Source organism: Hordeum vulgare, chromosome 4H (assembly GCF_904849725.1).
Source record: "Hordeum vulgare subsp. vulgare chromosome 4H, MorexV3_pseudomolecules_assembly, whole genome shotgun sequence".
In the NCBI taxonomy this organism is placed as follows: Eukaryota; Viridiplantae; Streptophyta; class Magnoliopsida; order Poales; family Poaceae; genus Hordeum; species Hordeum vulgare.
Window position 1 is genome coordinate 551,312,186 of NC_058521.1, and position 72,089 is coordinate 551,384,274.

The 72,089-nt window shown below is 44.6% G+C and overlaps 1 pseudogene; it reads left to right on the forward strand.

Moving 5' to 3' along the window:
• Positions 1-30,577: 30,577 nt before the first annotated feature.
• On the forward strand, positions 30,578-44,710 carry LOC123450740 (annotated as a pseudogene).
• Positions 44,711-72,089: the final 27,379 nt, after the last annotated feature.

The window sequence follows — 72,089 nt, forward strand, 5'->3', positions numbered from 1 at the left end:
CCGGACTTCCTTGCGTGTGTGAAGAAGTATACCCCTGCAGGGTGTTGTAATCTGTTCGAATAGCCGCGTCCTCGGATATGGACTACTTGGAAACATTACGTGGTACATAGGCAATTTAAAAGGATACTTTAAAACATGCAAGATAAGTGTGAGTGCTATGGAAGGCCTTCTCGTAGGGAGACGAGAGTGGATCCATAGTGGTGTATTGCATTGGTGAATATGTGGACTCCTGTGCGCTATCCCACCTCAAAGAAAGAACTTGTAGTCGTAGTACGGGTTAGCCAAGAGTCAAGCTGGCTTGCTGCAATCAAATCCCACAATCCTTTCATTGAAACATGATGCATATGTAGATAGTTCTGATGTAAGACTTGCTGAGTACCTTTGTACTCACGGTTGCTTTATTCATGTTTTTGTAGAGAAGACTTAGACTCATTAAATGTTCTACGCGATGTGTTTGATGTTGACCGGAATAGCATTGGGAATCCCAGACAGAGGTCTGGCTCCTTTGGTAGGGTCGTAGTAGCTTTTCAGGCTCTTCCAGCCACTTTTAGTAGATGTCTGTACCCAGACATGATTGCTTCCTCTTGTTGTTTGTATGACTTGAGTGTCGGGTCACGAGACCCCTGTTTGTAATATCATACTATGTTGACTCTTATGAGTCTTTAATAAATGCTTGAGTCATAGAGTTATGTTGTGATGCCATGTTGTATCTACACATATCGTGCATAATGTGTGTATGTTTGAAATGCATTATATGTGTGGGATTCGACACCTAGTTGTTTGCCTTTAGTAGTACTCTTTACAGGGAAATGCCTCTTTGTGATTCCATCGAGCCTTGGTAGTTTGCTACTGCTCGGAACACATTGATTGACCGGCATGTATCCTTCTTTGCTGCTATGTCTGTCCCCTCGGGGAAATGTCACGCGGTGTAATGGAGTCCTTGTAGCTTGCTACGACTCGTCTACACACGCTGAGGACCGCCACCTGCTTTGCTGGGTTATGTATGCCTGTCCCTGTACGGTTGTACCGCTGGGGTTTATAACTAGTCATGTCGACCCGGGTTCTTTGTCGTTTGAACGCTAGCAACATATTCATATATGTGAGCCAAAAGACGCAAACGGTCCCGGCCAAGGTAAGGTGGCAGCCGTGGAGTTTACCGTGCGTGAGGCCGCAAAGTGATGTGATGTGTTACAGGCTAGGTTCTTATGACTCAGGATCGGGGTCCCGACAGGTTTGGTATCAGAGCTTGACTGCCTAAAGGATAACCAAGCCAAACTGGTCGATGTTGAGTCTAGCAACTCTTTAGTTATATAAGGGAATTGTTTGTGGAAGGGAATGTAAGGCTCTTTTTACTCCTTTCCTTGTGTCATTCTTATTCTGAGTCACCCTCTTCTTTATTCTACGGGGTTTAAGAATTAGGCTTTCTCATCTATTCATTAGGATGACGAGTTACTATGTTGGAGACTTATAGAGAAGTTGTTGTCTTCCTAGATTAGTGTCTCCATAAGAATTCAATTGTTATGTTGTTAGTTTTCTTGCAGGTTGCCTCATAATTCATGCCCGTACAGCCGTTATGCTGTCCGAGTTTTCCAAAGTTCCCAAATAGTCTGATACCATTGCAAATTCCTTTCTCTTTTCCCCAATGTCTTTTGGCCGGACAAAGCACACTAATAATTGTGTTGAGGTACTCTATTACCTGGATGTTTTGTTGAAGTATTAGGAAAACATGTTACTCCGAAAACTACCCAATAGTCTAGATGTGTGGTATGTCTTCCACTGTGATAGTTCTGGCCATCATTTTCGAAAAACATCTCGTGATGTTAAATAGCTTGTAGTTACTCTATTTCTGGGTCTGTGAATCCAATGATCATTCTGCTTATCTCTGTTGATAGTGTTGCTAGTTCCTCTAGAATGATTAGTAACCTTGTTGTAGTTCCCAAGGTTCATGGTATATCATTCTTCCAACACCATGAATCATCTTTGGCAGAAGTTCTCCGTGAATTAAAGATCATAACAAGAGTGCTCGTGATGAGTTCCCCACTCCATATTGTGACTCTGTCAACTCCGCCTTTCTGCATGGGTTATCTGGAAGAATTATGTTGAACTCGTTCAACATGCTAATCTATGCATCTACAACTCCGAAAATCATGTGCCTTTGAGTTGCCCCTCTTTAGTTGGATTCTGACCTTCATCTATGAGAGGATAGTTAAGAGTAGTTGTGCATCCATGTCATCGATGCCTATTATTCTTTTAGTCTATCAAGTTGTTCTATTCTCGAATGACTGGGAGAAGCAAACTCCAGTACTTTATCCATATCTTGGATTGGGTCAAAGTAGTTGTATTCCGCAGATCGAAATGCTAAACCAGCTTTTGTTCTATTCTATCTTGGAGTATTACCCTCTTTTTGTCAAGAGTGTTATGAGAATTGCACCATCTATTATGAGCTCTTGATGTAGCGATACTTCTCGCTATCATTTTCATCCCTCGGTCTTCGTGTTGGTTGTAACCAGAATATCGACAAGTGAACCATGATGTGTGAAATCAATACTCCTAGCAATGCTATTGCTTGGTAGCTAATGGACAATAATTTCACTCTTATGGTGATGGTGATTGAATCGTCATCCTAAGACTGACCGTGCTACCTAGTCCATGGTTCATGGAGCACTTTTCGATCAATGAGTTAGGATTTTGTCAATCCCTCATTCTATTGATCACATCATCTTGCCCTGAAAAGCGAGATTGTTCCCGAGCTTAATAATATATCGGTGGTTCGTGATTTTCCGAATATCTTCTCGGAAGTATTACCAGGTTGTTTCTTGACTGTTATGATAGAGCTCGTGATCAAGTTGGTTTTTCTATAAACCAACCCCTTCTCCAAGAATCCGTATTGGATACCCCGAGCTAGTTGGTTAAGCTAAACAACAACTTGGAGAGTTGGAAGATAAAAGCTTCGCCTAAACTTAGCTCATTTAAAAAGGATATTTTCCTGTTGTGTGAGTCTGAAGAAAGATGATATTTTCATCGGTTGATTCATGTGATCAATTGTGGCATATATTATCTTGTTCAATTTTGATTTGAGCATGGGCTATCGTCAAATCAAACTCAGAACCAAATATTTTCGTAGCGGTGTTTTACTTAGTGTTTTCCTTGAGCCTACACCATTATATTCTTTGATCTGACCAATGCTATTATCTTGCTCACATAGTAGTGGAAATCCATTTATATGGGTATCTTGATGAATTGTTGTTGAGCCCATCAGCAACATTCTAATTTGTTCCATGATCTATGTTGGACTTCAAGCTAGTACTGGAAACTTTGTAGACGTTGTCTTCGTGTCTCATGCACGAGGTATATGTTAGGTGTAAGAAGTGACTTCCTCTAATTCATGTGCATCTGATGCAAGTTGTCGCCGTGAATTCGAGAAAAGTTAATTTGTTTCATCGGAATCATCCCAAGTCAATCATGCACGTGCGAAGTATTCTATGGTTTGATAGACTGATCATCTTCACTCCATATGTATCTCCTAGCACACCAAGCCACTGATTGATTTGTTCAAGGAAAAGAAGGTAAGTGCCATTCCTGAAGGTACGAGACGGACTTGCACATGGCTTCGATATCCGCAATGATGGTTCCCATCCAGAACTCGGTAGTGTTTTGTTGTAAGACTTTTCATGTGTTCACAATTGTCTCGGGCAGTGTGTTCACGTGGGTCTTGCGATCCAACTCATGTTTTCGAGTTGTCTTCCGTAGTTCATTTCCTGTGAATCTCGCAACGTTATCTCGTCGCTTTGAGTTGCAAACTTTCTTTTTGGACATGCTGAGTCTGAAGCATCGTGTCACCAACCGGAGCTGAATCTCAGGCAGTTATAATGGTTGGAACTTTCCCCAAGAATTATAATATTGGTATCTATGTAACCCGGTAAAGTGATGTAATGGCTAACACATCTAGCCGGAAGGCTTGATATTATAATATCTTGTATCAGCAATCTTAGCCATCCTCCGTGTGGTTTTTGTATGACCTATTTTATAAGTTGTTCCTCATGGATCCCCTTTGGTCCCGAAGTCCGACCTATACTTGATGTGCTAGATATAAAGCATGACTTATAATTGGGTTGTGCTAGTACATCAAGGAGAACATTAGAAGCGGAGTGCTAAATGTCTCTCGGTCGATCAACCAAATTTCGTTCCCTTGGCACAGCTAAGGTGAAATCTGAGGAAGTGTTGTCTTCCTTTGCGTCTGCAACCTCCATCACTGTTCATCATGGTAGTATGTTGTGTCCCCAGGATCCTTGGCACGGATGTTGGTAAACTTTGATGAATATGGAAATGCTCAAGTTCTTGAGAGCATGCTGAGACACTAGGTTATATCCTTGGTAATAAATGGAATGTGCCTTCCGTTCGCTAAGTTGTTCTATAACCCTAGTTTCTTTCCAACTGAGTATGCCATTCTTTCAATTCCTCCAACAATTAATTGTGAATTGCCTTACCCTGGTATGAAGAGTTTCAATGATCTTAGGATCAAAAGTAATTCTTTTTGCCACTTGAGGGAATAACTCTAAGAGTCACCTTCCTAAGGTGCCCCGTTGTGGTATGAAGAGCAACTTAATCCTCGCTACTTTGAAACCTCGTCAGCATCTGTTTTAAGCCTGGATTTGTTGCCTACCAATTGAACCTCTGTCATATGTCTCATTTCCTCGTCCATGTTAGGTGTGTTGTGTCTCAGCTCAAGGGACGTTCCTATGTCTCATTCTATGAGTTGATCTTAAGTTGCTCGATCTTGAGGAGATCGAATCTTGTAGAGTCTTCCTGTTCCTTTGTTTTCGTGTTAAATGAAGACCTCCAAGACAAAGATGCCAAGATCAACCTGATGTAGTGAATCAACACCTTCAAGAAGGGCAAATGGATCGTGAAGATTGTGATAGTCTAGTGTCCCCTCTTCCTCTTCCCGACTACGCTTGAATCTCGGGACGAGATTCTTGTTTAGTGGGGGTGAGTTGTCACATCCCTGAAATCCCTAGTAGAGCTTAGCAAGTTTGAGCTCATGTTTTCTTTTTTTGCATTCTAAGAAAATGAATTGAACCCAAGAAAGAAGTGAAATCAAAGCAAAACTCCAACATAGTCTATATTCAAAATCAATTCAAAAGTGGTGACAATTAATGAACCAAAATGGTTTTCATAAAAGTCCATCATTTCTGATAAATGTTGGAAAGAAAATATCAGGGGTGATATATATTTTCAAAATACTTTTGGCATTTTATTTTAAACTCAAAAGCCACTGAAATCAATTAATTAATTGGTTTCAAATACTTCCTAGCTTTATAAAATGTTGAAACTATTTTGTGGCATTGATTATTTTTACTATTGTCACATAATACTATTCTAGGATTTTATAAAATGATTAAATGTTTCATTAAAATCCTAAATCTAAATGCCAGAAAGAAATAAAACAAGATTAGGAAAAGAGAGAGAGGGAAGAATATACCTGGCGCCTACCTGGTCCAGCCCAGCCCATCAAGGGCACGGCTGTCTTCTTCCTCCTGCCAGGAGGAGAAGCAGCTGCGTGCCGACGCGCCGGCGAGCGCGGCCACGTCCCCTGGCCACCTCCTGCTTGCCCGAGCCACGCAGATGGCGGGGATGAGTACCCCGTGCACGTCTCTCCCTTCTCCACCCCTCTCTGGCTCCCCTCCATCTCTCTCTCTTGCCCTCTCCCACCATGGCCGAGCCTCCTTGTCGCCGCCGATCATCGTAGCCGTGGCCACGAGCCCCCTCTAGCCCAACTGTTGTGCCCCAAAGCCCCGCCGTGCTCCTCGTCGTCCCCTAGAAGAAGGAATCAAGCCCGGAGGCCCCCTGTCATCGCCTCGCCGCCATCTTCTCCACCTCCGGCCACCGGACCTTCCTCGTCGATTCACGCCAACCAAAGTGTCCCCGAGCTCGCCGTTTGCTCCAATCGAATCCCTGTGAGCTCCGGATCCGTTTCCCCCTTGCCTCATCACCGTTCCCCTCTCCTAGCACCCCGTGCCACCGGAGTCTGAAGCTCCTACCGCCGGCCATGGCGCCGTCGTGGCTAGAACCACCTAGGGCCGCTGCCGAGCACCTCCCTGTGCTCTCCGCGCCTGCAGGAAGCCGTAGCCATCTTCAACTCGCTCTTCCGTTCCCTGTAGCCTCGATCCCCACCATGTCCGACTTCGGCCACCGCCCGAGGTCGTCGCCGGCCTCGCTCCGGCCACCTCCTGGCCTATGGCTTGGTCGGAACGGATGCGGCGCTCTGCCATCTTTCTGTAGAACCCAACCGCGCTTAAATTGGACCTCTGTAGCGCAATTCTGGCCAACTCCGGCGAGCCCTCCACCGCGGGCTTGGTCGGCGGCGACCACCCTCCGGTGAGGGCCGACGTGGCCAGTCGTTAGCAAGCTAACCCCCCAGAGCCACTGCCAGAGGGCCCCACGCCTGGTCAAACCCCAATTAGGGGCTGGTCAGCGCGGGGTTAGCCTCTGGGTCACTGACCAGTGGGCCCCACTGGTCAGGGTTTGACCTGGCCGACCAGTTGACCTGCTGACGTCAGTACTGATGCAATATTAGTATTTATATTTATAAAATTAATCCAGGAAATTGCTAAAACTTGTAAAAATCATAGATATTAAAATATAACTCGGATGAAAATAATTTATATATGAAAAAGTATCAGAAAAATCCAAGGAATCTGATTATGGCATTTTTATGCATGTTTGAAAAAGTTAACAACACCAAATAGGAAAAATGATGAATAAGGTAAATTTAATAAATAGTTTGAAGTTGGAATTTGATTCCTATTTTAATTCCACTTCAATTACTATGATCAAACATTGGTCAATGCAAAACAATACCTCAAAATACTAACCCCAGCATGTTGAAACATTTTGTTACGAGCATCAGGTCAAATCAATTATAAGGGTACTTGGAAAGATACCCGGCTTGAAGTGATGTTTGGATCCTAATTCAAACCAACTTCAACTTAAGAAATGATAGCCACATTAGCCCTGCCACCTTTCATTTCATGTCTTGAGCATGCATCATAGTGTTGCATTTCCGTGAAGTAATTATTGTTCTTTCTTGTTTGTCGGTGTTGTTCCCCCTCGGTAAACGATGTTTCCGACGTTGTGATCGTTGACATTGATGAAGACTCATTGCTATCTTCAGACGTGTCAGGCAAGCAAACCCCCCTTGAGCATATTGATATAAACCCACCCTCTCGCTCCTGCTCTCTTTTACTGCATTAGGACAAACACGATTCAACTGTACATGTTATCGGTAGTTGAACCCATTCCTCTGCATGACCTGATTTTGTCACATTAAATAGTTGAAACCACTTAGCATGAGTAGCAACTGCTTGAGCCTTGTTGTGCTTACTCATCCATGCTTGTTTACAATGCCTGCTATGCGTAGAGTCGTGTCGGGTCTGATCCGTCTGGATAATGAATCGGAATGGTTGTGTTCATGTCCTACAGTGTGAGAGTAAAGGTGTGAATCTGATTTGGTAAAGGTAGTGATGAGAGGCCATGTAGGAGTACATGGTGGGTTGTCTCATTGGGACCATCCTTAAGAACTGAGTTCTGTGTGTGTTATCCAAGACAAGATACTACCACACATTGGGATACTTAATTGACCCTCTCGTCTTATTAATCGCCTAGATCTCTGTCCAGGAGGTGCAATTAGTTTCTGGTGTTTGTAGGAAAAGTGTTGGCGGCCGTGTTTAGCTCTGCCCGACGGGGTAGGCTTCACTACGGTAGATACACAGTGGCACGGTGTACCAAGTGGCACCCGAATGGTGGGCTTGGGAACCCTGCGCGCATCGTTTGGGGCCGTAGAGGAAACCTCGGCCGGACTTCCTTGCGGGTTCAGTCTCAAATAGGCGATAAACCTGGACTAGGGTCTTGCATGGTTAACGGTCGTGGCCGACACCCACGCCAGTGCTTCCACTTGAAGGTTGCCGAGATGCATGACGTGCATATGGTGATAAGTGGTGGGAGCGTGTGTGAATAAGTATACCCCTGCAGGGTGTTGTAATCTGTTCGAATAGCCGCGTCCTCGGATGTGGACTACTTGGAAACATTACGTGGTACATAGACAATTTAAAAGGATACTTTAAAACATGCAAGATAAGTGTGAGTTCTATGGAAGGCCTTCTCGTAGGGAGACGAGAGTGGATCCATAGTGGTGTATTGCATTGGTGAATATGTGGACTCGTGTGCGCTATCCCACCTCAAAGAAAGAACTTGTAGTCGTAGTACAGGTTAGCCAAGAGTCAAGCTGGCTTGCTGCAATCAAATCCCACAATCCTTTCATTGAAAGATGATGCATATGTAGATAGGTCTGATGTAAGACTTGCTGAGTACCTTTGTACTCACGGTTGCTTTATTCATGTTTTTGCAGAGAAGACTTAGACTCATTAAAGGTTCTACGCGATGTGTTTGATGTTGACCGGAATAGCATTGGGAATCCCAGACAGAGGTCTGGCTCCTTTGGTAGGGTCGTAGTAGCTTTTCAGGCTCTTCCAGCCACTTTTGGTAGATGTCTGTACCCAGACATGATTGCTTCCGCTTGTTGTTTGTATGACTTGAGTGTCGGGTCATGAGACCCCTGTTTGTAATATCATACTATGTTGACTCTTATGAGTCTTTAATAAATGCTTGAGTCATAGAGTTATGTTGTGATGCCATGTTGTATCTACACATATCGTGCATAATGTGTGTATGTTTGAAATGCATTATATGTGTGGGATTCGACACCTAGTTGTTTGCCTTTAGTAGTACTCTTTACAGGGAAATGCCTCTTTGTGATTCCATCGAGCCTTGGTACTTTGCTACTGCTCGGAACACATTGATTGACCGACATGTATCCTTCTTTGCTGCTGTGTCGGTCCCCTCGGGGAAATGTCACGCGGTGTAATGGAGTCCTTGTAGCTTGCTACGACTCGTCTACACACGCTGAGGACCGCCACCTGCTTTGCTGGGTTATGTATGCCTGTCCCTGTACGGTTGTACCGCTGGGGTTTATAACTAGTCATGTCGACCCGGGTTCTTTGTCGTTTGAACGCTAGCAACATATTCATATACGTGAGCCAAAATACGCAAACGGTCCCGGCCAAGGTAAGGTGGCAGCCATGGAGTTTACCGTGCGTGAGGCCGCAAAGTGATGTGATGTGTTACAGGCTAGGTTCTTATGACTCAGGATCGGGGTCCCGACATGATGATACCATGCCAACTTTCAACCTTTTTGGAGTTCATTTGTAGTGTTTTTCAATTTGATGGCCATTTTCCTCGAAAAACCAAGTAAATGCAGGAAAAATACCAAATGAAGTCTGAAATTGTTGAAAATTGATGATATGCCTTTGAATGGTGCATTTTGAACACACAAATAGTCTGGAGTTCAAATAAGTGCAAAACATGAAATCTCTTTGTAACAGATGGGTTTTCGTTCGAAACCCTAATACTTCGAAAGAGATTGTCCGTTTTGTATACGAAGTGCATCCAGTTTTGGTCGTAACCCTCTCAACTTTTTAGCACATGCTATGTGGGTGAACGGATGATACCATGCCAACTTTCAACCTTTTCCGAGTTCATTTGTAGTGCTTTTCGATTTCAGGGTCAATTAGCTCAAAAATAAGTAAATGCATGAGAAATACCAAATGAAGTGTGAAATTATTGAAAATTGATGATGTGCCTTTGAATGGTGCATTTTGAACACACCAAAATTCTAGAGTTCAAATAAGTTCCAAAAAATGAAATCCCTTTGTAACAGATGAGTTTTTGTTCAAAACCCTGATACTTCGAAAGAGATTGTTAGTTTTGTACACGAAGTGCATCCACTTTTGTCGTAACCCTCTTAACTTTTTAGCACATGCTATGTGGGTGAAATGATGATACCATGCCGACTTTCAACCTTTTCAGAGTTCATTTGTAGTGCTTTTCAATTTTAGGATCAATTAGCTCAAAAAATAAGTAAATGCATGAAAAATACCAAATGAAGTCAGAAATTGTTGAAAATTGATGATGTCAACTAAAAAGAATCAACTAAAACATTAACTAAAAAGAATGAACTAAAAATAAGCAACTAAAAATATCAAAGTGTTTATTTGTTAAAAAGAATCAAGTAAAACATTAACTAAAAAGAAACAAAAAGAATCAACTCAAAAGATTTTTCATAATTTCTTTTGTTAAAATCTTTGATAGAAAGCTAAAATAAAAGAGTCAACTAAAAAGAATCAACTAAAACATTAACTAACAAAGAATGAACTAAAATTATCAACGTGTTTATTTGTTAAAAAGAATCAAGTAAAACATTAACTAAAAAGAAACAAAAAAATCAACTCAAAAGAATTTTCATAAAGTTTTTTTGTTAAAATCTTTGATAAAAACTAAAATAAAAGAGAAAAAATCTTTAATAGCAAATAATAAAAATATAAACTTGCACAAAAAATTATTAAAGTGAAAAAATAAAAAAAATTCCGCCTATTGGGCCATCACGGCGTGATACGACTAGAAACCCTACACAAAAGTTGGGCAAGGATGCAGGCCCGCGGGCCTAATAAGCCCAACACGCAGAGAGAGGAACGTTAGGCCCATAGGCCTGCTTTAGAGAGGAGCTCGAGGTAGCTGCCGCGGCGGGGTTTATAAACCACTGCCAGCTCCCTTCGCTTGGTGAGGTGGGACTAAAGTCCTATCACCCCGCGCCAGTGCGAGGAACAACAGTTTGGTCCCGCTTGGTGGTCCCAACCGCGACTAAAGACCCCCCCTTACCCCGGTTGGAGCCACCAACCGGGACTAAAGTCCTCTGTTTCCCGCCTTTCGTCCAGTCGAAAAAGGACCTTTAGTCCCGGTTGGTGGCTCCAACTGGGACTAAAGGTCCACCTATATAAAGAGTTCGACGAAAATCCTCCAAATCCAAATCGCCATTCGATCTTCTTCCTCCTCTCTCGCCTGCAGCACTGGACGACCACCTCGGCGCCGCCAGGCTGCGCGCCGTCACCGAGGCCCTTCCGTCCTCCTCGCCGGCGCTAGACCTCCTCGCGCGCCCTCCTCCCCGTCGCCGGTGCCGCTCCTCCACGCCTCCGGCATCCTCCTCCAACATCCCCTGCCGCTGATGAGCCTCTCCTCTCCTCTCGACATGCATGTTCATGTTTTATTTTTAGGTGTAGGTTAAGCTAGAGGAAACAACATTGTACGACATGCAAAAATGTCATCTTGCTAATGCGTAAGTCTTATTTGTAGAATGTGATGTTTTTGATTCTATATGCATTGTATGAACAATTTTAATGCAGTGACATGTGATATAATCATTAGCTTAGGGAGGAGGCCATTATTTGGGTGGAAGAGATGACCGGGATTATTATATTTGGCAAGTGCCATGTCAATTTGTTGGATAAAAATAAAACTAGCAAGTCAGAATAACACATTCAATATTTTATAATTATATTATTTTCAACATTAATTCTTGTATTATTAATCCAAATATGAATGTTCATAAAATTTTAAATAGTAGGAATTTAAATAGTTGTAGAATTTCTTCTGGACGTCGACGATGCCCGGCCCGCATCCTCGTCGTCGACTCGGTAGCGACCACCTGCTTGATAGGCGCTAGCATGTGTGGGACTAGGCTCCGCCGGGCCGGCATTGGGAGGAGTTACCATCCGGGGCGCGCATTTTGGTGTAGAACCAGGCTCCCGTCGTCGACCCGGAGCTTCTTTGGTGGCGGTCGCGTGGGCCACTTTCGGTGCCGAGGGAGCCGGCCCCCAAGGAGGAGGTACGTCGCCATGTCAGGGAGGAGGACAAGCATGTCCGTCGCTACATGGAGGCGTTAGATGCCAGGTTCTTCAATACCTCGCAGGTTCTTCAGGGATCTCACTCGAGCTATGATCCGGTGATGGTCCCTGCTCTTTGGGTCTCCATCGCCCGCGCGTGAGTACAACGATAACTCTTTGTTGGTTGACCAGTTAGATATTATTCGAGAGATGTATTACTGTATTCGAGAGATGTATTATTAATGTATTCCAGATTATATATTCGATAATATTAAGTGGATTATTCGATGATGCATTAGTTAAGTGGATTATTCGATGTATATAAGCGGGAGTTTTAGTTGTTAGTTAATTTAGTTTTTTATGTTTAATTAATTTGCAGATATTATGGATCCAATACATGACATAGACGAATATCAGGAAGACGTGATGCATGGTGTCATCCGCGGGGATGATTTTATTGTTGGCAATGTCACCAATCAGTTTCTGAATGAGTCCGGTGAGGGAGATGATTCTCTCAACACAGGAGGTAGAAACTCCGGTGAGGTAGATGCCCAAGCCTTGGACGAGGGAGGACTCGGCGGCTCCAATGAGGAAGAAGCCAACGAGGGAGAAGCCAACGGCTCCATCGAGGTGCATATATATAATAAATTAATCCTCCGTTGTCTATATACATATATTAACGCTCTTTCTTTTAGCCCTCCGGATCGAGCAAAACTTCAGTACGGATGAAACGAGGCCCAACCAAGAAGATGGATGACAGTGAGAGGTACAAGATCGAAAGAGTCTCAACTACTGGGCAACCAATTGCTCCCACAGATGGAAAGCAGAAGTTTGTGAAGGCATGTAGAGTTGTTGTTAGGGACCACATCCCTATCACCACTCGAGAATGGATTAATCCAAGGGAGGAAGGAGTTTCATATGTCGGCACAGTAGTCAATGAAAACCTTTGGAGAAAGCTCATGCTTCATTTCACCCTGCTGGCGCGAGAGGTGGAGCCAAAGGACGAAATGAAGAGGCGAAAAGCGGCCCTAGAGAAAAAAGTCAAGGAGTGGGCTCTTAAGAAGATGGCCGGTCTATTTAGGGGATGGAAGAAAAGATTGCACGAGGATTCTATCTTGCAAGATAAGACTCCAGATTTCGATAACGGCTATGAGAAGATAAAAGACTACTCGGCCGAATTTGTGGTGTACAAGAAATCAGAGGATGCCTTGAAAAAGTCTACAACAAATAAGACGAATGCACGTAAGAATAAGTACCACCATATTATGGGGCCTGCTGGCTATGCCGGTAACATGGCTAAGTGTGACACACTTGAGGCAACATTTCTGGCTAACAATATCACTCCGGAGCCCTTAACATGGATCGAACGGTCAAGAGACTGGTTTTACGGGCATGGGGTCATGTTGGACGCAGAAGGGAAGGCAATATATAACCAAGATAATCCCCTACTACCAGTCGAGAACATTAGACGTGCAATAAAGGATGTTGAAGAGGGACGGTTTGTTCCCGATAGAGAGAACGACCAGCTCTCTCGCGCCCTTGGGAATGATGAACACAAAGGGCGAGCATGAGGCTTACCAGGCTCCCAGTCGTGGATGCTTGTGTTTTCCGAGGAAAGGAAGAGATTTCCCGATAGAAGCCAACAGAGGAGAAAGGAAAAGGAGGCAGTTGAGAAAGCGGCTACTACAGACCGGCTGCGTAATGTAGAAGAAGCAGTAAAGCGGCTACAACATGATCAAATTGACAGACTTAGCTAGCAAGGTAGCGGCCAATCTCAGCGGCTCATGATAGAAGCTGCATCGAATCGGAAAAGCAGTGTCGCTTCCATGCAGCTCCAGGATGATGGTGATGATGATGCACTAACGACGGCTCCTCCTCGTCGCTATCCAGTGGACGATATCATAGAGAGCACACCTTATGAGCTAAAGTTGAAGTTGCTAACTTAAGGTTGACGGTGGCGGTCGGGATGTCCGTACCAATTGGACATAATCCAACTTGGCATTGCTCTCCGGTTCCAAAATGGTACGCTATCGTCGCGGTGGATGAAGTGATGAAAGATTATGAGGAGCTGAAGCTGGACTACCCTGCGGGTGAAGATAGGGATTTGACTGAACTTGGAGAAGTCAAGAAACAAACCGTTGTATGGCCGAAGGAGCACATCTTGCTTCCAAATTGGCCGCCAAGGCCACTGACTCCTTAGAGCAGCAATCCTTCTTCGCTTCCACCTCACCAGTCTCCAGCGCAACCGTTGTCTTCGCCGCCTCACCAGTATCCAGCGCAACCGTCATCTTCGCTGCCTCACCAGTATCTAGCGCAACCGTCATCTTCGCCGCCTCACCAGTATCCAGCACAACTGTTGTCTTCGCCGCCTCACCAGTATCCAACACAGCCGTCTCCATCGCCGCATGAGCCGTCTACACCACCCCGTCAGCCATCTTTGTCCGCTGAGGATTAGAGCATAAAGTGGAAATGTACCACCACTAATAGTGGCGGCAGAAAGGGGTTCCGATCACCGAAACATAAGTTGTCGCCCCTCCCGAAAGTACCTCATAAGGATATGGAGATGAGACCTTGGGACTATAGTGGAGAGGAAAATAAGAAGAGGGCAGACACCCAGTATCAACAGTGGATGGCTGACATGGCTAACAAGAAGAAGCCGAAAGAGCCAGAGTTCCCGATCACCCCAGAAGATCATGCCGCGTGCGTGAAAATGTTGAATACCATTGCACAACCCCCGCCAACTTTGCCAGCAGACTATGAACGTTTTATTCTCTAGTCGGCTGAGGCAAAAAAGCAGCGGTTGAAGAGTACTACGTCCAGCCGGAAATTAGTTGCCCAGCTCGAACAACAAAAAAACCAATCGTGCCCCCTGCTCAAAGTGTATTCCTATAAAGAGGTGTGCTTGAGTGGAGCTGCGGTCGAGCAGAGGAATGATGAAAATGATGGTATTAATCTGGAGTTTCTTGCACTGTACGGAGAAGCGACCAAGGCTCATGGCATGTCTAGTGATCAGTACTTAAACCATATACAAGAATTCACTGACTTAGCATTCCGGTACCGGCACGGGTCTCCTCTCGTCAAACCTGAGTTAGTAAACGAGCTACCAGCAAAAATGTGAAGATTGCATAACTGGTACATGCGAGCATCTACTGAACAGGAAAGGTGGATCTACTGTGCATATAAAAATGAGCATTACGGGCATGGAGAAGGCATGCTAATGATTGAAATAGACGAATTATTTCAGTTATACCAACAAGACGCCCTCGACAAATCTATCATCAGTGCTGTCGGGGGGATAACCCCGGGGTAGGCTCATCGAGCCTACTCCTTTGCCTTCAACCAAGAAGGAACAACATGAGCCATTCTGCAAATACCAAGTCCCCCTGGTCGGCTAGGAAGCACCTGCCGGCTTTGGGCAAGATGGCCAACTCTATGGCTGGCCAGGAAGCACCTGTCGGCTAGAGGCGAGACGGCTACCTCCCCCTGTCTGCCTAGGCCAAGCCAGTCGGGTAGGGGCGAGGCGGCCGTGCTCGGGCCGGCTAGTGAGGCGACTAGCCGCCTAGGCAGCACAAGTCACATCAGACTGTAGGCCATGACGAGACCCTACGGTTAAAGGTGGCTACGCGTCAGCAAAGGTACTAGATCGGGATGCACGACAGGTACAAGCATTGGCGGCCACGCCGCTGACCTCCTCCGACTCCAATCCATCACCCTGCACAGTGTCGGCCCGTCAAACTCCCACTCCATTAGTGCACTCGGCATGGGAACATTGGAGACAGTCGTACTGCCTGCCCATGGCGATTCTCGCTAGACGACGCCGGACGTACCACACGTGTCTTGCGTCAACCTTACGCGAGAGCCTCATTGGCTAGCCGGCGGGTCCCATAGCCAGACGGGGCTTCGCAGTCGGCGGGCCCCTCGAGCGACAAGGCAAGACCCCGTGGGCCCCCTGGCCAGCCGGCGAGGCTGCTAGCCGGGTCCCACTCTTGTACTTTTGTCCATATTGTAGGTAGGTGGATTCGTCTATAAAACCCCCCGCCCCCTCCATGCAGAGGGTTGGTCAACTCAGCACACACACACCACATAGGAGAGGCAGACGCGAGCTGGCAGCTCCTTCTTCCTCCTCCCAATACAGCTCGAGGAGCACTTTGTAGTCCCATTCATACATCATACACTCCGGCAGGATTAGGGGTGTTATATGTACGCAGAGCCCTGAACCTGGGTACATCATGCGTTCCATGCTTGTACCATCCTCGTTCCCAGCGCCCTCCGGTGCCACTTCGGTTCCCACCATCTTTAGCCTACCCATGGCTTATGTTGTGAGTAACCGACATTTGGCGCCCACCATGGGGACGTCCGTGGCATCGGCTGGCTTCACGCGCTCGGCGGGGCCCTGCTCTTACACCACCGGATGCATCGAGTCCGGACCTATCTGCATGCCCGTGGAGCCTGCTTTCGATGAGGCTTCACCGATGATGATCGACGTCCCAGTCCTTCATGCGGACTCGGATGTGGACTTCGACGATGAGCCACTCCCCAGCGTCGTCGTCGCTGCTATGGAGAACCTCAGCGTTCTCTTTAGCGACTTGCGTCTCATCATGGCCCTCGGTACCCTGGCAAGGACATCGATGTTGAGGCGTTATACGCCAGCTTCAGTAGGCTCTCTATCGCTGAGACGCCTACATTCGACGTGTACCCCAATAATGTACTCGTCTTTGACCGTCCTCCGTCGTCTGTGGGGTTCTTTACCCCGTATCACGTCGCCGCTGTCTCCAGTGTTGTGTAGATGATGGTTATCGGTGCCGGCACTAGCAAGGCTCATGGCAAGGCGTCAGCAGACGCTGGTGAGCCTGCTGCTATTTTCGTCGATACGCTTCAGGCCGCTCTTACCGCCTTGAAGACACCCATCGCCACCTCCATGAACCACACCGACGCGTGGGCCTTGCTGGAGGCGGCTCTCAGGCAGATCTTGGAGGAGGGCATCGCCATTGCCGCGGCTAAACGACAGATGGAGGCCACGCAGCGCGAGTATAACTCCGCCTATGGAATCACTCTGGTTTCCGAGGGCCCTAGACGGCTTGGCGCGGTCCGCGGCCGCGACCGTATCATTGCCGAGCTCTTAGGCGGCAAGCAGCCCATCTACGAGAGTCCTGCGGTCAACTTACGGGCGGCCCAAGCGTCCATGGCAGAAATGCCAGGCTTGGAGGGCGAGGAGCGCGTCCTTCAGGAGAAGCGGGTCAAGGATCTCCTTGACGCCGCCAACAAGCAGCAGACATGGCTTGATCCCAGTCAGGCTCATTCGAAATCTCCGACACCCAATCCCGGAGCGCGCCATAACCCCAACGGTCATCATCAAGTGGAGGGATCTTCCTCGCAACGCACTTCCGACCGGAAGGGCGAGGGCAGCCACGACAGGCGTTCTCAACGCCAGAGCGAGCCAACTTCGAGCCGGCGTCACGGGGATGATGAGAGTGATTCGATGTATGAGGTTCCTCGTCCGGGGAGGATCCATGCAGGCGGCTCACAAGGCACCCTTCCGATCACGGCTCGGATCGGCGCTCGTGTCCCACATGGCAACGGTGACGCTCGGAGGCGTCTCAACGACCTAGCATTGTCAGCTCTTCTGGATGAAGACGGTCCCATCGGTCTGGCGTTCTTCGGCCCCCGAATCCGAGGGGAGCCGTTTCCCCAAGGCTTCACTCTTCCTCAGAACACCTCCAAGTACAACAGCACAACCAAGCCAGAAGACTGGCTGATCGACTACACCACTGCCGTTGGCATTGCCAGAGGAAACAAGCGCGTAGTCGTCTGCTATGTGCCACTCATGCTGGCCGGTTCGGCTCGGACATGGCTTAACAGCCTCCCAGTCAGCAGCGTCAACTCTTCACTAGCACCTACAAACGCCTTGGTCAGCCTCATGAGCTAAACATGTGCGTCCAGAGGCCTGATGAACCCCTTCGCGACTACGTCACGCGTTGGACGGAGCTTCACAACTCCTGCGAGGGAGTGCATGAGGTATAGGCCATCTAGTACTTCATCGACGGTTGCTGAGATGGCACTCTCCTCAAGCACAAGCTCATGTGCTCCGAGCCCACCTCTCTGCCGGTGGTCATGGCCAAGGCAGAAAAGTACGCCACGGACGACTCTGCAATGCGGGTCAAGGTTACCGCCTCGGACAAAGCTGTCCCCATGCTAACTACTCCCAAGCCGGCCGGCGACAATCGAGGCGGCCAGAAGAACAACAAGCGGAAGGCGGATCAACTTGATTCGCGCTCCAACAGCAAGCTGGTAGCCAACATGGAGGGAGAGGCACCGTCTACTCAAGCCGGCTCTCAACAGAGGCGGACCAGCAAGAACGACTGGCAGCCCAAGGTCAGCTTCGAGCAGATGCTTGACGTGCCCTGCAATATGCACTCTGTGGCGAAGCCCTCTACCCATACCCTTTGACAGTGCAGCATTGCACGACGACTGACGCAAGGGGAGGTCATGCCTGCTGCCCCAGGTGCTGCTGCAGCGCCTCATGCTCCAGCTCCCGGTCCAGCTCCGGATCCGCCACCGCCGCCTCACAACGACGGCTGTCTCCACGACGACTACCCCCATCAAGACGGAGCATTCATGGTCTTCGCCAATGAAGGTGACGACAAGACACTACACCATGCACCAGAATTCCCTACAACTGTGTGTTGGGAAAAGGTCACTATTACCGACCCACGGTTGGCCAGGAAAATTTCTAACAGTTTGTGGGTCGGCAAAACTCTTTATGGTGACTCACTGTCGGTCGGGAATGATATAACAGGTACCATCGAATCATCAGTTGGGAATTCTCTTATGGCCCACGGACCATCGGTCGGCAAATAATCCCGACCGACTTTCAGATTCTAAATGGGCCTCGCGTGCGAACAACCAAATTTTAGCTCCAATACCTGGCCCAACCCGCGAAATGTATTTTTTCCCCAAATCACCTTCAATCCCCAAATCCCTAGCCTCTGCTGGTCGATCCCCACATACACCTCCCCGCACTGGCCTCCCCACCGCCGCCCCACGCCTCCCCTCCGCAGCCCCACACCTCCCCACCGCCGCTCCACGCCGCCCCACCGCTGCCCCGTGCCGCACTCCCTCTGCTGCCCCGCCCCGGCGCCGTCCTGCCCGCCTGGCGCCGTCCTGCCCATCCATCGCCGCCCGGTGCCGTCCTGCCCGTCCATCTCCGCCCGCGTTGTCCTGCCCGTCCATCGCTGCGCCGCGCCGTCCTGCTTTCTCTCCTTGTGCCTGCTTCAACTTGCATCGGGGCAGCGTGCGGCTGAGGTACTCTCCTCTCTCTCTCTCTCCTAGAGGCATGTTGTGAAAGTGGGCTGTGGTGAATGGAGAGCTCCGGTGGCGAGGAACAAGGAGCACCAGAGATCTGCCGTTGAACGCATGTGGCGGGGATGGGGAGACCTCCGACAGTGTGGATATTCATCTCTTTGTACATACGACCTGACTTCACCTCTCTTGTTTTTTTGCAGGTAGCACATAGAACCACTGTTGGCACCATTGAGCAGAGGAAGAAGAGTAGCAGAATATTTGGTAGTAGCTGCTGCATAAGGAGTGTGGAGTGTCCACTGTTTATTTTACTTTTAGTAAATGATTTGTTGATGGAGTGCTTTTAGTCTTGCTGTTTGATTCAGAAATTATGTGAATAGCTGAAATGGTAGATAGATTAGGAGTTAGTGGCTAACAAACAGATATTATTTATGAAATTGGTGAGCTTAATATGTTGGTGGTATTTTGTAACAAATGTGGCTCTAAGATTTATTGAAGTTGTTATGCATTCCTAGCATAACCGAGTCAATGTTGCGTGTTAACATAAATTGAAGTTTTAAGTATGTACCTAACCAATTGAATATTATAGATGCATTTTTTACTTCTACTTGACATTATTGACACTCTGTAGTTTGTTTGCAGGGTTCAGTTGACATATGGTGTGTCAGCATTTGGCTATCTACCTCAAGGGCCTGCTAGGAGTGTTGCCAATATCAGTGTGCTTTGTGCTGTAGAAATGGATTTTTGGTAAACTATAGCACATGGTGTCCTGGGAATTCTTGGCTATGTACAGTTTACCTCACCTATTTGAATATATGTCAACCTACTAGCTCATTATCAGGAGTTTTTTATGCATCTATTAATCATATGAACTATACACACATGGTTATATAGGATAAAATTTGGAGGAACTTTGATAGTTAAATACACTTCCTTTAGATCATACATCGTGCGTATACAAGATAGCAAATATCACAATCTGTTTGTCACATCATACATGGCGTTGGAAGTGGGCATCCTGGGTTACAATTAGATCTCTGAAGTTGCGTGCTGTTATTCTTGTAATTTTTCATGAACAGTATTTTTGAATCACCTTTCTGCCGTTTGTTTGAGAATATACTCTTCAACTTCGAACAAAGAGTAATTAACCAACAGAATGATATGTTGTGTAGGATAAAAGAACTAGCACACAGATAAATTTTGTAGTTTTTTTGAGGAAAATAATTTTTGTAGCTGTAGTTGTAGTATCTAGGAGACAGTAACTACTGTATGCCCATATCTCAATTATTTTGCTAAAGCAGAGCATACCAGGAAATAGCATTCAGATTGAACTAAGCATTCCGGTTTACCCTTCTGAAGAAACTGCATGTATATATTATATTTTTGGCCAGAAGATCTCGAAGATTATGTATTTGTCCTTTGTAGTGCATACATTCACATTGTTACACTGTAGGTTCAAGTGGTTCCTTTGTTGGAATTATGCCCTAGAGGCAATAATAAATATATTTACTATTATAATTCTTGCATCAAGATAATCGTTTATTATCCATGCTATAATTGTATTGAATGAAGACTCATTTACATGTGTGGATACATAGACAAAACACCGTCCCTAGCAAGCCTCTAGTTGGCTAGCCAGTTGATCAAAGATAGTCAGTGTCTTCTGATTATGAACAAGGTGTTGTCGCTTGATAACTGGATCACGTCATTAGGAGAATCACGTGATGGACTAGACCCAAACTAATAGACGTAGCATGTTGATCGTGTCATTTTATTGCTACTGTTTTCTGCGTGTCAAGTATTTATTCCTATGACCATGAGATCATATAACTCACTGACACCGGAGGAATGCTTTGTGTGTATCAAACGTCGCAACGTAACTCGGTAATACAACATCACACACAAGCCTTGCAAGCAATGTAACTTAGTGTAAGTTGCGGGATCTTGTATTACGGAACGAGTAAAGAGACTTGCCGGTAAACGAGATTGAAATAGGTATACGGATACTGACGATCGAATCTCGGGCAAGTAACATACCGAAGGACAAAGGGAATGACATACGGGATTATATGAATCCTTGGCACTGAGGTTCAAACGATAAGATCTTCGTAGAATATGTAGGATCCAATATGGGCATCCAGGTCCCGCTGTTGGATATTGACCGAGGAGTCTCTCGGGTCATGTCTACATAGTTCTCGAACCCGCAGGGTCTGCACACTTAAGGTTCAACGTTGTTTTATGCGTATTTGAGTTATATGGTTGGTTACCGAATGTTGTTCGGAGTCCCGGATGAGATCACGGACGTCACGAGGGTTTCCGCAATAGTCCGGAAACAAAGATTGATATATAGGATGACCTCATTTGATTACCGGAAGGTTTTCGGAGTTACCGGGAATGTACCGGGAATGACGAATGGGTTCCGGGAGTTCACCGGGGGGGGGGGGGGGGCAACCCACCCCGGGGAAGCCCATAGGCCTTGAGGATGGCACAGCAGCCCTTAGTGGGCTGGTGGGACAGCCCAAAAGGGCCCTATGCGCCAAGAAGAAAAAATCAAGAGAAAAGAAAAAAAAGGAAGGGGGACTCCCTCCCACCAAACCAAGTCCAACTCGGTTTGGGGGGGGGGGGTGAGTCCTCCCCCCTTGGACTCGGCCGACCCCCTTGGGGCTCCTTGAGCCCCAAGGCAAGGTCCCCTCCCTCCCACCTATATATACCGAGGTTTTGGGGCTGATTTGAGACGACTTTTCCACGGCAGCCCGACCACATACCTCCACGGTTTTTCCTCTAGATCACGTTTCTGCGGAGCTCGGGCGGAGCCCTGCTAAGACAAGGTCATCACCAACCTCCGGAGCGCCGTCACGCTGCCGGAGAACTCTTCTACCTCTCCGTCTCTCTTGCTGGATCAAGAAAGCCGAGATCATCGTCGAGCTGTACGTGTGCTGAACGCGGAGGTGTCGTCCGTTCGGTACTAGATCGTGGGACTGATCGCGGGGCGGATCGAGGGACGTGAGGACGTTCCACTACATCAACCGCGTTCACTAACGCTTCTGCTGTACGATCTACAAGGGTACGTAGATCAGTCATCCCCTCTCGTAGATGGACATCACCATGATAGGTCTTCGTGCGCGTAGGAAATTTTTTGTTTCCCATGCGACGTTCCCCAACATCCTTATCCCTGATTTTTTTATTGTGCAAAGAGCTTATCCTTTTTTGGTTGGCTTCTACTAGAGGTCTGAGCTATAGAAGTGACCATGGTAAATAAAGTTTTAAGTTATAAATATTATAGTCAGGTTTATCTTGTTAGGTTTTTTTCTGTTCATATACAATATGAATATTTTTATCTCATATACTCCTTCTGCTGGAAACTTGCTGATTTTAGGGGTGCTGCTACTACTGCAAAGACCGTTTCATAAAAAAACAAGTAGTGGTTGATCGACACTTTGGGATGAGCGTGCATGTGTGGTACGTCTACTCTAGCGACCTACACTTCCTTCACAGATTTGTTCATGCCTTTCTTCTGGTTATTTTCTAACTAACATGAGACTTTTATATATGTATCTAGTACTATAACAGATACAGATTTTTTGCTTCTACGTACTATATCCTACTAGCATATATATATATATATATATATGGACTACTCACATATGAAATGTTTGCAAAATAAAAACAAGAAAAAAAATGCACTTTATGATATTATATTACTATAATTGAGGCTTGTTTAACTTTTGCAGGAAGGAAAGAAAAGGACAACGCTCAAACAAAAGGACAACACTCACAAGGAACCATGAAGCCAATGATCGTGTCATCTGGCTATTTAGCCTTCATTTTGTACAACTCATGTCTCATACATACTAGCATCTTTTAGCTGTCCTTTTTGTGAACGTGATGTACGGTGTCCTGGTGGTTATGCTTGGAACAGAGTAAAGCCTGTGTATGTGACAATTAATTAATGGAATAAAAAATGTTTGGTGCACCTAATGGAGGATGTCTTCATGATTATTACTAGAACACATGAACTATATATATATGTAACAATCAGTACCATTTGTTAATTAAAACAGTGGTTGGCTAAAAATGTTGATGATTTGTTGGACGGCGAAAGAAAACAACATCACATTGTTGGTCGGCAATACAAATGTCGTCTGAATGTTGGTCGGGAAAGGCTGACACAAAGCCCAACTGAATGTTGGTCGGGAAAGATCCATGGCTACCCCAACAGATTGTTGGTCGGGAAAGGCGCATGGCACCCCCAACGAATTGTTGTCGGGAAAAACCCATGACTGACCCAACAGACTGTTGGTCGGGAAAGATACTCCATAGCCATCAAACAGTCGGTCGGGAAAGATATGTCGGTCGGGAAAGGGCTTTCCCGTCTGGACTTTTCCCAACAGACACTTTCAGTTGGCAATAATCTTTCCTGACCAACTGTTTGTCATCGAAAGCTGTATTTCCAACCAACCTAGTTGTTGGAAATGCAGTGTCGTGGTGTAGTGAGCACAACCAGCGCCAGCGTCGGCATGAGGTGAATGCCACGGTCCCCCCGGTTCCCCAATACATGCATTGGTCTGAGAAGCCCATCACATGGACCGGGTTGACCATCCTGCGGTGATGCCAAACCCTTGCTCATACGTGCTCATCCTCGACCCCACTTTCGCCTCCCAGAGGCTCACCTGCCGGTTCTCCCGGGTGTTGGTCGACGGCGGCAGCAGCATCAAGATCCTCTACCTCGACACCCTCCTCAAGCTCGGGCTCAAGGAGAAGGACCTCCAGCCTTCTTCTGCTACAGCGACAGAAACCTTTCTGTCACCCCTTGAGCTTGCTTTGGTTTTTCCCTTGAAGAGGAAAGGGCGATGCAGCACAGGAGCAGTAAGTATTTCCCTCAGTTTGAGAACCAAGGTATCAATCCAGTAGGAGAATCGCGTCAAGTCCAGAGTACCTACGCAAAGACAAACGAGCTTGCACCCAACGCTATAAAGGGGTTGTCAATCCCTTCAAGATTGATTGCAAAGTGAGATCTGAAGGCGGAAAGTGCAAAGAAGTAAAAGTGTAAGGCTGGAAATGTGTTGTGGAGTAGACCCGGGGGCCATAGTGTTCACTAGAGGCTTCTCTCAAAATAGCAAATATTACGGTGGGTGAACAAATTACTATCGAGCAATTGATAGAACCGCGGAAAGTCATGACGATATCTAAGGCGATGATCATACATATAGGCATCACGTTCGAGACAAGTAGACTGATACTTTCTGCATCTACTACTATTACTGTACACATCGACCGCTATCCAACATGTATCTAGTGTATTGAGTTCATGACGAACTGAGTAACGCCTTAAGCAAGATGACATGATGTAGAGGGATAATCTCAAACCAATGATGAAAACCCCATCTTTTTACCCTTGATGGCAAAAACACGATGCGTGCCTCGCTACCCCTTCTGTCACTGGGTGAGGTCACCGCATGGTATGAACCCAAAACCAAGCACTTCTCCCATTGCAAGCATCGTAGATCAAGCTGGCCAAACAAAACCCACAACTCGAAGAGAATTACAAGGATATGAAATCATGCATATATGAGATCAAAAGAAACTCAAATAAGATTCATAGATAATCTAATCATAAATCCACAATTCATCGGTTCTCGACAAACACACCGCAAAAGAACATTACATCGGATAGATCTCCATGAAGATCATGGAGAACTTTGTATTGAAGATCCAAGAGAGAGAGGAAGCCATCTAGCTACTAGCTATGGACCCATAGGTCTATGGTGAACTACTCACGCATCATCGGAGAGGTCATGGTATTGATGAAGAAGCCCTCCGTATCCGAATCCCCTCTTCGGTAGGGCACCAGAACGTGCCCCAGATGGGATCTTGCGGAGACACAAGCTTGCGGCGGTGGAAAAGTACTTTCGATGATCTCCTGATTTTTTCTGGAATTTTTGGGAATATATAGGTGAAAGACCTAGGGAGAGGTGGCCCAGGGAGCCCACAAGCCTGGGAGGCGCGCCCCCTGGCCGCGGCTAGGGGGCTTGTGGGGTCCCTGGTGGCCCCCTACCTTGGTTCTCAAGTTCCCCGATCTTCTTCTGTTTCGGAAAAAATATTTTTGGAAGTTTCGTTCCGTTTGGACTCCGTTTAAAATCCTCCTCTGAAAAGGGTCAAAACACGGAAAAAACAAGAACTCGCACTTGGCATTGAGTTAATAAGTTAGTCCCAAAAAATATATAAAAGGCATACAAAACATCCAAAGTTTGACAAGATGATAGCATGAAACCATCAAAAATTATAGATACGTTGGAGACGTATCAAGCATCCCCAAGCTTAACTCCTGCTCGTCCTCGAGTAGGGAAGTGATAAAGACTGAATTTTTGATGTGGAATGCTACCTAGCATAGTTGTCCTTTGTAACTTCTTTCATTTGACATGAATGTTCAGATCCGTAAGATTCAAAACAATAGTTTTCTATTGACATGAAAAGAGTAATACTTCAAGCAAAATAGCAAGGTAATCATGAACTTTCGAAATAACAGGGCCAAAGAAAGTTATCCCTAGAAAATCATATAGTCTGGCTATGCTCCATCATCCTCAAACAACTAATTTAAATCATGCACAACCCCGGTATTGTCCAAGTAATTGTTTTCGCACTTTTACTTTCTCAAACTTTTTATAACTATCACGCAATACATGAGCGTGAGCCATGGATATAGCACTATAGGTGGAATAGAGTGTGGTGGTGGTTGTGAGACAAAAAAGGAGGAGATGGCCACATTGACTCGGTGTATAAAAGGGCTATGGAGATGCCCATTAATTGATATCAATGTGAATGAGTAGGGATTGCCATAGAAAGGATGCACTAGAGCTAGAAGTATCTGAAAGCTCAAAAGGAGAACTAGTGGGTGTGCATCCAACTTGCTTGCTCACGAAGACCTAGGGCAATTTTGAGCAAGCCCATCATTGGAATATACAAGCCAAGTTATATAATGAAGATTCCCACTAGTATATGGTGGTGACGAAACGAGAGACTCTCAATCATGAAGAATATGGTGCTATCATGAAGCACAAGTGTGGAAAAAGATAGTAGCATTGTCCCTTCTCTCTTTTTCTCTGTTTCTCTTTTTTTATTTGGGCTCTTGGCCAATTTTTTTATTTGGGCTGTTTGGCCTCTTTTTTTTATTATTTCCTCACATGGGACAATGCTCTAATAATGATGATCATCACACTTTTGTTTACTCACAGCTCAAAGCTTAGAACGATGATGACTCTATAGGAAATGCCTCCGGCAGTGTACCCAGATGTGCAACGATCTAGCTTGGCGTATGATGTTGAAACATCTCGCTAGATATCTTACGATCATGCAATGGCAATATGAGAGTGACGGAACAAGTCATGAGATGGAACGGTGGGAGTTGCATGGCAATATATCTCGGAATGGCTATGAAAATGCCATAGTAGGTAGGTATGGTGGCTGTTTTGAGGAAGGCATATGGTGGGTTTGTGTACCGGCGAAAGTTGCGCGGCACTAGAGAGGCTAGCAATGGTGGAAGGTGAAAGTGCATCTATACCATGGACTCACATTAGTCATGAAGAACTCACGTACTTGTTGCGAAAGTTTTTATTAGTAATCGAAACAAAGTGCTAAACGCATACTCATAGGGGAAGGGTTGGTAGGTGTTAACCATCGCGTGATCCCGACCTCAACACAAAGGATGACAATCAATAGATCAATTATGCTCCGACTTCCTAACATAGCGGTTCACCATACGTGCATGCTACGGGAATCACTAACTTCAACACAAGTATTTCTAGATTCACAACACCCTACTAACATAACTCTTAATATTACCAAATCCACGTCTCAAAACTAATTGAGAGGAATCAAGACTTATCTTTCTACTAAATGCACATGAAGATGGAAGTTTTTGTATCCTCTTTGGATACCTATCACCTTTGGGACTACTTTCATAGCACAAGCTAACTACCAAGTCACGCACCGCCGTGCTCTAAAAGATCTAAGTGAAGCACATAGCGCAAAATTATCTAGCTCAAAAGATATAAGTGAAGCACGATGAGCATTCTAGCAAAATCACGATGAGTGCATGTCTCTCTCAAAAGGTGTGCATAAAGGATGATTGTGACACAACAAAAAGAAAAGACTCCTACGATACAAGACGCTCCAAGCAAAACACATATCATGTGGTGAATAAAAATATAGCTCCAAGTAATGTTACCGATGGATTGAAGACGAAAGAGGGGATGCCTTCCCCGGGCATCCCCAAGCTTAGGATTTTTGGTGTCCTTGAATTTGGCTTGGGATGCCTTGGTCATCCACAAGATTGAGCTCTTCCCACTCCTTATCTCTTTGTCCATGAGAACATCACCCAAAACTCGAAAACTTCATAACACAAAAGTTAAACAGAAACTCGTGATAACATTAGCATAAGAAAACAAACTACCACCTCTTTAGGTACTGTAGAAAACTTGAATTCTATTTATATTGGTGTTAGATTACTGTATTATCACTTTTCCATGGCTAGTGCCCCCTGATATTATCCATAGTTTCATCAAAACAAGCAACCAACTCAACAAAAACAGAATCTGTCAAAAACAGACCAGTCTGTAGCAATCTGTATACTTTGTATACTTCTGGTACCGCAAAAATTCTGAAACATTACGACTGCCTAGGCAAAAGGCATATCAACCAGCACCAAAAAGAATCAACTCAAAATATCTTTGTGAATAAAAATGAAACATAATCTCGTGAGCGAAACGTTTTTGTCTTTTTCCAGCAGGATCAAACAACCATCACCAAGACTAGTCATAAAGGTTTTACTTGGCTCAAACACAAACAGAAACACAAAAGACACAATCATAACAACATTATGATGGTGTGGACGCAACAAAAAAGAAATAAAAAGATAAATTCATTGGGTTGCTTCCCAACAAGCGCTATTGTTTAACGCCCTTAGCTAGGCATTGATAATTCAATGATGCTCACATAAAAGATAGCAACCGGACACGAAGAGAGCATCATGAAACATGTGAAAATCACATCTAAGTCTAACATACTTCCTATGCATAGGCATTTTATAGGAAAACAGATTGTCAAGACAACCATTAGTTACCATATGCAAGGAAGAAGAAAGAGACAATAGCAATCTCAATATAACGAGAGGTGATTTGGTAACATGAAAGTTTCTACCACAATATTTTCGTCTCTCATAGAAATTACATGTGGGATCATAACCAAATTCAACAATATAGCTATCAGAAAGGATATTCTTTTCATGATCCACATGCATGCAAAGTTGACGCTCTTCCAAAATAGTGGGATTATCATCAACTAAAGTCATGACTTCTCCAAACCCACTTTCAATAATATTGCAAATATCATAATCATCATGAGGCTTAAACAAATTTTCAAGATCATAAGAAAAATCATTACCCCAATCACGATCATTGCAAGAAGTAGTGGACATAGCAAAACTAGCATCCCCAAGCTTAGGGTTTTGCATATTTTTAGCATCATTGTCACTAATAAAATTTATAGTGAAACCATTGCAATCATGCTTTTCATTCAAGGAGCCCTCGTGAATCACTTCATGAATTTCTTGATCACGATTTTTAGATTCACGCATCTCAAGCAAAACTCCATAGAGAAAGTCAAGTGCACTCAACTCACTAGCAATTGGATCAACATAATTGGATTTGTTAAAGAGATTAGCAAGTGTGTGAGGATCCATATCACTAGATTTTTAGCAAGCGAAGATGCAAGCATATTGAAGGCACATAGCACACAAGCAACAGAAAACAAGCGAAAGAAAGGGCGAACGAAAAAGGCAAATATTTTTTGTAAATTTTGTTTTTCAGAAGTGGGGGAGAGGAAAACGAGAGACAAAAAAGTAAATGCAAGAGATGAGTTTGCGACACTTACTTGGATGAGTTCTTGACTTGATCCTCCCCGACAACGGTGCCAGAAATTCTTCTGCTACGGCGACGGAAACCATTCTGTCACCCCTTGAGCTTGTGTTGGTTTTTCCCTTGAAGAGGAAAGGGTGATGCATCACAGGAGCAGTAAGTATTTCCCTCAGTTTGAGAACCAAGGTATCAATCCAGTAGGAGAATCGCGTCAAGTCTAGAGTACCTGCGCAAACACAAATGAGCTTGCACCCAACGCTATAAAGGGGTTGTCAATCCCTTCAAGATTGATTGCAAAGTGAGATCTGAAGGCAGAAAGTGCAATGAAGTAAAAGTGTAAGGCTGAAAATATGGTGTGGAGTAGACCCGGGGGCCATAGTGTTCACTAGAGGCTTCTCTCAAAATAGCAAATATTACGATGGGTGAACAAATTACTGTCGAGCAATTGATAGAACCGCGCAAAGTCATGACGATATCTAAGGCGATGATCATACATATAGGCATCACGTCCGAGACAAGTAGACCGATACTTTCTGCATTTACTACTATTAATCCACACATCGACCGCTATCCACCATGCATCTAGTGTATTGAGTTCATGACGAACGGGGTAACGCCTTAAGCAAGATGACATGATGTAGAGGCATAATCTCAAACCAATGATGAAAACCCCATCTTTTTACCCTTGATGGCAACAACATGATGCGTGCCTCGCTACCCCTTCTGTCACTGGGTGAGGTCACCGCACGGTATGAACCCAAAACCAAGCACTTCTCCCAATGCAAGAATCATAGATCAAGCTGGCCAAACAAAACCCACAACTCGAAGAGAATTACAAGGATATGATTCATAGATAATCTGATCATAAATCCACAATTCATCGGATCTCGACAAACACACCGCAAAAGAAGATTACATCGGATAGATCTCCATGAAGATCATGGAGTACTTTGTATTGAAGATCCAAGAGAGAGAAGAAGCCATCTAGCTACTAGCTATGGACCCGTAGGTCTATGGTAAACTACTCAGGCATCATCGGAGAGGTCATGGTGTTGGTGAAGAAGCCCTCCGTATCCGAATCCCCCCTCCGGCAGGGCACCATAGCGTGCCCAGATGGGATCTTGCGGAGACAGAAGCTTGCGGCGGCGGAAAAGTACTTTTGATGATCTCCTGATTTTTTCTGTAATTTTTGGGAATATATAGGCGAAAGACCTAGGGCAGAGGTGGCCCAGGGAGCCCACAAGCCTGGGAGGCGCCCCCCTAGCTGCAGCTAGGGGGCTTATGGGGTCCCTGGTGACCCCCTGCCTTGGTTCTGAAGTTCCTCGATCTTTTTCTGTTTCGGAAAAAATCCAAAGTTTGACAAGATAATAGCATGAAACCATCAAAAATTATACATACGTTGGAGACGTATCAACCAGCACTGTCTTCCACTGCATCGTGTCGGGACAGTCGTGCTCGCCGATCGGCAAAATCCAGTTGGACGTCCTTTTCGGGGACAAGGCTCACTTCCACCGAGAGTCCATATGGTTCGAGGTGGTGGATCTCAGCAGCCCGTATCACGCGCTGCTGGGCAAACCAGCTCTGGCCAAATTCATGGCTATCCCCCGCTACGCCTACCTCAATATGAAGATGCCGGGTCCGAAGGGCATCATTACTATCGCTGGCGACTACAAGAAGTCGCTCGACTGTGCACATGACAGCAGCCGCCTGGCCGACGCTATGGTGATTGTTGAGGTGCCAAGGCAGATCGACCGGCTCATGGCTCAGGCTACCGACCAGCCAGCGATCCCTACTCCTCCATCCCAGTCGGTCAGCGAAGGCTCATTCAAGCCGGCCAAAGAAACCAAGCAGGTGCCACTCGACCCTGCGAACCCCAAGCAGTGTGTCACCATCGGGGCTAACCTTAGCTCCAAATAGGAGGGCGAGCTCGTCGACTTCCTCTGTGAGAATCGGGACATCTTTGCATGGTCTCCCAAAGACATGCCTGGTGTTCCGAGGAAGCACGCCGAGCACAAACTTCACGTGCGACCGGATGCAAACCGGTGAAACAACCTTTGCGCCGCTTCGCTGAGGGGAAGCGACGCACAATTGGAGAAGAGATTGCCCGGATCCTTGCAGCCGGCTTCATCATGGACGTTTTTCACCCGGACTGGTTAGCCAACCTAGTCCTGGTGTTGAAGAAGAATAACACCTGGTGAATGTGTATCGACTACACCAGCCTGAATAAGGCATGCCCGAAAGACCCTTTCGCCTTGCTCAGGATAGATCAAGTGATCAACTCCACAGCCGGCTGCGAACTACTGTTGTTTCTGGATGCTTATTCAGGCTACCATCAAATCAAGCTGGATCCAGCTGATCGCCTGAAGACCTCCTTCATCATGCCCTTCGGGGCCTACTGCTACACCACCATGACGTTCGGTCTGAAGAACGCTGGTGCGACATTCCAACATTGCATGCAGCAGTGCCTACTGCCATGATAACCCACAAGTATAGGGGATCACAACAGTTTCCGAGGGTAGAGTATTCAACCCAAATTTATTGATTCGACACAAGGGGAGCCAAAGAATATTCTCGAGTATTAGCAGTTGAGTTGTCAATTCAACCACACCTGAAAGACTTAGTATGTGCATCAAAGTTTCAGTAGCAAAGTAGTGTGATAGTGACGGTAACAGCGGTAACAGTAGCAGTAGTGACAGGAGTAGCGGTAAAGTAACTTAGCAAGGACCAGTATAGGAAAAGCTCGTAGGCATTGGATCTGTGATGGATAATTATGTCGGATGACATTCATCATGTAACAGTTATAACATAGGGTGATATGTAACTAGCTCCAGTTCGTCAATGTAATGTAGGCATGTATTCCATATTTAGTCATACATGCTTATGGAAAAGAACTTGTATGACATCTATTTTCCATCCCTCCAGTGGCAGCGGGGTCCTAATGGAAACTAAGGGATATTAAGGTCTCATTTTAATAGAGAACCGGAACAAAGCATTAGCACATAGTGAATACATGAACTCCTCATACTATGGTCATCTCCGGGAGTGGTTCCGGCTATTGTCACTCCGGGGTTGCCGGGTCATAACACATAGTAGGTGACTACAAATTGCAAGACAGGATCAAGACCACACATATGTTGATGAAAACATAATAGGTTCAGATATGAAATCATGGCACTCGGGCCCTAGTGAGAAGCATTAAGCATAGCAAAGTAGTAGCAACATCAATCTTAGAACATAGTGGATACTAGGGATCAAACCCCATCAAAACTAACTCGATTACATGATAGATCTCATCCAACCCATCATCGTCCAACAAGCCTACGATGAGATGAAGAGCATCATGGAATTGGCGGTGAAGGATGGTTGGTGATGACGACGGCGTCGATTTCCCCTCTCCGGAGCCCAGAACGGACTCCAGATCTGCTCTCCCGAGGAAGAACAGGTGGTGGCGGCGGCTCCGTGTCGTGAAAGGTGATGAACTCTTCTCTCTAAATTTTTCCTGGGCGAGAGATACTTTATAGAGTTTGAGTTGGAGGCTGCGGAGCTACGTGGGCCCCACAAGCCTGCCAGGCGTGCCCTAGGGGGGGTCACGCATCCTGGGCTTGTGGGCTCCTGGCTCCGTATCTTCACGTAATTCTTGCGCCAGTATTTTTTATGTATTACACAAAAAATCCTCCTAAGTTTCCAGGTCATTCCGAGAACTTTGATTTTTGCGCAAAAATAACACCATGGCAATTCTGCTGAAAACAGCGTCACTCCGGGTTAGTTCCATTCAAATCATGCAAATTAGAGTCCAAGACAAGGGTAAAAGAGTTTGGAAAAGTAGATATGATGGAGACGTATCAACTCCCCCAAGCTTAAATCCTTGCTTGTCCTCAAGCAATTCAGTTGACAAACTGAAAGAGACAAAAGAAAAACTCTGTTTGATCTTGTTGTTGTAATTATGTCTAACTCATATTCGGATTTTCAGCAAGATCATAAGCTAAACACAGAAGCAATAACATTTAGGTCTCATGGTGTACTCATATCAATGGCATAATCAACTAGCAAGCAATAATAATAAGTTTCGAACGTCAACACTTCAATCAAAACAATCATGAAACAATATGAACAGATGGTATCTCACTAGCCCTTTCTGAGACTGCAAAACATAAATGAAGAGCACCTTCACAGACCAAGGGCTGACTGAACATTGTAATTCATGGCAAAGAAGATCCAGTCATAGTCATACTCAATATCAATTAATAGCAAAGCATAAAAATGACGGAGGTGCTCTCTAATTGGTGCCTTTTATAAGAAGAGGATGACTCAACAGAAACGTAAATAGATAGGCCCTTCGCAGAGGGAAGCATGGATTTGCAGAGGTGCCAGAGCTCAAGCTTTTTAAAACAGAGATAAATAATTTTGGGTGGCATGCTTTCATTGTCAACGCAATGACTGACGTCCCACAAGCGTATGGGATCGGAGCAGTTTTCGAGGGTAGAGTATTCAACCCAAATTTGTTGATTCGCCAAGACGGGAGGCGAAAGAATATTCTCAAGTATTAGCAGCTGAATGTGTCAGATTCAACCACACTTGAAAGATTAGTGTCTGCAAGCAAAGTATCAGTAGCAAGGTAGTATGATAGCAACGGTGCCAGAAACGATCTGTTGACGGCAGACTATTCCTAAATGTTGTATCAATGGTGCCAGCACGTTGACGGGGGATTATTCTTGAGAAGAATGCTTCCCCGGCTACGGCTCCAACAAAGTCTTGCAACAAGTAACAGCAAAGTAGTAAGGAACAACAGTACCAGCAGCACCAAAGTGGCCCCATCCCTTTTGTAGCAAGGGACAAGCCTAGGCAAAGTAACGTAGCGAGAACCAGTAGTAAAAGACTCGTAGGCAGTGGATCGGTGAAGGATGAGTATGACAGATGTGATTCATCATGTAACAGCTATAACATGGAGAGATATGTAACTAGCTCCCGTTCGTCAATCTAATGTAGGCATGTATTTCGTATGTAGTCATACGTGCTTTGGGAAAAGAACTTGCATGACATCTATTGTCCATCCCTCCCATGGCAGCGGGGTCCTAATGGAAACTATGGGATATTAAGGTTCTCCTTTTAATAAAGAACCGTACCAACGCATTAACACGCGGTGAATACATGAACTCCTCATACTATGGTCATCTCCGGGAGTGGTTCCGGCTATTGCCACTCCGGGGTTGCCGGGTCATAACACATAGTAGTTGACTACAACTTGCAAGATAGGATCTAAAACACACATATATTGGCGACAACATAATAGGTTCAGATCTGAAATCATGGCACTCGGGGCCTAGTGACAAGCATTAAGCATAGCCAAGTAGTAGCAACATCAATCTAGAACATAGTGAATACTAGGGATCAATCCCTGTCAAGAACTAACTCGATTACATGATAGATCTCATCCAACCCATCACCGTCCAGCAAGACTACGATGAGATTACTCACGAACGATGAAGAGCATCATGGAATTTTCGATGGACAAAGGTTGATGATGACGATGGCAACGATTTCCCCTCGCTGGAGCCCGAAACGGACTCCAGATCTGCCTCCATATGAAGAACAGGATGTGGCGGCGCCTTCGTATCACAAAACGCGATGAAGCCTTCTGTCTGATTTTTTTTCAGGCGAAACGGAAGATATAGAGCTAAGATTGGGGGCGGTGGTGCCACGTGGGCCCCACAAGCCTGCACGGCGCAGCCGTAGGCGGTGGTCGCGGCCTGTGGGCTTGTGGCCCACTCGCACGTCCCCTCTCGTGGATCTTTGCGCAGGTATTTTTCTTCTATTCCATAAAAAATCTCCGTAAATTTTCAGGACGTTCTGAGAACTTTTATTTCTGCACAAAAACAACACCATGGCAATTCTGCTGAAAACAGCGTTAGTCCGGGTTAATTCCATTGAAATCATGCAAATTAGAGTCCAAAACAAGGGCAAAAGAGTTCGGAAAAGTAGATACGACGGAGACGTATCAAATCCCCCAATCTTAATGCCTTGCTTGTCCTCAAGCAACTCAGTTGACAAATTGAGAGAGACAAAAGAAAAACTTTGACGAACTCTGTTTGATCTTGTTGTTGCAATTATGTCTAACTCACGACCAGAATTTCAGCAAGATCACAATCAAACCACATAAGCAAATGACATATAGGTCTCACGGAAAACACATATCAATGGGATAATCAACTAGCAAGCAAATAATAATAAGTCTCAAACGTCAACACTTCAATCAAAACAACATGAAGCAGTACGAATAGATGGTATCTCGCTAGCTCTTTCTGAGACCGCAAAACATAAATGCAGAGCACCTTAGAAGACCAAGGGCTGACTAAACATTGTAATTCATGGCAATGAAGATCCAGTCATAGTCATACTCAACACAGTTAAAAGCAAAGCATAAAAATGACAGAGGTGCTCTCTAATTGGTGCTTTGTAAGAGGAGGATGACTCAACAGGAAAATAAATAGACATGCCCTTCGCAGAGGGAAGCATTGATTTGCAGTGGTGCCAGAGCTCAAGCTTTTAAAACACAGATAATAATTTTGTGTGGCATGCTTTCATTGTCAACGCAATGACTAAGAGTTCTGAACATCTTCCACGCTACACATGCTATAGGAGGTTCCCAAACAGAAAAGTAAAGTTTTGACTCCCCCACCACCAATCAATCACACACCACGGCTAGCAGAATCCTCGGGTACCGTCCAAACCAAGATCAATCCTTGGGGAGTTTTGTTTGCAATTATCTTTTCCATTTGAGCATGGAACTGGGAATTCCATTTACCGGCCCCTTTCTCGTGAATGATAGTGAATAAACACATATCGAGGATAACACACCTAGCATGGAATATACCAATAGCCCCCTGTCACCACATGAGCGGTTCGGGCATGCAAAAGAGATTATTTCTTGAAGATTTAGAGAGTGGCACATGCAAATTTACTTGGAACGGCACATAGATACCGCACATAGGTAGGTATGGTGGACTCATATAGAACAACTTTGGGTTTATGGGAGTGGATGCACAAGCAGTATTCCCGCTTAGTACAAGTGAAGGCTAGCAAAATACTGGGAAGTGACCAACTAGAGAGCGACAACAGTCATCAAAATGCATTGAGATTAACTAACATTGAGTGCAAGCATGAGTAGGACATAAATCACCATGAACATGAACATCATAGAGGCTATGTTGATTTTGTTTCAACTACATGCGTGAACATGCGCCAAGTCAAGCCACTTGAAAAATTGAAAGGAGGATACCATCCTATCATACTACACCATAGTCATTTCAACATTCATGTGGGCATCCAAGACATACCATTATAAGATCCTAGCTAAGTAAGCATGGCATAAGAAACTATGATCTCTAAGTTGTTATTGCAAACATGTTTCTCTCACAACAAAGCTGAATCACGCATGATGAGCTAATCATATTTACAAAAACAAAATAGATCGATTTCATACCAGCTTTTCCAGGCTCAGTCACTTCATCATATATCTTCATTATTGCCTTTCACTTGCACGACCGAACGATGTGAACAATAATAAGCGTGCTCGTGCATTGGACTAAAGCTGGAATCTGCAGGCAAACACAAAGGACAAGACAAAGTAATATGGCTCTTTGAAAGCTAAACAGGTATGCATGCAAGAGCCACGAAACATTGTAACCATTATCTTCTACACGGGAAAGCTCCCAACAAGCAAAAGAAGAAAAGAAAATATTTTTGGGTTTTCTCAAACTAGATAGACACACGAAAAGAAAACAAAAAAAAGAAAATAAACTGACATGGATGATACAGTGGCAAAGCGTGAACACCGGCTAACAAAGTGAAAGCATAAGCAAGAATGTAATGTCGGTGAGAACACGTACTCCCCCAAGCTTAGGCTTTTGGCCTAACTTGGTCTACTCCCAAGGATGGTCCTGGTGAAACCGAAAATCATAATGGGGGTTATACGGGAGCGCTGCAGCCACTGCCTGAATAGCTGCCTCGTGGAGATGAGCAGCCGTCACCTCCCTCTCATACTCCTCTGGCTCTCCTGTGGTTATGTAATATCGTTGTTTTACGTGAAAGTCAAAGAAGGCAGGAGCAGGAAGGGTAATATGGGAAACACGCTGCCGGTTAAATATCAATCGGTATAGGAGGGATTCATCATCCCTCTCAAGGAACTGGTAGCATGTCAAAGCGACGCGGTCAAGGAAAGCGGTATGGAGCGGGGGATCTCCTTCGAGGATGGGTACTCCAAGAAAATTTGCTATGCGAGTGGCCTAGATCCCACCAAACAAATCCCCTTCAATTGCATTCTTATTCAGCCTCCTTGCTATAATAGCTCCCATGTTGAAGCTTTTGTCACCCGTCACTGCGCTCTTGAGGATACTAAGGTTGAGTGCGCAGAGGTGACAATGCTCAATCTTGCCATTAATGCATCTGCCTATGAAGAGGGCAAAGTAATGCAAGGTAGGAAAATGAATACTCCCCATGGTAGCTTGCGTAATGTCTCTAGTTTCTCCAACCGTAATACCAACGCAAAAATATCTAACTGAAGATTTAGGAGGATTATTGAGGTTACCCCAAATAGGTATTTTGCAAATTCTACTGAAATCCTCTAAATCCATGGGATACGATTTATCATAGAGATCAAACAGTACAGCCGGTCACGGCCAGCTGAAAATTTGAATCTACACACAAAAGAGGCAGTGAGAGCAACATAGTGTTCACATTTATCGGAGATGAATTCTTCGAGTCCGACATTGCGAACAAATGCATCAAACTCATCTTTGAAACCTGCCTCAATCATAAATTCATCAGAAGGCCATTGACATGGTTGTACCTGCGCGTCCCTAGGTTGGTAAGGATCAGGCTCCCGAATCGCAAGATGTGGACCTCTCTTGCTTGAGGAATCACCATGAAAGTTTCTCCTGAGCATCTTCCTTTTCTGAAATTTTCAGTGACCCAAAGGAATGGTGAACAAGGTTCAACTAAACTTGTAGCAACTACTCCCACAAGTGCCTAGAGACCATATTACGCATCAAAACTACTTGGGACCAGCTAAAATCAGCATGCAAAGCTCAAGAACATGGTCATCAAGGCAGCAAAAGTACGCGGAGTATAAGGCACTAGAGCAAAAACTAATTGGACCAATGGAGGAGTCACTTACCAAGGAGTAATTTCCCCAAAACAGTTTGGAGAACGACGATTTGATCAAAGAGATCAAAAATCCCAGCAAGAGGAGCAAGAACACGGGTTTGAGCTGTGAAACTATTTTTTCTGGAGGTAGGAGAAGGAGATAAGAGCAAGAATGAGTGGAGGGGGTGTCTGTAGGCCCCACAAGCCTGGGTGGCGCGACCAGGGGGGTGCCTGCGCCGTCAGGGATTGTGGCCCACTGGTGTGGCCCCCAGACAAGCTCTTTGTCTCAGAATTTTTCAAAAATTCCAGAAAAAATCATACTAGATTTTCAAAGTGTTCAGAGAATTTTATTTTCGGGGTACTTTTCTACCGGACGCTAAAACAGAAAATAGGGAAAACTAATCTAAATCTATCATTTTTCTTCTAAGCAACCTAAAGTGAAAGCTTGGAATAGAGGTTTGTGACTCCTTGATTCATCCATCTCGTGGTCATCGAAAGAAATCCGTCAATGGGGTTGATCAAATCCCCTCGACAAAACTTTTCGAATCGCAAAAGAGAATGGAGAATTTTCGAACAGTCACTAGGTCACCTCAATGGGGATGTGTATCTCCCCAACATGAAAATCATATTTCATCTTGACACTAGGAATAGGGCATTCAAAGCTCCCAATAAGAATCGATCAAGTTTTTTCGATAGCATTGATGCAATGTACACGATATTGTTTCTTCGGAAAGTGCACCGTATGCTCATTACCGTTGACATGGAAAGTGACATTGCCTTTGTTGCAATCTATAACAGCCCCGGCGGTGTTTAAAAAGGGTCTTCCGAGGATGACCGCCATGGCATCGTCCTCAGGAATATCCAAGATAACAAAGTCTGTTAAGATAGTGGTGTTAGCAACCACAACAGGCACATCCTTGCAAATGCCGATAGGGAAAGCAGTTGATTTGTCGGCCATTTGCAGAGAGATTTCAGTAGGTGTCAACTTATCTAGTTCAAGTCTACGATAAAGAGAGAGAGGCATAACACTAACACCGGCTCCAAGGTTGCACAACACAGTCCTAGCGTAGTTACCTTTAATGGAGCAAGGTACACTATAGGAATCAACTATTCTGATGATAGGTATAATCTTTGCCGTCGGCAAATCGTCGGGGCAGACGGCAAACGGGAAATTTGCCGTCATGGGCAGACGACAAAGAGTTACTATCATCAAAAATCACGAAAAAAAGACGTCAAAAAAAACCACACGGCAAAAAATAGTTTTGCCATCAACTATTTGGGTAGATGACGGCAAAGGCACAATTTTTGCCGTCTACTTATGCTACGGATGACGGCAAAAAAGATGTCCACGCTCCTGTTAACTCACCCAAACGGCAGGCAGTTTTGCCATCTTGGATTAGCAAGAGAAGACGACAAAAATTAGTCTTTGCCATCAGTTACGTCGTATAGAAGACGACAAAGAGTAAAAACACAGCTGCCCTACTTCCCGCGAGTGGAAAAAGAACACACCGGATAAAAAACGAGCGCAACAGCCCCTCCCTCTCACGACTCGTGGTTCCCTCCTCTAGGGTTCACAGCGAGCCTCCCAGCCGCCGCCGCCGGGCCCTCCCCGGCCGCCGTCGTCCGTCTGCGCGACATGGCGGGAGGGTAGGCCACCTCCGGTCGGGCGTCCCTCCACCACACGTCCGGTCGGGCCTCCCTCCACCACCGCTAGTGCCCTCCCCGGCTGACGCCGCCGGTGCCCACCCGACGTCGGACCTCCGTGCCTGTCACCGGTCGCCACCAGCGCCCTCCTCCCATTTGGTAACCAATGGCTAGTGGGTAGTACTCTATAGTAATTATTTTTTCTGAATCCCTGTCTCTCTTTGACCCACAGCACTGAATGATTACATCAGCCAAAAGCAGTACTGTTCGAAGGGATCGTGGGGGCTCTGTATCTCGCTAGTGCTACCAGTAATTTCCTCTCTTGATTGACTGTTGTTCCGAGTCTTGCTTTGCTCTGAGTGCTACCTTCACCTCGTCTCAGTCCTCTAATTCATTTCAAGTAGTGATCTGTAACAATTATGTGTTTATTGTTACAGTTTACCGTTTGTTCATGATCGCTCAATTTTGTAGGCAAGGTATCAGGTTCTGAAGTTTCAAACCATGATTTAAGTTCTATTTCCATTCACTGAAGTGATTATGTTGGGGGCTTGTGCTGGGGGTTCATGATTCTCGTGCTACCTTTAATATGGTGCAGAATTTTGTGTTCTTATACGTGCTGCCCAGAAATCCTCGTTCGACCGTTGTTATCAAAGTGCTAAACTTGTGACCGTTGTTTTCAGGCTCAGATGTGCTAGCCTCTTTGGATTGATGGCTGATATGAGTATGTGGTATGAGGAATACTCGTTGATTTATGAATTATCTGAAACATTGCTGATATGAATCCAAATTCAGTGTTTTGTTACATAAATGGTTCTGTTATACATAAATGGTTGCTCTGAATCTAGATTATATATTTCAAAATTTGGCTGCTATGAATTTAAAAAGGGCCCCACAATCTTTCCGTGGTACTAGTACTAGTACTCAAAGGCAATGAATAGTCACTAGCAAAATGAAACTACTAGTGAACCGCTGGTAGTGATGAACGCTACAGTGAGTATAATTACTATAGTGGCATTAACTGATAAATGCATCAAGGAGAGAGAGGTGGTAAATACTTGGCAGGTGCATGAGGGAGATTCACAGAAATAAGAGGACCATATACAGTATTCCACATGCAGAGTCCGGGGGCATCCTCCTTTTCTAAAATACATATATATACAGTATTCCCCTACGAATGCGTTCTGGAGAACCATAGGCACTGCAGTATTTCGTATTTTTGTTACAAAGGGTTTATATGTAACACAAGGCCTGCCAGAGCTTCGTCTCCACCTTAAATCGATACATTACACACTTAAAATGTAGCAAGCCCTGCAGCAAGCTAGCATTATATGCTACAGGGTCGCAGATGGACACTGAAACTTGTTCCATTGATTGGTTCCTGCAGGATGAGCAGTTGAAAAATCCAGAAAGGTTAGACGTAGTGGTGCTCATTGCTCTGCAAGTATTTGACACCATCGTGTTGAACCACTTGTTCTGTTATATAATTAACTTGTTCTAATATCTTGAAAGCAGGATGCTTTACTGAACAACGAGAAGGCTCCCAAGTCTGCTGATACTGTAGCAGCTTCACAGTCTGCAGAATCTCCGTTTCCAAGGTAATTATTTTACAGAGGCAGTGGATCTTGTTTCATGCCATATCCATGCTCTTATTTGCATTCCTTTTTCCAAAATTCAGCAGCGATGGCGACTCTGCCCAGTTGGACTCTTCTGTTCCATCGCTTGCGGAAGCAGCAAAACCAGGTTTTAGGAAAGCTGAGAAACACAGCAAGAATGCTCTGCGGAGTGTATCGGAGCTTCACATTGGCGATGAGAAGTTGGCTGGCTCTAGCAAATTCGATATGGCAAGGAATATCTACCTAATGCACTACTATATATGTATATATTACCTTATCCTGTAATCTGTCTACTGCTTTGTGTAGGACAAAGTGCTGAAAGGGTTCGGAGCTCGTCGTGCTTCCGGAGCTTCCAGTGGCACTAACATCCAGGTTGGTGATGTTCCTTTGAAGTCTTGAGAGATGTGCCCTTCCAAGATCACAATACCAGGAAAAAAAGCTCCTTTGAGTCTCACCTTGAAGACTACCCTGCAGTTTGTTTCATCATCTTCTGTGAAGTGGTCCGTATGCATTAGCTTCTCTTGCATTTCTTTCTTGTTTTAATTTAGAAAATGCACCCTTCCCAGAGAAATTTCATGAGTATCTTGATTTGGTGACATAACTTAGATTGACACTCTGAAAATCAGATATGTAAATGGTATGTGTGTGTCAGTCATTCAGTCTCATTGGAAGCTTACTGCACCTGCAATCTTTTTCCAGATATTTCAATTAGGTATTGATGTCTGTATGATCCAGTGCTCCAAGTGATATCATGTCTAGTACAGCATACGGTCACTAGGAAAAATAATTGAAAATTACTTGCAAATTGAACCCTCTATTCTTTGTTTAGTTTTGCTTAGATTTTCTGTCTCAAAGGCCCAAAGTATAATAACTCTTGCCTGGAACAGGTGTCACAATTTGAGTACAAGTTGTAGGGGCAGTGTTGCCGAGCCCCTTGCTCAGAGTTATAATGGCAGGCCTCAAAGTTCAGGACGCATGAGGCAAGAGAGCAACAATGAATTCTTATTCTCAAAGGCACTACAGTCATGGGTATATCCACAATCCATGTTACCTGCTCCCATCGTATCTGCTATGCTCTCATCAACTGCACAAGGAGGTAATTACTAGACCTGCACTATTGTTTGCTTTTGAAGATAAAATATCCCCGTACTTTCCTGGATGTATCGCTTTACCTTTTCTCCTTCTGGCATGTAGAAAAAGAGTTCATTGACAAAAGGTATCAAGATTGGGAAGATTCTTTTTAGAATCTTTACTACATGTTCCAGAAGAATCTGTTGAATATCTTCTATGGTATCTTCTTGCTCCTCACAAATCGATCCTTCGTAATAATTTGATAAGTATATGGAAAATTTAACTATTTTTCTACATGTACAAAGAATTCTGAACTCGTTAAGATTCCACATTTGTCTCGTGATCACCTTCGCTTGCAGTTATATTTCATTTTCCTTGGAAGTATTGAATCTTTGGGTTTTACTAGACTGTTATTCTATGACTCACCCTCGTTCATCTTACTGAACATCACTTTTGTTACTGTAGTTTATACGGCACAATTTATCAGCGGAAACTGTTTGTAGAAGTAGTCCTGTAATGCCTACTTGTCACAACCTACACGTGGCATGAGGTCACTACTACGGAAATAGGTCAGTCCTTCATTTTGTTTTTCCGACCTCATCATCGTTTTCACATTTCTATTTAAAATCCCTATTGAAGTGCCACATTTCTGTTACGTACCAACAATTATGTACATTACTGCCTGCAACTTCTAAATTCTAATTATTTCAATTAAGTAGATCAACTTATTGGTTGACAAGTACTCATTTCTTCATTTCTTCATGTAGAAGAGTATATTCTAGATTTCTTCATTTCCCTCTTCCATATTTTTGGGGACTTACGGCATATGAGTTACAACATCATACTGGTTTCACATGTGAATAAAGCATCTTTAATACTTTTGTGATTAACCCAATGCTTATTCTATTTTTTTGCCCATTTTGCTGAAAGAAAAATCTTTTTGGTTGTTGAAGTCAATTTTCTACCCTTATTTGGTACCATAATAGGAATGAAATATTGACTTGGTATATTGGTCTCTAGGGCATTGAATTGCTCCAAGCTAATCCAAGTTGTGTTGATTTAAATCTTTGTACTAGGTTAAAATATCATTGTCACTTACAATCATATTGTGTGACCATGTGGCTGCATTGTTGCAGGGTGTTTGCTTTTCTATGCCCCTTTGCAAGGCTGAAGTGGAGGAGGCTACCGAAGACGACCTGCTTGAGTTCTCAAAAATCCGAACACTCGACCTCGGCCAGGTTCTATTTGATTCTTCAACTTTCCCTTATTTGCTTTAGACAGACTGCAGCTACCGGACTGACTGGGATTGTTTCCTATTGGATGGGCAGACACTTCATGTAGATGCTTTATCCGAGGTTGACAATACCACGCAGTATATACATGGATGTGCTATGGATTATGCTATATATACATGGATGTGCTATGGATTACCCTATATATATATAGATGTGCTATGTATTATGCTATATATATGGATGTGCTATGGATTAAGGATGTTATACATATGATGTATGGATTATGGATGTGTTATATGCTGTATGGACTAAGGATGTTATATATATGATGTATGGATTAAGGATGTTATATATATGATGTATGGATTACGGATGTGTTATGTATTGTATGGATTACGGATGTTACATATATGTTGTATGGATTATGTTATATTTATATATATGTTGTATGGATTATGTTATATATGTATATATATGTTGTATGAATTATGTTACATATATATATGTGTTGTATGGATTATGTTACATATATATATACATTGTATATTTATGCTCTTTGCTGTCATGTTCATGATGACAAATAAATGTGGCGCCCTCAACATGTGGTTTGCCGTCTTGTGTAACTTCAAAAGACGGCAAAAGTATGGCATATTTTGCTGTCATGTACATGTTATGCAGACTGCAAAAAATTTGTCATATTTTGCTGTCATGTACAGATTAGACAGACGGCAAAAAATATTCCATATTTTGCTGTCATGTACGGGTGAGGAAGACGGCAAAAGGGCTAATGTCGACCGTTAGTTAGCCCGTTCCGTCTTCTGACCATTTTTTGCCGTCTACCAGACAAGCTCACGGCAAAATAATTTCACGGACGGCAAACATTTTGCCGTCTGCTCTGCCGGACGCTGACGGCAAAGATACCCTTTGCGGGCACATGGTCTAACGACATTATTTGCCGTCATGGGTTGACGGCAAAAATTTTGCCGACTGTAATTCGCTCTTTGCCGTCTGTAGCGTCCTAATGGCAAAATGCTCGATTCCTATAGTGAGTGGGCACACCGGGATGACCTAGTTTCTTTGGGGTTCCACCCTTGAAGGTATAATTGGCAAGCATGGCGGAGATCTCAAGATCAGGTATCCTCCTCTTATTAGTCACAATATCTTTCATGTACTTAGCATACGGAGACATTTTGAGCATATCTGTCAAACGCATCTGCAGAAAGACACGTCTGATCATCTCAACGAAGCGCTCAAAATCCTCATCATCCTTTTTCTTGGATGGTATGGGAGGAAAGGGCATGGGTTTCTGAAGCCATGGTTCCCTTTCTTTACCATGCTTCCTAGCAGTGAAGTCATTCTTATCATATCTCGTATTCTTAGGCTGTGGGTTATCAAGATCAACACTAGGTTCAATCTCCACATCCTTTTCATTGCTAGGCTGAGCATCTTCATGAACATCACTATTGATATTATCATTAGGCTCATGTTCATCACCAGATTGTGTTTCAGCATCAGAGGCAGAGGCATCTTTTGGACTCTCAGGGGTAGCAGCAACAGGGTTGTTAGCGTGCAGGTTCCTATCATCTTTCTTCTTCTTTCTAGGATGACTAGGTGCATCAGTGTTAACTCCTTGCGGTCATTCTACCGCCTCTAGTAACGACTCTGACAGAATTGTCATTCAACTCATTGAGCAAGTCATTTTGAGCTTTAAGTACTTGTTCTACCTGAGTAGTAACCATAGAGGCTTGATACTCCAGAGCTTAAGATCGTTGACGTTTCTGTCCACACAAGCACTTAAATGACTGAGTATACGAGCATTCTGTTCCAATTGTCTGCTAACATAATCATTGAAACTCTGTTGTTTGGCAACAAAGTTATCAAATTCATCCACGCATAGGCTAGCAGGTTTATCAGAAGGAATATCACACTCATCAAACCTATGCAGGGAATTTACTTCTACTACCTGTATCGGGTTATCGAGACCATGGATCTCTTCGATAGGTGGTATATTTTTGACATCTTGAGATTTAATGCCTTTCTCTCGCATAGATTTCTTGGCTTCTTGCATATCTTCAGGCCTGAGGAATAGAATACCTCTTTTCTTTGGAGTTGGCTTAGGAGGTGGTTCGGGAATAGTCCAAGCATTCTCATTGCACAAGATGTTATTCAACAGAATCTCAGCTTATTCTATGGTTCGTTCCCTAAAAACACTACTGGCACAACTATCTAGGTGGTCTTTAGAAGCATCGGTATGTCCATTATAGAAGATACCAAGTATCTCATTCTTCTCAAGAGGGTGATCAGGCAAAGTATTTAGTAGCTGGATGAGCCTCCCCCAAGCTTGTGGGAGACACTCTTCTTCAACTTGTGCAAAGTTGTATATTTCCTGTAAGGCAGCTTGCTTCTTATGGGCAGGGAAATATTTTTCAGAGAAGTAGTAGACCATATCTTGGGGGCTAAGCACACAACCAGGAGCAAGAGAAGTGAACCAGGTCTTAGCATCATCCTTTAGCGAGAATGGAAACAGCTTGAGCATATAGTAGTGGCGAATCTTTTCCTCACTGGTGAATAGGGTGGCTGTATCGTGCAATTTGGTAAGATGGGCTACAACCGTTTCAGACTCATAACCATGAAAAGGATCAGATTCGACTAGAGTGATTAACTCAGGGTCGACAAAGAATTCATAATCCTTATCGGTCACAAAGATAGGCCAAGTGGCAAACTTCGGGTCGTATTTCATCCTCGCATTCAGAGATTTTTCCTTCCACTTGCGTAGAAGTTTCTCAACATCATAGCTATCCTTACACACAAGAAAATCCTCAGCTATCTGTCCCTTCATAACATAGCGCGTATCAGGCATATCAGGCAATTCAAGCATAGTAGCAGGTTCTACTTCAATAGTATCAGCAGTATCAGAAGTATCATCCCGTCTAGTAGCAACTCTAGCAATATGTGCATCAAGGAATGCACCAAGTGGCAAAGCAGTATCAGGCATAGTATCAAGCATAGCATCATCAGGCATAGTATCAAGCATAGCATCATAAGCAACAGAAGTAGCATCATCAAGCACAGGCGACATATCAAGATTTCTAGCAGGAGGCGAAGTCGCAAACTTACTCAAAACTGAAGGTGAATCAAGTGCAGAGCTAGATGGCAATTCCTTGCCTCTCCTCGTAGTGGAAGGCCGGATTTTAGTTCTTGGATCTTTCGGATTCCTCATAGTGAGCAGTAGACGTCAATCCCAAGTGACTCAGAGAATATAGTTGTGCCTCCCCGGCAACGGCGCCAGAAAAAGCCTTTGATGTCCCACAAGCGTATGGGATCGCAACTGTTTTCGAGGGGAGAGTATTCAACCCAAATTTGTTGATTCGCCAAGACGGGAGGCGAAATAATATTCTCAAGTATTAGCAGTTGAATGTGTCAGATTCAACCACATCTGAAAGATAGTGTCTGCAAGCAAAGTATCAGTAGCAAGGTAGTATGATAGGAACGGTGCGAGAAATGATTTGTTGACGGCAGACTATTCCTAACTGTTGTATCAATGGCGCTGGCACGTTGACGGGGGATTATTCTTGAGAAGAATGCTTCCCCGGCTACGGCTCCAACAAATTCTTGCAACAAGTAACAACGGAGTAGTAAGGAACAACAGTAGCAGCAGCAGCAAAGTGGCCCAATCCCTTTTGAAGCAAGGGACAAGCCTAGGGAAAGTAACGTAGCAAGAACCAGTAGTAAAAGACTCATAGGCAGTGGAGCGGTGATGGATGAGTATGACGGATGTGATTCATCATGTAACAACTATAACACAGAGAGATATGTAACTATCTCCCGTGCGTCAATCTAATGTAGGCATGTATTCCATATGTAGTCATACGTGCTTAGGGAAAAGAACTTGCATGACATCTATTGTCCATCCCTCCCGTGGCAGCGGCGTCCTAATGGAAACTACGGGATATTAAGGTTCTCCTTTTAATAAAGAACCGGACCAACGCATTAACACGCGGTGAATACATGAACTCCTCATACTATGGTCATCTCCGGGAGTGGTTCCGGCTATTGGCACTCCGGGGTTGCCGGGTCATAACACATAGTAGGTGACTACAACTTGCAAGATAGGATCTATAACACACATATATTGGCGACAACATAATAGGTTCAGATCTGAAATCATGGCACTCGGTCCCTAGTGACAAGCATTAAGCATAGCCAAGTTGTAGCAACATCAATCTAGAACATAGTGGATACTAGGGATCAATCCCCGTCAAGAACTAACTCGATTACATGATAGATCTCATCCAATTCATCACCGTCCAACAAGCCTACGGTGAGATTACTCACGAACGATGAAGAGCATCATGGAATTGTCGATGGAGCAAGGTTGATGATGACGATGGCGACGATTTCCCCTCTCCGGAGCCCGAAACGGACTCCAGATCTGCCCTCCAGATGAAGAACAGGATGTGGCGGCGCCTCCGTATCGCAAAACGTGATGAAACCTTCTCTCTGATTTTTTTCTCAGGCGAAACGGAAGATATAGAGCTGAAATTGGATGCGGTGGTGCCACGTGCGCCCCACAAGCCTGCACGGCGCGACCATAGGGGTTGCCACGGCCTGTGGGCTTGTGGCCCACTGGCACGCCCCACCGGTGGATCTTTGCGCGGGTATTTTTCTTTTATTCCAGAAAAAATCTCCGTAAATTTTCAGGACGTTCCGAGAACTTTTATTTCTGCACAAAAACAACGCCATAGCAATTCTGCTGAAAACAGCGTCAGTCCGGGTTAGTTCCATTCAAATCGTGCAAATTAGAGTCCAAAACAAGGCAAAAGAGTTCAGAAAAGTAGATACGACAGAGACGTATCAATGACCAAGAGTTTTCACCATCTTCCATGCTACACATATTATAGACGGTTCCCAAATAGAAAAGTAAAGTTTTGACTCCCCCACCACCGATCAATCACACTCCACGACTAGCCGAATCCTCGGGTGCGGTCCATACCAACAACAATCCTCGGCATTCCGATTACCGGCCCCTTTCTCGTGAGTGATGGTGAATAAACACGTATCGAGGATAACATGCCTAGCATGGAAGATACTGACCGACCCTTGTCACCACATGAGCGGTTCGGGCATACAAAACAGATTATTTTTTGAAGATTTAGAGAGTGGCACATGCAAATTTACATGGAATGGCAGGTAGATACCGCATATAGGTAGGTATGGTTGACGCATATGGAACAACTTTGGGTTTATGGAAGTGGATGCACAAGCAGTATTCCCGCTTAGTACAAGTGAAGGCTAGCAAAAGACTAGGAAGCGACCAACTAGAGAGCGACAACAGTCATTAATATGCATTGAAATTAACCAACATTGAGTGCAAGCATGAGTAGGATATAAATCACCATAAACATGAATATCATAGAGGCTATGTTGATTTTGTTTCAACTACATGCAAGAACATGTGCCAAGTTAAGCCACTTGAATCATACAAAGGAGGATACTCCCTCCGTCACGGTTTAGAAGGCACAGTTAGACTTGTGTGCGTTTCCAAAATAGACAAAGATTAAGGCACGTTGCATTTACTCCTAGCAGCTAATTAGTACTCCGTTGTACTACTTCTATATGCATGCATAGTGTGAATGCTATTTTTTAACTCATTTCACAACCAATCGATAACCACCTAGGTCCTAGAGAATTTGCATGCACGCCTTCTAAACTGTGATGTAGGGAGTACCATCCTATCATACTACATCATAATCATCTTGAAATTCATGTTGGCATCCAAGACAAACCATTATAAGCTCCTAGCTAATTAAGCACGACATCACAAACTATGATCTCTAAGTTGTCATTGCAAACATGTTTCTCTCATAACAATGTTGAATTAGGAACGATGAGCTAGTCATATTTACAAAAACAAAATAGGTAGAATTCATACCAGCTTTTCCAGGCTCAGTCACTTCATCATATATCGTCATTATTGCTTTTCACTTGCATGACCGAATGATGAGAATAATAATGAGAGTGTTCGTGCATTGCACTAAGCTAGAATCTGCAAGCAAACTCAGAGGAGAAGACAAAAAAATATGGCTCTTAGACGGATAAACAATAATGCATATGAGAGCCACTAAACATTTTAACCATGGTCTTCTGCTTTGACCCAAATAAAAAGAAAACTATTTACACGGGAAAGCTCCCAACAAGCAAAAGAAGAACGGGAAATCTTTTTGGGTTTTCTATTTAATTACCACTAAGCAAGCTAGAAAGTAAACTTACAACTATTTTTTTTCAATTTAAACAAACACACGAGAAGAAAGTGAGAAAAAGAAATAAACTAGCATGGATGATACAATGGCAAAGTGTGAACACCGACTATCAAAGTGAATGTGTGAGCATGAATATAAAGTCGGTGAGAAACACGTACTCCCCCAAGCTTAGGCTTTTGGAATAAGTTGGTCTACTCCCAAGGAGGGAAGTAACCGTCTCCGGGATACTCCGGAGTGTACTGAGGGTGCCACTGCTAGCTGAACTCCTCTGGCTCCCAGTGATAAACTGGCATCTGGTACTCGACTGGTAGCTCGGGCACATGCTCCTGTGGTGGCGCTATGCCCCAATATGCGTAGATGTCCAAGGGCACAATAATGCACCTGCCTAGACGAAGATTGAACAAAGAAGGAGCAGGCAAAGTAATAGTCTCACGAGTACCCTGGCTAAATACCAAGTTATAAATCATCCTCTTATTATTATCTTTCTCAAGAAAATCATGGCGAACCATGCTATCATAATCTAAATATCTCTCAGGAAGAAGCATCTATTCGTCCTCGTAAAGTCTAATAGGTATCTCAAAATGTTTAGCAAGGCGGGTAGCATAGATACCTCCATAAACAGCACCTTTAGTACGGTTCGTGTTCAACTGTTGAGCCACTATAGCGCCCAAGCTATAAGTTTTATCATTATAAAGAGCTTCGTGCAAAACCGCAAGATCTGGGGAGCAAAGAGCCCCAGCTTTCCCACGGCCTATCAAACATTTTCCCACGAATAAAGAGAAATACCGAAGCACGGGAAAATGTATGCTAGCAACTCTAGCGCAAGACACTCCTCTCTCCTCTCCTACAGCAATAGTATCAATGAAAGCCTCCAAGTCTCGTGGACGAGGTTCATGAATATCCCCAACATAAGGTAAATTGCAAACATTGCAGAAATCCTGAAGTGACATGCGCTCGGGGATATCATATAACTTGAACTCAACCATAGGAGGACTCTTCCTTGGATAAAAATTAAAGCTTTGCACGAAAATATTAGTGAGGAGGAGGTATTGTGGACACTTATCTTTGACAAATGCGGTAAGGCATGCGTTCTCCACCAAGTAATAAAAATCCTCATAAAGACCGGCGGCGTGTAAGAACACATCGCTTGGCCACTCGCACGCTCGAACTTCTGCAACTCGGGGGACCGGATACTTGGGTTTCTTCTTCTCATTTTCATCTTCCTTGGGGTCACGGCTTGAAGAGCCTCTTAGGAACCTCCTCATCTTTTCCTTTTTCTCTCTCTGATATTTTCTGAAATTTTTAGTGACTCAAAAGAAAAGTGAACAAGGCTCAACAAAACTCATAGCAAGTACTCCTACAAGTGCCTAGAGACCATATCATGCATCAAAACTACTTGGGACCAACTAAAATTAACATGCAAAGCTCAAGAACTAATTGGACCAATGGAGGAGTCACATACCAAGGAACAATTCCCCAAAACAGTTTGCTAAATGGGGCTTTGCACAAGGAGATCAAAAAATGCAGCAAGAAGAGCAAGAACACGGGTTTGAGCTGTGGAATGATTTTTTTTGGAGGTAGACGAAGGAGATGGGAGCTGGAATAAGTGGAGGGGGCACGTGGGACTCACAAGCCTGCCACGCGTGCCCAGGGGGTGGCCGCGCCTTCTGGGCTTGTGCCCACTGGTGCATCCCCCTGACTAGCTTTCTATCTCAGAAATTTTCAAATAATCCAGAAAAAATCATACTTGAATTTCAGGACATTTGGAGAACTTTTATTTTCGGGTCACTTTTCTATTGAACAGAAAACGCGGAAAAAGGGAAAAATAAAGCTAAATTGATCATTTTTCTTCTAAACAACAAAAAGTAAAAGTTGGGAGGAAAAGGTTGGGACTTCTAGATTCATCCATCTCATGGTCATCAAAAGAAATCCGTCAATGAGGTTGATCAAGTCTGCTTGACAAACTTTTTTCGAATCACATAAAAAATGGAGAATTTTCGAATAATCACTAGGTTACCTCAACGGGGATGTGCATATCCCCAACAAGTATATCATACTTCATCTTGACAGTAGGTATAGGGCATTCAAAGCTTCCAATAAGAATTGATGAAGATTTTTCAATAGCATTGATGCAATGAACTCGATATTGTTTCTTCGGAAAGTGCACTTTGTGCTCATTACCATTAACATGGAAAGTCACATTGCCTTTGTTGCAATCAATAACAGCCCCTGCATTGTTTAAAAAGGGTCTTCCAAGGATGACCTCCATGGCATAATCCTCGGGAATATCCAGAATAACAAAGTTTGTTAAGACAGTCACGTTTGCAACCACAACAGGCACATCCTCGCAAATGCCGATAGGAAAAGCAGTTGATTTTTCGGCCATTTGCAAAGAAATTTCAGTAGGTGTCAAGTTATCCAATTCATGTCTACGATATAAAGAGAGAGGCATAACACTAACACCAGCTCCAAGATCGCATAAAGCAGTTCTAACATAATTTCCTTTAATGGAGCAAGGTATAGTGGGCACTCCGGGATCACCTAGTTTCTTAGGACTCCCACCCTTGAAAGTGTAATTAGCAAGCATGGTGGAAATCTCAACCTCAGGTATATTCCTTTCATTAGTCATAATATCTTTCATGTACTTAGCATAAGGAGACATTTTAAGCATATCAGTCAAATGCATTTGCAAAAAGACAGGTCTAATCATTTCAACAAAGCGCTCAAAATCCTCATCATCCTTTTTCTTGGATGGTTTGGGAGGAAAGGGCATGGGTTTCTGAACCCATGGTTCTCTTTCTTTACCATGCTTCCTAGTAATAAAATCATTCTTATCATATCTTTTGTTCTTAGGTTGTGGGTTATCAAGATCAACGGCAGGTTCAATCTCCACATCCTTATCATTACTAGGTTGAGCATGAACATGAACACCATTATCAATATTATCACTAGGCTCATGTTCATCACCAGATTGTGTTTCGACATTAGAAATAGAGACATCATTTGGATTCTCGGGTGTAACAGCAGCAGGTTTGCTAGCATGCAAGTTCCTATCTTCTTTCTATTTCTTCCTATTACCAGGATGACTAGGTGCATCACTGTTAACTCCTTGAGAATCTTGTTCAATTATCTTAGGATGGCCCTCGGGATACAAAGGTTCCGGAGTCATTCTACCACCTCTAGTGACAACTCTAACAAAATTGCCATTCAACTCATTGAGCAAGTCAATTTGAGACTTAAGTACTTGTTCTACTTGAGTGGTGACCATAGAAGCATGTTTACCCAAAAGCGTAAGATCATTGACATTTCTATCCACAGAAGCACTTATATGATTAATCATGCGAGCATTTTGTTCCAATTGTCTGCTAACATAATCATTGAAACTTTGTTGTTTGGCAACAAAGTTATCAAATTCATCTAAGCATATGCTAGCAGGTTTATCATAAGGAATATCACTCTCATTGAATCTACGAAGAGAATTTACCTCTACTACCTGTGTCGGGTTATCAAGACCATGTATTTCTTCAATAGGTGGTAGATTCCTAACATCTTCAGATTTAATACCTTTCACTTGCATAGATTTGAATAGAATACCTCTTTTCTTCGAAGTTGGCTTCGGAGGTGGTTCGGGAATAGTCCAAGCATTATCATTGCTCAAGATATTGTTCAATAGAATTTCAGCTTGTTCCACAGTTCTTTCCCTGAAAACCCAACCAGCCCAACTATCTAAGTGGTCCCTAGAAGCATGGGTTAGTCCATTATAAAAGATATCATGTATTTCATTTTTCTCAAGAGGGTGATCAGGCAAAGCATTCAGTAACTGGACAAGCCTCCCCCAAGCTTGTGGGAGACTCTCTTCTTCAACTTGCGCAAAGTTATATATATCCTACAAGGCAGTTTGTTTCTTATGGGCAGGAAAATATTTCTCACAAAAGTAGTATATCATATCCAGGGGACTACGCACACAACCAGGAGCAAGAAAAGTAAACCAAGTCTTATCGTCAGCCTTTAGTGTGAAAGGAAACAACTTAAGGATATAGTAATGGTGAATTGTTTTCCTCATTTGTGAATAGGGTGGCTATATCATTCAGTTTAATAAGATGTGCTACAACCGTTTCAGATTCATAACCATGAAAAGGATCAGATTCAACCAAAGTGATCAACTCAGGATCGACAGAGAAGTCATAATCCTTATCAGTAACAAAGATGCGTGAAGTAGCAAACTTAGGATCATATTTCATTCTAGCATTCAGAGATTTTTCTTTCCACTTGTGTAATAAATTCTCAAGATCATAGCTATCCTTACAAGCAAGAAAGTCTTCAGCTACCTCTCCCTCCATAACATAACCCTTAGGTATATCAGGCAATTCATATCTAGGAGAGCTAGGTCTAACAGGTGAAGCAGTAGATTCCAATTCAATAATTTCATCAGTTTCAGAAGTATCATCACATTCAGCAGTAACTCTAGTAATTTGTGCATCGAGAAATTCATCCAGTGGCAAATCATTATCAATCAAAGCATCATCATAAGCATCATGGATAGCAGAAGTATCATCATCAAGCACAGGCGACAAATCAGAATTACCAATAGGTGGTGGTGTCGCAAATTTACTCATAACTGAAGGTGAATCAAGTGAAGAGCTAGATGGCAGTTCCTTACCTGTCCTCGTAGTTGAGAGCAACACTTTAGTTTTTGGATCTCTCAGATACCTCATAGTGATCAATAGACGTAAATCCCGAGTGTCTCAGAGAATAGAGCTATGCTCCCCGGCAACGGCGCCAGAAAAATATCTTGATAACCCACAAGTATAGGGGATCGCAACAGTTTTCGAGATTAGAGTATTCAACCCAAATTTATTGATTCGACACAAGGGGCGCCAAAGAATATTCTCGAGTATTAGCAGTTGAGTTGTCAATTCAACCACACCTGAAAGACTTAGTATCTGCAGCAAAGTTTCTTGGTGATGGATAATTATATCGGATGACATTCATCACGTAACAGTTATAACATAGGGTGATATGTAACTAGCTCCAGTTCGTCAATGTAATGTAGGCATGTATTCCGTATTTAGTCATACATGCTTATGGAAAAGAACTTGCATGACATCTATTGTCCATCCCTCCTGTGGTAGCGGGGTCCTAATGGAAACTAAGGGATATTAAGGTCTCATTTCAATAGAGAACCGGAACAAAGCATTAGCACATAGTGAATACATGAACTCCTCATACTATGGTCATCTCCGGGAGTGGTTCCGGCTATTGTCACTCCCGGGTTGCCGGGTCATAACACATAGTAGGTGACTACACAACTTTCAAGATATGATCAAGAACACACATATATTGATGAAAACATAATAGGTTCAGATCTGAAATCTTGGCACTCGGGCCCTAGTGACAAGAATTAAGCATAGCAGAGTAGTAGCAACATCAATCTTAGAACATATTGGATACTAGGGATCAAACCCCATCAAAACTAACTCGATTACATGATAGATCTCATCCAACCTATCACCGTCCAGCAAGCCTATGATGATTACTCTGGAACGATGAAGAGCATCATAGAATTGGCGATGAAGGATGGTTGGTGATGACGACAGCGTCGATTTCACCTCTCCGGAGCCTAGAACAGACTCCAGATCTGCTCTCCCGAGGAAGAACAGGTGGCGGCGGTGGCTCCGTGTCGTGAAACGCGATGAACTCTTCTCGCTTAATTTTTCCTGGGCGAGAGAGACTTTATAGAGTTGGAGTTGGAGGCTACGGAGCTACGTGGTCCCCACAAGCCTTCCACGCGCGCCCTAGGGGGAGCGCCTCCTGGGCTTGTGGGCTCCTGGCTTCGTATCTTCAGGTAATTCTTGTGCCAGTATTTTTTATATATTCCACAAAAAATCCTCGTGAGTTTCCAGGTCATTTCGAGAACTTTTATTTCTGTGCAAAAACAACACCATGGCAATTCTGCTGAAAACATCGTCAGTCTGGGTTAGTTCCATTCAAATCATGCAAATTAGAGTCCAAAACAAGGGCAAAAGAGTTTGGAAAACTAGATATGATGGAGACGTATCATGCCCCGGAATGACAGAAACGTCCACGTTTATGTGGATGGCATCATCGTCAAGACCAAGCAACACTTCAGCCTCCTCGACGACTTGCGGGAGACATTCGCCAACCTCTGCGAATACAAGATCCGGCTCAACCCGGAGAAGTGCGTCTTCGGGGTTCCAGGTGGCAAGCTCTTGGGGTTCTTCGTGTCCGCTCATGGCATCAAAGCGAACCCTGAGAAAATCGGCACCATCAAGCGGATGGTGAAGCCGGCTCGAATTCTCGACGTCCAGAAGTTCGATGGCTGCCTGGCGTCCCTTAGCCGGTTCGTCAACCGGCTCGGCGCGAAGGCGTTTCCACTCTACCAGCTCATGAAGAAAACAACCAAGTTTGAGTGGAACGACCAGACCTCGACCTCAAACGAGTCATCTCAAGATTCCTGGGGTAGGAGAAGGGGTGCGAAGAAGCATAAGAGGAGAGAGCAACAAAGAAGAAAAATTCAAGACAAAATGAAAGAAGGGCTTACGGTCAAAATGGGCGTCGGTGTCGTGGGCTTCCTCCAGGGCCTCGTGCCCCTGCACTGTGCTTGCGTGGGCTACGTGGGAGAGCTCTTCCTAGAGGGTCACGACCGTCTTCATCGCCTTGGCCAGCTGCGCCTGCTTCTGGATCAGGGCCTCCTCCTTCTCCTTCAGGGCAGCATCCTTGAGCTTCATCTCCTCGATATGAGTTGTCTTAAGACGCTCCATGTCGGCAGCATTGGAGGAGTCCTTCTCCTCAAGGGTGGCGCACAGCTGGTCCAGTTCGGCCTGGAGGGCCGCCTCGCGATCCTTCTTCTCCGTCTGGAGAAGAGTTAGCTGATGTTGGAGCCGCTGGCCCGCCTCGCGCAAGACGTCTCGCTCCGAGACGGCCACGCCGAGCCGGCCCTGAAGATCAGTAACCTGGCCATCAGTTGCCTGGGTCCGAGCCCGCGGCGCGTTGTACGCCTGCACTTGGGCGTCATGTAGATCCTATGAGAAAAGCAAAAGAAAGCATAGGAAGTAAGATTCGGCCCGGCTAATTCATAGCCGGCCCGTTTCTCAGGGGCTACACCTCGTGGGTGCGCTAGCGCACCCCCACTAAAAAAGCAAAGACAAGGCATAGCACGAAGAGACTCGGCCCGGCCAATGCTTGGCCGACCCGATTCTCGAGGGCTACACCCAGTGGGTGCGCTGGCGCGCCCCCACTGATCCAAGAACAGAAAAAAATCAAATCCAAGGCAATGAAGACGCAAAGGTTGAAGCACTGACCCTGGTGCGTTCCTCCAGGCGCTCCAAATCGCTGTGGGCCACCCTGGCCGCTTGCTTCACCTTGTCCCGGTTGCTGGCAAACATTGCCACTAGCTCCGAGACACCGCTAAGCTCAACGCCTGGGGTGATCGTCAGGCGCTCGGCGTTGGCCACGCGCCAAGTCTTCATGAGCTGGCTCCCAGTGCTTGACCCGGCTCCTGGAGCGGCCGAGCCACGGTTGGTCACGATGATGGCACCGGCTTCAGGTGGCTGGTTGGTGGCCGGCTCCATCGACTCCCCAGCCGGCGTCGTCTCTGCAACAGGGGAGGATCGGCCGCATCCGACGCATCCATGGTAACCTCCGGCGCCTCCAGGTTCAGCTCCGGCGCATCGGCTGCCTCGGCCTCCGGCGTGTCGGGGATCACCTCGAGGTCCACAAGCGTGGAGGCGTCCGGCTTGGACGGCTTGGCTGCCTTAGCTCTCTGGGTGCGCCTTAGGGCTGCCTCGCTAGCTGGCTCCTCCACGCGAGTTCGCTTGGAGGGATCATGTCTAACCTTTGTACGCTTCTCCCTGGGCTTCTCACCCCGGCTGGGCTGAGATTGGCCTGCGGCCATCTTCTTCGCCGCCACTTCCCAACAAAGGGCGGATTGATCATCAAGATCCTTCTGGGCAGCTTCAGCTGCTGCCCAGCTGGCCCGTTCGGTGCTGGAGGCAGTTTCTTGCTCCACGACTTCTGCCTCCCTGCCAAGCATGATTTGAGGAAACTATCCTCACTCGACAAAACTAAAAGAGAACAGCGAAGGGTTCTTACCCCGCCACGACGGGCACCTGCTTCGTGCTGTCGGCTCGGCGCTTCGTGGCGCCGCCTGCTCGCCCTCCAGCTGGAGGTCCAGGCACAGCACGTTTGGAGGCCATCTTGAAGGTTGTGCCACCCTTGCCCTTGTTCTTGGCTGCCTAACCAGGCGCGGCCATCTCTCCAGCATGGCGGCGGCCTTGGGTCATTGGAGGGCTGGTGACTTCCTCCACCTCTTCGGCATCCTCCCCGAAAGATGCATCATATGAAGAAGCTGGTGTCTCGTCATCATCCGTCAAGTCAACAAGGGGAGGCCTCAGGTGCTCACCAGACGGCTCAAAGCCTTCCGACTCCAGCGCCTCCTCCGAGACGGCATCCCACGGCTCGATCATTGATACATCTCCATCGTAGCTACTTTTCCAAACTCTTTTGCCCTTGTTTTGGACTCTAATTTGCATGACTTGAATTGAACTAACCCGGACTAACGCTATTTTCAGCGGAATTGCCATGGTGTTGTTTTTCCGTAGAAATAAAAGTTCTCGGAATGACCTAGAAATTTACGGGGATTTTGTGTGGAATATATAAAAAATACTGGCGCAAGTATCAATCGGAGGGGTGGAGCTAAGAGCCACAAGCCCACCAGGCACCCCCCTGGTCACGCCTGGCAGGCTTGTTGGGCCCACGAAGCTCCACCGCCTCCAAATCCAGCTCTATTTAGTCCCTTTCGTCCAGAAAATAATCAAGGAGAAGAGTTCATCGCGTTTTACGATACGGAGGCGCCGCCACCTCCTGTTCTTCCTCTGGAGAGCAGTGCTGGAGTCCGTTCTGGGCTCCGGAGAGGGGAGATCGTCGCCATAGTCATCACCAACCTTCCTTCATCGCCAATTCCATGATGCTCTTCACCGTTCATGAGTAATCTCATCATTGGGTTGCTGGACGGTGATGGTTTGGATGAGATCTATCATGTAATCGAGTTAGTTTTGACGGGGATTGATCCCTAGTATCCACTATGTTCTGAGATTGATGTTGCTACTACTTTGCCATGCTTAATGCTTGTCACTAGGGCCCGAGTGCCATGATTTCAGATCAGAACCTATTATGTTGTCGCCAATATAGGTGTGTTCTTGATCCTATCTTGCAAGTTGTAGTCACCTACTATGTTTTATGACCCGGCAACCCCGGAGTGACAATAGCCGGAACCACTCCCGGAGATGACCATAGTATGAGGAGTTCATGTATTCACCAAGTGCTAATGCATTGTTCCGGTTCTTTATTAAAAGGAGAACCTTAATATCCCGTAGTTTCCATTAGGACCCCGCTGCCATGGGAGGGATGGACAATAGATGGCATGCAAGTTCTTTTCCCTAAGCACGTATGACTATATACGGAATACATGCCTACATTACATTGACGAACTGGAGCTAGTTACATATCTCTCCGTGTTATAACTGTTGCATGGTGAATAACATCCGGCATAATCATCCATCACCGATCCAATGCCTATGAGTTTTTCCTACTGGTCCTTGCTACGTTACTTTGCCGCTACTGCTGTCACTGCTGCTACTGTTACTCTGTTACTACTGCTGTCACTATTGCTACTGGTTACCATTGCTACTGTTGCTATCACACTACTCTGGATACTGGTACTTTGCTGCAGATAATAAATATTTCAGGTGTGGTTGAATTGAGAACTCAACTGCTAATACTTGAGAATATTCTTTGGCTTCCCCTTGTGTCGAATCAATAAATTTGGGTTGAATACTCTACCTTCAAAAACTATTGTGATCCCCTATAATTGTGGGTTATCAAGACTATTTTCTGGCACCGTTGCTGGGGAGGCCAAAGTCAAGAATAGTCTCCCGTCAATGTGCTATTTTCTGGCGCCGTTGCCAGGGAGGCATAGCTATATTCTCTGAGTCACTTGGGATTTACGTTTGTTGATCACTGTGAGGAATCTGAAAGATCCAAGAATTGAAGTCTTGCCCTCAACTACGAGGACAGGTAAGGAACTTCCATCTAGCTCTGCACTTGATTCACCTTCAGTTATGAGTAAGTTTACGACACCACCTCCTACAGAAATTTTGATGGGTCGCATGTGCTTGATGATGCTTCTTCTGCTGTCCATGATGCTTGTGATGATGCTATGCTTGATACTGCTTTGCCACTAGGTGCATTCCTTGATGCACAAATCACTATAGTTGCTGATAGATGTGATGATACTTCTGAAACTGCTGAGATTATTGAAGTAGAACCTGCTATTTTTCCTGTTAGAACTAGCTCTCCTAGATATGGATTGCCTGATATGCCTGAGGGTTATGTTATGGAGGGAGAGATAGTTGAGGACTTTCTTGCGTGTAAAGATAGCTATGATGTTGAGAAATTACTGCGCAAGTGGAAAGAAAAATCTTTGAATGCTAGGATGAAATATGACCCGATGTTTTCCACTTCGCCTATCTTTGTGACCGATAAGGATTATGAATTCTGTGTCGACCCTGAGTTAATCACTCTGGTCGAATTTGATCATTTTCATGGTTATGAGTCTGAAACGTTTGTAGCCCATCTTACCAAACTGCACGATATAGCCACCCTATTCACGAGTGAGGAAAAGATCCACCACTACTATATCCTTAAGTTGTTTCCTTTCTCGCTAAAGGATGATGCTAAGACTTGGTTCACTTCTATTGCTCCTGGTTGTGTGTGTAGCCCCCAAGATATGGTCTACTACTTCTTTGAAAATATTTCCCTGCCGATAAGAAGCAAGCTGCCTTGCAGGAAATATACAATTTTGCGCAAGTTGAAGAAGAAAGTCTCCCACAAGCTTGGGGGAGGCTCGTCCAGCTACTAAATGCTTTGCCTGATCACCCTCTTGAGAAGAATGAAATACTTGATATCTTCTATAGTGGACTTACCGATGCTTCTAGAGACCACCTAGATAGTTGTGTTGGTTGTGTTTTTAGTGAACGAACCATAGAACAAGCTGAGATCCTATTGAATAATATCTTGTGCAATGAGAATGCTTGGACAATTCCCGAACCACCTCCTAAGCCAACTCCGAAGAAAAGAGGTATTATATTCCTCAGTCCTGAAGATATGCAAGAAGCTAAGGAATCTATGAAAGAGAAAGGCATTAATTCTGAAAATGTCAAAAATCTACCACCTATCGAAGAGATCCATGGTCTTGATAACCCGATACAGGTAGTAGAGGTAAATTCTCTTCGTAGATTCAATGAGAGTGATATTCCTTTTGATAAACCTGCTAGCTTATGCTTGGATGAATTTGATAACTTTGTTGCCAAACAACAAAGTTTCAATGATTTTGTTAGCAGACAATTGGAACAGAATGCTCGTATGCTTAGTCATTTAAGTGCTTGTATGGATAGAGATGTCAATGATCTTAAGCTCTTGAGTAGACATGCCTCTATGGTTACTACTCAGGTAGAACAAGTACTTAAGGCTCAAAATGACTTTCTCAATGAGTTGAATGACAATTCTGTTAGAGTCGTCACTAGAGGCGGTAGAATGACCCAGGAACCTTTGTATCCTGAGGGTCATCCGAAGAGAATTGAACAAGATTCTCAAGGAGTTAGCACTGATGCACCTAGTCATCTTAGGAAGAAGAAGAAACATGATAGGAACTTGCACGCTAGCAACCGTGTTGCTGTTACACCTGAGAGTCCAAACGATGTCTCTGTTTGTGATGCCGAAACACAATCTCGTGATGAACATGAGCCTAATGATAATATCAATAGTGATGTTCATGACGATGCTCAACCTAGCAATGATAAGGATGTGGAAATTGAACGTGTTGATCTTGATAACCCACAATCTAAGAATAGGAGATATGATAAGAATGACTTCATTGCTAGAAAGCATGGTAAAGAAAGGGAACCATGGGTTCAGAAACCCATGCCCTTTCCTCCCAAACCATCCAAGAAAAAGGATGATGAGGATTTTGAGCGATTTATTGAAATGATTAGACATGTATTTCTGCAAATGCGTTTGACAGATATGCTCAAAATGTCTCCGTATGCTAAGTACATGAAGGATACTGTGACTAATAAGAGGAGGATACCTGAGGTTGAGATTTCCACCATGCTCGCTAATTATACCTTCAAGGGTGGAACTCCTAAGAAACTAGGTGATCCCGGAGTGCCCACTATACCTTGCTCCAATAAAGGCAACTACATTAGAACTGCCTTATGCGATCTTGGATCCGGTGTTAGTGGTATGCCTCTTTCTCTTTATCATAGACTTTTACTGGATAAGTTGACACCCACTGAAATCTCTCTGCAAATGGCTGACAAATCAACTGCTTTCCCTATCGGCATTTGCGAGGATGTGCCTGTTGTGATTGCTAATGTCACTATCTTAACAGACTTTGTTATTCTGGATATTCCCGAGGATGATGCCATGGCGGTCATCCTTGGAAGACCCTTTCTAAACATTGTAGGTGTTGTTATTGATTGCAACAAAGGCAATGTCACTTTCCATGTCAACGGTAATGAGCATACGGTGCACTTTCCGAAGAATCAATATCGGGTACATTGCATCAATGCTATCGAAAAAACTTCATCGATTCTTATTGGGAGCTTTGAATGCCCTATACCTACTGTCAAGATGAAGTATGATTTGATTGTTGGGGATATTCACATCCCCATTGAGGTAACCTAGTGACTATTCGGAAATTCTCCGTTCTCTTTTACGATTTGAAAAAGTTTGTCAAGGATACTTGATCAACATCATTGACAGATTTCTTTCGATGACCATGGGCTGGATGAATCGAGGAGTCACAAACCTCTGTTCCAAGCTTTCACCTTCGATTCATTAGAAGAAAAATGATAGATTTAGTTTACTTTCCTTGTTTTCTGCTTTTTGCGTCCCGAACAAAAGTGTCCTGAAAATAGAAGTTCTCTGAATGCCGTGAAAATTAAGTATGATTTTTTCTGGAATTTTTGAAAAATTCTGAGACAGAGAGCTAGTCAGGGGGCTGCATCAGTGGGCCATGAGCCCTAGAGGTGCGGGCACCCCCTGGCCGCGCCTACCCGGCTTGTGGGGCCAACGTGTACCCCCTCCACTCATTCTAACTCCCATATGCTTCTCCTACCTCCAGAAAAAATCGTTTCGCAGCTCAAACCCGTGTTCTTGCTCTTCTTGCTGCGATTTTCGATCTCCTTGTGCAAAGCACCATTCAGCAAACTGTTTTGGGGAAATTCCTCCTTGGTAAGTGACTCCTCCATTGGTCCAATTAGTTTTTGCTCTATTGCCTTGTTCGTCGCGTATTTTTGCTGCCTTGGTGACCCTGTTCTTGAGCTTTGCATGCTAATCTTAGCTGGTCCCAAGTAGTTTTGGTGCGTGATATGGCTTCTAGGCACTTGTGGGAGTAGTTGCTACGAGTTTCGTTGGGCCTTGTTCACTTTTCCTTAGAGTCACTAAAAATTTGAGAAATTTTCACAGATAGAAAAGGGAAAAGATGAGGAGGTTCTTAAGAGGCTCTTCAAGCCGTGACCCCAAGGATGATGGAAGTGAGAAGAAGAAACCCAAGTATTCGGTCCCCCGAGTTGCTGAAGTTCGTGCGTGCGAGTGGCCAAGCGATGTGTTCTTACGCGCTGCCGAACTTTATGAGGACTTTTACTACTTGGTGGAGAACGCAGGCCTTACCGCTTTCGTTGAAGATAAGTGTCCGCAATACCTCCTCCTCACTAATATTTTCGTGCAAAGCTTTAATTTATATCCAAGGAAGAATCCAATAATTTGATATCCCCCAGTTCATGTTACTTCAGGATTTTTGCAATGTTTGCAAATTACCTTATGTTGGGGATATTCATGAACCTCATCCATGGGACTTGGAAGCTTTCATCGATACTGTTGATGTAGGAGAGGAGAGAGGAGTGTCTTGCGCTAGATCTGCTAGCATACATTTTCCCGTGCTTCGTACTTCTCATTATTCGTGGGAAAATGTTTGATTGGCCGTGGGAAAGCTGGAGCCCTTAGCTCCCCAGATCTTGCGGTCTTGCACGAAGCCCTTTATAATGATAGAACTTATAGCCTGGGGGCTATAGTAGCTCAACGGTTGAACACGAACCATTCTAAAGGTGGTGTCTATGGAGGTATCTATGCTACTCGTCTTGCTAGACATTTTGAGCTACCTATTAGACTGGACGAGAGAGATATCTAGATTATGATAGCATGGTTCGCCATGACTTTCTTGATAGAGATATACATAGAAGGATGATTTATAACCTGGTATTTAGTCAGGGTACTCGTGTGATTATTACCTTGCCTGCTGCTTCTTTGTTCAATCTTCATACAGGCAAGTACATTATTGTGCCCTCGGACATCTACACATATTGGGGCATAGCCCAACCACAAGTGCCCGTGCCCGAGCTACCAGTCAAGTACCAGACGCCGGTTTATCAGTGGGAGCCAGAGGAGCTCACACAGCAGTGGGATCCTCAGTCCACTCTATAGTACCCCGAGGCTGGTTATTTCCCTCCTTGGGAGTAGACCAACTTAGGCCAAAAGCCTAAGCTTGGGGAGTACATGTTTCTTACTGACTTTATATTCTTGCTTACACTTTCACTTTGTTAGTCGGTGTTCACACTTTACCACTGTATCATCCATGCTAGTTTATTTCTTTTTCTCATTTTCTTCTCGTGTGTTTGTCTAGTTTGAGAAAACCCAAAACGATTTTCCTTTTCTTCTTTTGCTTGTTTGGAGCTTTCCCATGTAAATAGTTTTCTTTTTCTTTGGGTCAAGGTAGAAGACCATGGTTACAATGTTTAGTGGCCCTTGCACGCATATCTGTTTATCTGTTAAAGAGCCATATTACTTTGTCTTCTCCTTTGTGTTTGCTTGCAGATTCCAGCTTAGTCCAATGCACAAGCACGCTTATTATTGTTCACATCATTCGGTCGTGTAAGTGAAAGGCAATAATGATGATATATGATGAAGTGACTGAGCCTGGAAAAGCTGGTATGAACTCGATCTATATTTTTTTGTAAATATGACTAGCTCATCGTTCCTAGTTCAGCTCGATTGTGAGAGAAACATGTTTGCAATGACAACTTAGAGATCATAGTTTCGGATGCCATCCTTAACTAGCTAGGAGCTTATAATGGTTTGTCTTGGATGCCAACATGAATCTTGAGATGATTATGATGTAGTATGATAGGATGGTATCCTCCTTTGAATGATTCAAGTGGCTTGACTTAGCGCATGTTCACGCATGTAGTTGAAACAAAATCAACATAGCCTCTATGATATTCATGTTCATGATGATTTATGTCCTACTCATGCTAGCACTCAATGATGGTTAATCTCAATGCATTTTGATGACTGTTGTCGCTCTCTAGTTGGTCGCTTCCCAGTCTTTTGCTAGCCTTCACTTGTACTAAGAGGGAATACTGCTCGTGCATCCACTTCCATAAACCCAAAGTTATTCCATATGAGTCCACCATACCTACCTATATGCGGTATCTACCTGCCGTTCCAAGTAAATTTGCATGTGCCACTCTCTAAACCTTCAAGAAATAATCTGTTTTGCATGCCCGAACCGCTCATGTGGTGACAAGGGGCGATAAGTATCTTCCATGCTAGGCGTGTTATCCTCGATATGTATTTATTCACTATCACTCACGAGAAAGGGGCCGGTAATTGGAATGCCCAGTTCCATGCTCAAATCGAAAAGATATGCAAACAAAACTCCCCCTGGATTGTTGTTGGTATGGACGGCACACGATTATTTGGCTAGTCGTGGAGTGTGATTGATCGGTGGTGGGGCAGTCAAAACTATACTTTTCTATTTGGGAACCGCCTATAGCATGTGTAGCGTGGAAGATGGTGAAAACTCTTAGTCATTGCGTTGACAATGAAAGCATGCCACCCAAAATTATTATCTTTGTTTCAAAAAGCTTGAGCTCTGGCAAATCTACAAATCAATGCTTCCCCTCTGCGAAGGGCCTGTCTATTTGTGTTTCTGTTGAGTCATCCTCTTCTTATAAAATCACCAATTAGAGAGCACCTCTATCATTTTTATGCTTTGCTTTTGCCTGATGTTGAGTATGACTGTGACTGGATCTTCTTTGCCATGAATTACAATGTTTAGTCAGCCCTTCGTCTTTGAAGGTGCTCTGCATTTATGTTTTGCGGTCTCAGAAAGAGCTAGTGAGATATCATATGTAAGTACTGCTTCATGATTGTTTTGATTGAAGTGTTGACGTTTGAAACTTATTATTATTGCTCGCTAGTTGATTATGGCATTGATATGAGTTTACCGTGAGACCTAGATGTTATTTGCTTATGTGGATTGCTTGTGATCTTGCTGAAATTCTAGATATGAGTTAGACATAGTTGCAATAACAAGATCAAACAGAGTTCGTAAAAGTTTTTCTTTTGTCTCTTTCAGTTTGTCAACTCAATTGCTTGAGGACAAGCAAGGTTTTAAGCGTGGGGGAGTTGATACGTCTCCATCGTATCTACTTTTCCAAACTCTTCTGCCCTTGTTTTAGACTCTAATTTGCATGATTTGAATGGAACTAACACGGACTAACGGTGTTTTCAGCAGAATTGCCATGGTGTTGTTTTCGCGCAGAAATATAAGTTCTCGAAATCACCTGTAAATTTACGGGGATTTTTTGTGGAATACATAAAAAATAGTGGCGCAAGAATCAACCGGAGGGGTGGAGCTGAGAGCCCACAAGCCCACCAGGCGCCCCCATGGCCGAGCCTGGTAGGCTTGCGGGGCCCACGAAGCTCCACCGCCTCCAAATCCAGCTCTATTTAGTCCCTTTCGTCCGGAAAAAAATCAAGGAGAAGAGTTCATCGCGTTTTACGATACGGAGGCGCCGCCACCTCCTGTTCTTCCTCTGGAGAGCAGTGCTGGAGTCCGTTCTGGGCTCCGGAGAGGGGAGATCGTCGCCATAGTCATCACCAACCTTCCTTCATCGCCAATTCCATGATGCTCTTCACCGTTCATGAGTAATCTCATCATAGGGTTGCTGGACGGTGATGGTTTGGATGAGATCTATCATGTAATCGAGTTAGTTTTGACGGGGATTGATCCCTAGTATCCACTATGTTCTGAGATTGATGTTGCTACTACTTTGCCATGCTTAATGCTTGTCACTAGGGCCCGAGTGCCATGATTTCAGATCAGAACCTATTATGTTGTCGCCAATATAGGTGTGTTCTTGATCCTATCTTGCAAGTTGTAGTCACCTACTATGTTTTATGACCCGGCAACCCCGGAGTGACAATAGCCGGAACCACTCCCGGAGATGACCATAGTATGAGGAGTTCATGTATTCACCAAGTGCTAATGCATTGTTCCGGTTCTTTATTAAAAGGAGAACCTTAATATCCCGTAGTTTCCATTAGGACCCCGCTGCCATGGGAGGGATGGACAATAGATGGCATGCAAGTTCTTTTCCCTAAGCACGTATGACTATATACGGAATACATGCCTACATTACATTGACGAACTGGAGCTAGTTACATATCTCTCCGTGTTATAACTGTTGCATGGTGAATAACATCCGGCATAATCATCCATCACCGATCCAATGCCTATGAGTTTTTCCTACTGGTCCTTGCTACGTTACTTTGCCGCTACTGCTGTCGCTGCTGCTACTGTTGTCACTATTGCTATTGGGTACCGTTGCTACTATTGCTATCACACTACTCTGCTACTAAAACTTTGCTGAAGATATGAAATCTTTCAGGTGTGGTAGAATTGACAACTCAACTTCTAATACTTGAGAATATTCTTTGGCTTCCCCTTGTGTCGAATCAATAAATTTGTGTTGAATACTCTACCCTCGAAAACTATTGCGATCCCCTATACTTGTGGGTTATCAATCATCCCCTCGTCTTCAATCTCCGAGGGGTCTGACGTCTCCATGTCTGGAGCCGGCGGGGTGAGCTCTTGCAGCTTCCCAAACAGCTGATGCAACAACAGTTGGCAACCGACTTAATGAGAAGAAATAGCAGTTTCAAAACACAAAGAAAATACCAGATCCATGAGGACACTTACCATTGGGGGAGGATAGTTCCTGTCATAAGGGACCAGCCCCCATGCCCAGTCTCCTCCTTCATCCATGTTGGCGGAGGAGATCTAGTTCACGTTCTTCGCCACCGCTCTAGGGTGGAAATTTTTGGTGGAGAGCCGGCAAGGATTGTGCCGGCCACTCATCTGGCATATCAGATGAGGCCGCCTCTGCAAAGGCAGGATCCTGCGGGTCATCATGATGGTAAGAAGGTCGCAGCCTATGACGCCTCGAGCCTTAAGGCTGTCGAGGTAGATGCCAATCTGCACTACCTCGGGAGCCGGACGGGGGGTACTTCGCTTGCCAGTTCTTCTTCGCCGTCGGAGGCTCGATGGCGAAGGGGGGCATGTTGATGGCGTCACGGGTGGTGCTGGCGTTCTTCACGTAGAAGAAGCCCCTCTGTGACTGCTTGATGGATTCTTGGAGCGGCATCTGGGGGAAGCCGCACTTCGTCCGGTGATGCACCTGTGCCTTGCCGCACGGGGTCATCGAACGTGGGCCAACTAGCTTCCCCACCTCGGCCTTGTCCATTTTCTTGGACTGTTGCTTGAAAAAGAACAAGCTCTGCAAGAAGTCGAGGTGGGGCTTGCTAGTGCTACAAAAGACCTTCCGACGGCGTGAGAAACACGTGCTGACGGGAGATTGTTCTTGGTACTCCTCAGCAACGGCACCAGGAATCCTTCTGCTACGGCTACGCCTTTAGGGACTTCCTAGGCAAATATGCAAAGGATTTCCCTGTGGCCTTGGAGCCTTGCGTTGGTGTTCCCTCGAAGCGGAAAGGGTGATGTAGCACAACCGTGGTAAGTATTTCCCTCAGTTTTGAGAACCAAGGTATCGATCTAGTGAAGGAGTATCACAAGTGCCTGCACAAACACAAAAAGCTTGCTCCCAACGCTATGAAGGGGTTGTCAATCCCTTATAGATTGTTTGCCAAGTGAGAACTGAAAGCAACAAAGTAACAAAGCAAAGTAAAAGCGGAGGTGTAAACGATAGGTGTGAATAGACCCGGGGGCGGTAGTGTTTACTAGTGGCTTCTCTCCTGAAAGCAAGTAGATGCTGGGTGAACGAATTACTGTCGAGCAATTGATAGAACCGCGCAAAGTCGTGACGTCATCTATGGCAATGATTATATCTACAGGCATCACGTCCAAAACAAGTACACCGATACTTTCTGCATATACAACTATTACTCCACACGTCGATCGCTATCCAGCATGCATCTAGTGTATTAAGTCCAAAAGAACAGACTAACGCCTTAAGCAAGATGACATGATGTAGATGGACAATCTCATATCTACGACAAAGCCCACCTTGTTACCCTTGATGGCAACTACACGATGTGTGCATTGCTGCCCCTACTGTCACTGGGAAAGGTCACCACACGGTAAGAACCCAAAACCAAGCACTTCTCCCATTGCAAGAATCATAGATCTAGTTGGCCAAACAAAACCCAAGACTCGGAGAAACTTACAAGGATATGAAATCATGCATATAAGAAATCAGCAAAGACTCAAATATATATCATAGATAATCTGATCACAAATCCACAATTCATCGGATCTCGACAAACACACCGCCAAAGAGGATTACATCGGATAGATCTCCTTGAAGATCATGGAGAACTTTGTATTGAAGATCCAAGAGAGAGAAGAAGCCATCTAGCTACTAACTATGGACCCGTAGGTCTGAAGTGAAATACTCATGAGTCATTGGAGGGGCGATGATGTTGATGAAGAAGCCCTCCAACTCCAAAGTCCCCTCCGGCAGGGCACCGGGAAGGGTCTCCACATGAGATCTCGCGGAAACGGAAGCTTGCGGCAGCGGAAAAGTGTTTTTGTGGACGCCCTGATTTTTTCTAGATTTTTAGGGAATATATAGGCCAAAGACCTAGGGTAGGGGAGCGCCAGGGAGGCCACAAGCTTGGTTGTCGCGGCCTCCCCCCTGGCCGCGGCAACACGGCTTGTGGGCTCCCTGTGGGCCCACTTGCTTGGCCCTCAAGCCTCCTGATCTTCTTTCGTTCTGGAAAAAATCATTTTGGGGATTTTATTTCGTTTGGAGTCCGTTCCAAAATCAGATCTGAAAAGAGTCAAAAACACAGAAAAAACAGGAACTGGCACTTGGCACTGAGTTAATAAGTTAGTCCCAAAAAAGATATAAAAGGTAAACAAAACATCCAAAGTTGAAAAGATAACAGCGTGAAACCATCAAAAATTATAGATACGTTTGAGACGTATCAAGCATCCCCAAGCTTAACTCCTGCTCGTCCTCTAGTAGGGAACTGATAAAGAATGAATTTGTGATGCTTTCATGCTACCTAGCATAGATGTCCTTTGTAACTCCTCTTATGTGACGTGAATGTTCACATCCATTAGATTCAAAACAATAGTTTGCTATTGACGTGGAAACAATAATACTTCAAGCAAACTAGCAAAGTAATCATGAACTTTCAAAATAACAAGGCCAAAAGAATGTTATCCCTTCAAAATCATATAGTCTGGCTATGCTCTATCATCATTGCAAAACGAATTTAAATCATGCACAACCCCGGTATTGGCCAAGTAATTGTTTTCACACCTTTACTTTTTCAAAAGAAATTCAACTTTCACGAAATACATGAGCGTGAGCCATGGTTTTAGCACTATAAGCGGTGTGGAGTGTGGTGGAGGTTGCAAGAAAAACAAGGAGAAGATGGTCACATTAACTAGGCATATCAATGAGCTGTGGAGATGCTCATCAATAGATATCAATGTGAATGAGTAGGGATTGCCATACAAATGATGCACTAGAGCTAAGAGTAAGTGAAAGAAAACTAGTGGGTGTGCATCCAACTTGCTTGCTCACAAAGACCTAAGGCAATTTTGAGGAAGCCTATCATTAGAATATACAAGCCAAGTTATATAATGAAAAATTCCCACTAGCTATATGGTGGTGACAAAACGAGAGAATCTCAATCATGAATATCATGGTGCTTAATATGCACAAGTGTGGAAAGGTGGTAGCATTGTCCCTTCTCTCTTTTTCTCTCATTTTTTTGGATGGACTTTTTGGCCTCTCTTTTTTTTGGTGGGCATCTTTGGCCTCTTTTATTTCCTCACATGGGACAATGCTCCATCAATGATGATCATCACATTTACAACTCAAAACTTAGAGCAATGATGACTCTATATGGAATGCCTTCGGTAGTGTACCGTGACAATGATCTAGCATGGCATAGACATAAATGGAAACATCATGCTAGCTATCTTACGATCATGCAATGGCAATGTAGACGTGGCGGCACATGTCATGGTGGTAGTTGCATGGTAATATATCTCGGAGTGACTTTGAGAAAGCCATAGTAGGTAGGTATGATGGCTGTTTTGAGGGAGGCTAATGGTGGGTTTTGTGCACCGGCAAAAGTTGCACGACACTAATGAAGATAGTGATGGTGGAAGGTGAAACTGCATCTAAACCATGGACTCAACATTAGTCATGAAGAACTCATATACTTGTTGCAAAAGTTTTATTAGTAATCGAAAGAAAGCATTCAATGCATACTCCTAGGGGAAGGGCTGGTAGGTATAAACCATCGCGCGATCCCGACTGCCACACAAAGGATGACAATCAATAGACTAATCATGCTCAGACTTCATCACATAGAGGTTCACCATACGTGCATGCCACGGGAATCACTAACTTCAACACAAGTATTTCTAGATCCACAACACCTTACTAGCATAACTTCAATATTACCATAACCACAACTCAAAACTAGTTGAGATGAATCAAACTTCTCTAACTATCCAATGCACATGAAGGTGGAAGTTTTTGTATCCCTTTGGATAATTACCCCTTTGATACTACTTTCAAAGCATAGATCAACTACCAAGCCACGCACCGCCGTGCTCTAAAATATATAAGTGAAGCACATAGAGAAATAAGTAAAGCACATGTGAGCTGAATTGTCTACCAAAGGATATAAGTGAAAGCTCGACAAAATCAAGGTGAGTGCATGTCTCTATCTC